We start from the raw sequence: 72,089 nt of genomic DNA, 5'->3' as shown, positions 1-72,089 counted from the left end.
ATACTCTGCACTAATTTAGCCTCGTCTGCCAGCCACCTCTGGGCTATCTCCTTTTCTTTCTCTTTGATCCTTTTGCAATGGTGCACTATTATGCTTTGGATTTCGGCCACCCCTTGGCTTCTATCCCAGCCATTTTATCGAGAGCTTTCTGTACTTCCTTTGGGAGTCCTCTTTTTATGATAAAATAAAACAGGGAAGTTGATTGGTCCCAGGCCGCGCCCATTTCCGCCCTCCACATGTCCTGCACCCGGAGGATGAAGGGCATTGCATCTTCCTCATCTCCCATGGTGCATTGCATCACAGATTGTAAGTCTGGTGTATCTGGGATTGTTTCTCTAAGGGCATCCCACACCTTTGCTCGCACTATGTTGAATGATGCCCATCGTGCCGATCACAATCTAATGTTTTCCTGGGGAAACCTGCCCTTGCCAAAACCCTGTTTGCCTGGTCCCCAACTGCAGACACTAACAAGCTTTTAATCTCGCCCACCACCAAGGGCACCCCAGATGTGTGCTTTTTGAATGCATATATCCATTTACTAGCCCCTCCGAACAGTGGTGGTAGTTGTTTCAGCAAGTTAGCTTTGTCCATCTGAGCCCAAGGTATGTAATTTGGCCTTCCTGCCCCCTGTGAATTAAGGGTAGCTGTAGTTTGTTTTCCCCCGTCCTGTACTTAATTTTCTTCCTTTTTTCCCTACCGTTGCCATGTGCCCTGTTCTTTTCTTAGCCTCCCTCTCCATTCTTCTATGGGGGATAGTTCTTCCCCTACTGATGCCCCACTAGTTGCAGATCCCAGCCTTCGCTCTTCCTCTTCCTGTTCCTCTATGTCACACCAATACTCCTCCTCCCTATCCAACACCAACCCCCCTTCTTCTCCTCCTCGCTCACTACCAGCTGTGCTTATTTCTTTTTTTCTTGGTATATAATTTAATTGGAACAGTATTTCTCCCTTTTTCCACCCTTCCTCAGGTGCCCCTTCTCTCGGTTGAGGCATTGCACCTTGTTCTATTCGGGGGGTGGGTGACCTTCCCTTGCTCACATATGTTTCTTAGTCGAGATAATTCTGTTCGGGCCATTGCTAATCGTGAGTCTAACTCTTGTGTGAATTTCTCAATGTCTATTGTGGGGGTCCTGCCATTCCCTGGCTTTCATATGGGGGTGGTGTCTACTTCAGTAACAGGTAGAACATTACTCTTGTTAGTGTGTGGGAGGAGGAGTTGCGATGCCCCCCATCCATTCCGAGTCATAAACACTTCCTGGTCGTATTTTTGGCACGGCTTTTTTGGGCACAGTGCCCCGGCTACAGAGCACCAGTGTAGGAATGCCACCAGTGAACTATGGCTCTTGAAACAAGTCCAGACTATGGTCTATCAAGACTCCATCTTGTGTGCCCACCAAATCCATTTTGTTTTCGTACAATGGCAGGCCCAGTCATGAAGTCAGAAGGCAGGCCTGCAGCTCTCCCCCTTGAGCCGTGCACAATGATCAAGCTGCTCTCTTCACCTCCTCCCTTCTTTTATCTCTACAGCCATCCGGTTCTCATGGGAGAATGGCCGTGCAAATGAAACAAACTTTACACTGTATCTTCTGCATTCCGTCTTACCTCATTTGACCCAGCCATGGCACATCTCAAGGCCTGGCCGCAGAAAACCATTTGTCTTTATAAACCTGCCCTCAACATGCAGACCCAGGCCATAAAGAACACTACCCCCATATCCTTTGAACACACCGGGACAACTGATAGCGACCCTTGAGTATATAGTGTTTTTCTTTCATTTCAATATGTCATGGTAAATCTCTTTCTAGCAACACATTCAAGAATGGTTTGTTTATAAACTACTTCTCCGCGTTTGGACATTAAAGGGATTATAAATGAATTACAGTGCGCAGCCATTTCTCTGAAATATGTATAAATGACAATAAAGTCTGATCGAGTTTGTTGCATAAAATGAAGCACAATAGATTATATTATGGTACACATTATGTGCATGATAGAATTAGAATAAGCTAATGAGCAATGTAAAGTTGCACGTGTGCACACATGCTACCTCCTTGAGTTTGATATAGATACATGTATTGAATCGTGTGATAATGATTAGGTATCCACGTGCTATGAATATTATAATTGTATCATGATGAGTGTGTGCCAAAACCTGCCTGTAAAGAATCTATTTTAAAACTCCTTGTTTCCTCGTGCAATACAAGGCTGCACCATGAACGAGCTCCACACGCTCCCCTTTATCCACCATGCAAGGGTTGACCAAGAGACATTATCTAACGATGTTTAGATGAACTAACCTCTGCCCTGCAGTAAAAGCTACTCCCAATATGATATACATCGCTTTTGACAATGGCCTTTATCTGTGAGATACACCCCAATCCTGTGCCCTCATTTTTATGTACCAGATGAGCATTCCAGGGCAAACATCTATCTATTAACCTGTGACCCCTCGAACAATGTGTCTTAAACCGCAATAACATGTAGTTAACCTGTCCATCAATAGATCTAACACTGGACCGCCGAAACACCTCCAACCTCTAACCTGAGATAAATAACCTGAAGTTATGCATCGTTCTCCCTCTTGATGTTGGATTAATGTTTTTTTGGATTACAGGACATAATCATTTGTATGCATTAGATGAATGGGTATGTGTGGCCACAAGGGAAAATGTTAGCAAAATACTAGATAACTCGACATGTATCACTCTGAGAGCCGTCTGGTACAGCATGCCAACCCGATGAGCCCAGCTGACCGATTGACCTGAGAAGCGTCATCACAGCATGACAAGAACCTCTGCAAATCACCAAGCATCGACTATATGGAACCTATATGTGCCAACCCTTAGTAGCCAATCCTAACTTTTCCTATGCCCCCTAGGCCTCCCCCTCTACCAGTGACGTAAAAATGTATTAATACTGAACTGTAAGATGTTTTCGGTATAGCACTCTCAGAGTTTGCAAAGTAGATTTTGCTTAGCCTATTTTAGATAAAGTTTTTTATATCACCAGCACTTGGTCCGGGTCTCATTCCCTTCTGGGGATGCGTCCTATTTGACTCTTATTGGGAGTGGTTAAGTGCATTTTAGGGGACTTCTCACTTTAATTGGTGACCTCGACGCGATAGCGTTCTTTTTGTTCCTTTTGGCATGAGACGTCTCCCGTCATGACACGGAGGGCGCTCCCTCAAGAGCTACCCACCAACGGCAACCAGTACGCCTAGACGTGTGCATGCAGTAGGGTGAGAGGGTACGGGAGCCCCCTTTACAAAATCCAAAGTACCACTCGCCGGAGCCGGGCACGGTCTTTGAGTGTGGGGCGGCGCCCTGACCGATCGGGTCTGGAGGGTCTCGGAACAAGGCGGACACGTATCAGGTGAAGGTGATGTTAAAAGCGTGAACGAGGGAAGTAGGCCCAGGAGTCAGATTAAGGGAAGGGGAGACAATAAATCTAGAGGGGATATATATAAACCGGGTCATAAGCCACGAGAGGGAGTCTCTGTGTCTGTTCTGTATTCTATTCTTTTTTCTATCACATATGGCCATTAGGACAGTGACCGAAGTAAAAGGTGAAAAGAGGATAAGGATCTCCATTGGGAGGCAGAAGGTGGCACCGCATAGTACAATCTCGACTAGTACAGGATATATATATGGAGATATAAGTTGAAAATGTAGGGGTCTCAGAGGACTCAGAGGAGTATTTAGAAATGCTTATTTCCTACTTTTTCTTTTTCTTCTCTCCAGTATAGCACTTATCTGGGTGACAGAAAAGTACAGGTAGAAAAATATTTTAGAGGCACTGGGAAGGTGAGAAAGGAGGTAACCAAGTAATAGGGGTATCAAGTAGTGTAGGGAAGGGAGAAACCGAGTAGGGAAGTTCATGTTGTATGTGTTATTTGTTGCATGTGCTGCGTTTCTGTGATCCAAAGTGTTTTGTTGCATGAAATGCGTAATGGCTATTTGTTAAGTGTTTGCTGAATCGTCATGTGAAAAATGCAAAAATCATTGATTTGCATACTGATGTGATTTACAGTTTTTCGTTTTCGCAAAAGAATTGTATATGAATATTCTATTAGTTAAGATATTGTAGAGAATACGACAAGGTGTGAACTTAAGAGAAGGGTTGTTAATTTTTGGGAAACTTAATTGATCAATAAAATGGGTGCAGAGACACCCTTAGTTTGTATCTGTAAGACACTGCCACAGTATGCAGACAAGATTGTTAAGTACCACGAACAATGGGTGACCGAGTTGAAAGGGGAGGGCCTACCCAAGGTACGGCCCCAAGAAGGGTTGTTTGATAAAGCTGTGCTAGACATGGTTGCCACATGTCTGTTTAGTAAATACAAAGGAAAACAATTGCAGAACAGGAGAGAAATACTCAACCTGTGGAGGCTGTTTGAAGAAGTACCGCCAGGTAAAAGTAGAGAGTATATTGCATCTCCCCTGACAACAACTGGCAATGAAGGGCCCGTGGAGGAAAAAGAGAAAAGGTCAGAGGCTACACGTATATACCCCCTACTAACCAAGCCAGTGCCTGCAGAGGAATATAGTGACCCAGTGTACGTAGCGCACCCCACACCACCCGCCACACTTAAGCCCACTGCAGGGGCTGTTTGTGGTATTTGGTCTGCTTTCCCAATTGCCTGTGATGTATATGTTGATGATGATGTCATGAGTGAGTTTGATGTCAGAGTTGAACATTCTTTCAACCAGGATTCTAGGAATGTTAGCTGGGACTGGCCTTCATTTGTGGTGAGAGCCAGTGGGTCCATCTATGTAACTAAAGGTAAGCAAATATGTAACAGGCACTGAATAACACATTAACTTACCTCAAGACTTACCTGATGGCTACCCGAGTCATCTTTTAATGAATGTGCTGCTAAGTGGTTGCATTTTCACATTTTCAAATTCCTGAATGTCATGAGCGGGTATGTGTCTTTGTATATAATACGTTGTTCATTTTGAGTGTCACTCTTTTTTCTCCTCAACTAGTGTGTGTGTGTGGCTGTTGTGGAGGAAGAAAGATGTGTGGTGTCTGGTCTCCTTTCTCCCTTATCTTTACTATGTATGGGTTGGTGATGATGTCATAGGTGAATGCGATGTCACAGTATAATGTTATTTTAACAGGGATTCTGGGAGTGTCAGTTGCGACTGACCTGCCTGGATGGTTGGAGCCAGTGGGTCCATCTACTAAGCTACATGAAATTAAATATATACCTAGTACTGAATAAAGAAGTAACTTACAGGAAAACGTATCTGACTGCTACATGAGTCATCCTTGAGTGGACATTATTTCACTGTTGCATATCTTTATGATGTTGTTCATTACACAATTTATGTTAAATTTGCCGTAAAACTTCATCTTTACACATCTTAACTGTCATGTGGCTGATAAGCAGTCATATTGATCTTGAGACACAGAGTGAGAAATTAACCCATAAGATTTTAGTGTAATATGTCATTGAGTACTTGCGTAGATCCCCAAGGAAGTTTGAGAGCAATACCCTTCCCCGCTGTAACATTTCCACTCAGCCAGTCATATCATGGGCACTTATAATTTTGTATAGGTTCAGTTCTCGCAGCCAATTTGTTCGTTTACTATACTGAGGAAGGCAGTATGGCGCGAGAGTGGAGCAGGAGTGGACTGCCGTGGTCCGCGGAACCAGAGTGTTTTTTCCAGTTTGTTTAGAGGAGGTGGAGCTTACTGGAAACCAGCATCAGCACCCGCACATAAAGCCACCACACGCATGACGCATGGCGCAAGAGTGGGGCTGGAGTGGTGCGCCGTCGTCCGCGGTAGACCGAGGTGGCGAGAGGCTCCTGACTCCCCAAAATGATTGTTTACAGCTCTGGTGGTAACAGCTCACACTAAGATGTGCCTGCCCCTTTGTTTATGGCCTGTCACTGCGCTCAGATCAGGGAGTAGGCGGGATAAGGCCCTCTGAGTGGCCTGACAATGAGGGAAGGACTCAGGCCTCGCTCAGAGGTGGATGAGGGACGTGGGACCTATATTCTAAACCCTCTCTACAAACTCAGATACAAAGTCTGAGACATATACAAACCCTGGTTAACAAATGTGTCACATAACTGCCCAAAGCACCCACACAACCACTACGCTGCAAATTGATGCCATTTTCTGCTCAGACACTGTCACTACTCCTGCACTATATATCTGAATATGTATCTGATACCTGATTGTACATTGGACAATAGTGAGTTGCAGTGCACAGCTTAGCTGTGAACAGGTATAACTTGGGCTGATCTGACCACCCATGAGGCAGCCGAAGAATTATTAATCCTCACCTCCTCCAGCTACTAACTCTTAAGCCAGTTGGGCGTGCCCTGGGTGCCGCTTCTTAGGACATACAGGCCCTTCTGCAAATCCATTGTCTGACATGACCACACACCATTAGCTGTGCAATCAAAAAGGCGCAACATCGAGTATTGTGACCAGCTGATTACCACCACCAATACAACCACTAATGACACTGGAACACCCCACACTGCATTGTTCCTACTTTTTTTAATTAGAGGGATTTTTTATTAAATCAAATGGAACATTTACTACGTTTTATTTAGCAAGTAACATTTCATGTACTTAAGAATATTTTTTATGAACTCTTATGCACTGTTGGCTAATACTTGGTATGAACATCCAAGGAGTGACAATTTATGTGATCTAAGTATCTTTTTTTATGAACTCTTATGCACTTCTTGGCTAATATTTGGTATGAATTTTTAAGTAGTGAAATTTTCTTTGTTTTCATGTATTTATATGTATTCTTTTGGCCATTATTTGGTGCAACCTCGGATTAGTATTACGGCACAAGCACCAAGAGTACATACATTAATTCTGCAGCTGGTAGTGAGGTAGGGAGGTTTAGGCCACCACATACTATTTCAGGGAGGCTTGCCTAATCAGCACACTCGAGTATATACTACCCATACATTGGAGTTCTACCAGGAAATAGATTCATCTACACATCGGCTAAGGAAGTGGAATATTATTGCATATTTTGCACCTTTGCATGTTTGCACATCTTGCACACCCTGCACTTTTCTACACTCTTTGCACATTTGCACAACTTGCACATTTAGAGCCTTATTATGACCAAACGTAAGGCCTGAGATCTTCCCCCTGCTGTGAATAAAACTAAAAAGAGCAAACAAAGCCAAAATGGCCCTTAGATGCAGGCGACCCAAATCTCCCGCTAACCTACCCTGAATGAATACCTAAAACAAATGGCAGGTAAAATTGAGGAGCGTATTCTGAATATCCGAAGGGCTATTTGCATGGCATCCATCCACACAAGTAACCTCAAGGGTATACTAACACTACCATCCTGTACTAACACCAGCCCCCTCAGTGGATCCCGCTCTGTTAATGTAAGTGAAACACTTGGGGCGGGAGTATCACATTTGCCAACCATGCCTGTGTTGGGCCCTGTCTCTGTCAGACAAAGCATAATAGAAGTGGGCAGAGAGAGTAGAGAAGTATCACACTCATTGCTTATACAGGGTGATAAATCCGTGGACTCAGTATCCATGGAGTCAGGTTTTTAAAATCCTGGAAGAAGTGTTAGACAGGAAACTGGCTCCCTTCTTAACTGGCAGTGCTTCACTTAAAAGCTCTCTTAATATCTCCCTGAATATTTTGGATGATTTAATTAGGGGGATGAAGAAAGATGTCACAACAACATTGCAGCCAAACAAAGTAGTAATGGATAGTGAGGACACTATTGGACCAAATATGTAAAGCTCTAAATTATGAAAATGGTGTAAATTGGTAGGAAAGCCGCAGCATGATGAAATCAACTTGTGGAAATCTATTTTTAAATACCTTAGAGTTTAATGAAGTCGAATCTGGAAATGGAACATGTAAATAATTGTTTAATATCAAGACAGATAATTGATTAATCTATTGTTGTTTGAATTTCTTTGTAGAAAATAATGATTGCACGCCCCGGTTGAAGAAAGATTCTGAAAACGCTTTGGGCCATATGAAAAATAAATTCTGTTTGAATTACTGACTGAATGGTGATCTATAAAATATCCTGAAATACTACTGATGGAACTCATTTATTGATAAGAGTGTAATCCATAATATCTCTAAATGTTACAAGTCACTACTAATAGGCAATTTGTGTCCTGAGAAGGGACCACTTTGTTTCCTTAAAGCGTTTGGGTTACTTCATGGACCTGAGCACAGTTTTCGACAGAGTGGACAGGGCTTTGTTATGGTTGGTCCTCGGGTCCATGGGCTGGCCACTTGAGCTGGTAAAAGTACTGCAAATTATCCCTGAGGACACTAGAGCGTGTGTTCGATTTGGGGAGCAGGGGCAATGCACAGACTACTTTGAGGTAGCCTTGGGAGTGCGCCAATGATGTGTTGTAGCCCCACTACTGTTTGCATTGTACATTAATGGTCTGCACAGGGCTCTGGTGTAGTTGAAGGCAGACTATTCTAGGGTTGGTGCTTAAGTGCTCCCTGTGTTGGCATACGCCAATAATACAGTTTTAATTGCCTGCACACAGAAAGCCCTCAAGCAGTTAATAGATGTTTTCACTAACTTTATGTCTGATTTGAAATTAACAGTTAACACCAAAAAGTCAGCAGTGATTGCATGCACCCGAGGGAGGGCTTGAGAAGATTAAAATATGCAACATGTTAAGCAATGGTGCCATTATCCCACGGGTGTCAACGTTTGACTGCTTGGGGATCTGTTTTACTGCAAACTGGTGGGAGCTGCCCCACATACAGAAACAGAGCATGAAAATGAAACAGACTTTAGGGGCATTTCACATTTCAGGAATATGTACCAGGACCAGCCAATTAACCTTATTAAAGTATTTAGAGTACAAGCTACAGCTGTGACCAACTATGGGGTGGCACTTTGGGGTAATGAAAAAATAACATGCATTGAGGTAACTGAGAACAACTTTCTGAAAAAAACTATTGGGCCTCCTGTGTTCGGCCCCAAATAACACTGTACACATAGAATTGGGCATCTCACATGCATGGTATGACTAGTGGCACCACTTTTGCACTGGTTAACACTATGGCCAAATTCAAGAGCTAGTCTCTCCCACAGTATTATTAAAGTTTTATTGTTAGGTTCTTCGTGGGGAAAAATATCTTGGCTGAATTGTATTTCAAATTGTTTACTTCAGCTGAACGCCCCAAGTCTGCAATGCCCTGACATACTACTATCATTAGTTGAGTGCAACCACTATGAGCGGGCGTTCTGCACCATCATTTTGACAAATTGGGAATCATCTGGGATCACAATTGAATCAAAATTAAAACACCTGCTACTCACTCAATTAGATGTACCTAATCCAGCCCTATTTGCTGCATAGCAACACAACTATAGATCACTGGGCATTCGCTTTGGGGGTAATTCATGGATTATTTGCGCCGAAAAAACCAGGATTTGTGTGCCATTGTGCCCGCAAATCCACATTTGTTAAACAGGGATTTGCGGGCAGAATGGCGCACAAATCCCGTTTTTTTTCGGCGCAAATAATCCATGAATTACCCCCATAATCTTTTATGGCTCAGAGACAATACGAAGAACGGGTCGGGCTATGAGCAGTCAGTTGCCTGTCCTGGCTGCAGCGCCGAAAAAGATTTAGTGCATTTTGTTTTATTCTGCCCCCTTTATGAAGACATTAGAAAGTATACCATTACCCCATTGCTGAGACAAGCAGATTTTAACCAATGTCGACCTGAATTGATTTTATTTGCTACGTGACGAACAAATTGCAGTGGCATGGGGGTGCTTGGAGTTGTTATGACATATTTGGTGGATGGACAATTTTAATCTGTTATGTTTATATTGTTGTCGATATCATGAAATATTTTTATTGTGAGCTGTTATTTTTTTTTTAGGCATTATGTACTGTTGCATTGCTTCTCATGGTTCATGGATTTTATCCGAAAAAACGTACTTTTGATTGAGTATGGTTATCAAAATTCTTGGTGGCTCACGACTAGGACAGATATCAGACAGGAACTACCACTGTGTTTTGCTTAAATAATGTTTCACAATAATCAGAAGGGACTTTGCCGTTTTTACCTAGAGGTCACAGCATGTATTAAGCAGATTTTCAGTATGTGGCGAATGCAGTATTCAGATAAGGCTGTGTCCATTTGTTGATAAATGCAGTTGTTTCCTTTTAGCTTAGAGTGAAATGTGAGACGATTTTGTAATCCATGGCTATCATTCATTCAATGTTTTACAATTGTTGAAGAAATGTCACCACAATGTGGAAGACATATGCAATGTAAGGAACATTGATTTGCTGCGACTCATACAGCAAAATGGATATTTGACCCACTGCCATCCACACGAAAGCCCAGCTGGAGGTGTCACGTCTACACAAGCACTCCTTTGTCTCCTCAATCTCCTCCTCCCAAATGGCATATACCCTTTGGCCGCTGCATCGAATCCATGCATTCACAAAGTTGCCTGGTGTCATACTGGATGCACTTGCTGCCTTTTCATATTACTTCAGGATTGGAACCTTTCTACGCTGGTACAAGAAGGGACAGCAAAAACCTGTTTGTCACAGCCATATAGTAAATGCTCTCTTCAGTGTTCCACATGTCCATGGTGAAGTAGAGTGTCTGGCCCCTGGACTTATTTAGTATGTGCCCAACTTCCAAAGCATACTTCATCATACATTTAGGTACAGCCAAAAGTGAAAACTAACACTGACTGGAAATGTCCCTCGAGCTATCAACTTTTCTCATGAATAGATGAAAACCAGAACATTCAGCAAAAAAATCAGAGAGTTTCAAAGACAGCTTTTCCAGCAGGGTAGGGTTAAGCGTGCACCTGCTGTCATGTGATATGTGATTTTCTTCTTCATTCTCAACATGTCCAACACAATGACCTGGTACAAACACTGCTTTGCTACCAATGTTTGGGCTGACCAAGCTTGTTTCTGTGCTTGAATGATTGGAGCACCATGAATGCAAGGAGTCTTTGGTCCCTAATCTCATGGAAGTCTCGCCCCAGGAGCCCTTGGGGCGAAGTAGGATGTAGTAAATGGTGCCACAGTTGTGGACTGTTTAGGTTGTATTTGTGGCATAGGTCATTGCTTACCCTTTTGGGGTTTCTGGTCCTGTACATGTTCCTACCTTGTTATACTGGCAATGCTGCAGAGCAGCTCCTTTGTAATTGTTTATACATTTTTGGATTTAGGGGCTGGATGTGATGGTTTCAAATAGAATATTTGCAATGTTCCCTGGTTTACCATCTCCTGTGAGACCAGATACATCTTTAGAACTCTACGGAGGATATCCTTTGTGATCATGAATTCACCTGCTTGTCTGCAGTAATATTATTTAATTCTTTTGTGTTATTTCATCAACTGACTGACATAGTGACTGAACAATCACTGGCATAGTAGGGGACACAGGCTAAGGCAGCCACTGATCCTGTCAGATGTTGTTGCCTGCTTTGGCTTCGTCCTGGATCTTTACTTATGGGAACATGTAAAGTTGTTGGGGGTACTTCTCTGCCCCCTAGCCATAAAATGTCCTCTGTGTCCTTTGTCCATATTTCAGAAGCAACTCCCTTTCCCTCCCTGCTATAACTATCTGCTTCTCTAACTCCAACTCTCTGCTTGTCAAACACTTCTCTAATAAGAGAGTGGAGGGCATATCTCTATGTTTTGCTGGTGTCTCTCTCTGGAACAGCCTCCCTGCATCTCTCAGACATGAGCCGGATCTCTTTCAGTTCCAAAAACTAACCCTGCTTTTCGCTACCTCTTTCTCTCTTCCTCTTCTCTGCTAATCACCCCACTCCGGCGGAGACTGGCAGCCTGGACCTTCGTGAACCTCACAGCTTCCAGGCCTTCTACCCAGTCAACACCAGCAGCCTCCACCCCCTCAGCACTGGCCCTGTAGGCCCCCTGCCTGGTGGTTGTGCATCCTGCCTGGGATTTCTCTGCCCTAGCACTTAGCCAGTGGTATCCGCCATGGCTCCGCTTGCACTTCCCTCCCAAAATACCACCACAATTATCCACACCTTGCCCCCTTCCCTAAATCCAGCACTTCTCTTCACTAAGAAAATACTTGTACTTTTCCTGTGGAGCCAATATAGACCCTCAGTCAAAAAATGCATGGCTCAATTTCACTTTTCAGCTGAATACATCACATAAAACTGCAAGGGGTAGCAGGCATGTGTCTGTTATTTCAATCGGTCAAATCAAGCTCAAACCTATATGTTTTTTGACATACTTAAATAACCTCCTGAAGTGAAAAAGTTGGTATCAATCTTAACTGCTGTTCCACAACTACTAAACCAATAAACAGAATCTGCTCTTACTCTTATGAATACATCAATACTTTGGTTAAACCTCACATTTGCATGCACCTTTTTTTCCTCCGATATATTAGGATGGACAGAAGAATAAATAGCATGTGTGGTAACTGACCTGAAAAGGATTCAAGGGCATTGTAGCATTCTATAATTTGTACATTATTGTTTTACCCATATTTTGAAGGTCATCTATCAATATTGATGAGGTATTACTCCGTACCTTTAATCTTTCTTTTATCCATGTAGTACCATTGTTAATGTCCCAGTGTCCAGAATGTTTGGAGTATACTAGCGAACAGATGAGTTGGGGTAGAGTAAACTGTGGGTGAAAACAAAAGCAAGTGATGAAGTGCATATCATACATTAATTTGAAGCACTTTGGACATAAATGATTAACTTCAGATAGCACTAAATGAACAACTGATTGATTGTCCCTGTAAGGAATTGAACACAGCTATAACTACATTTTCTGTGAGCTTACTTTCTAAGGATGCTTCCCTGTAGAAAAAGCTTTTAGTATCTGCACTGGGGTTCACTAAGGCAATGTCTTGTTGTTTGGGAAAGGGAATGACTCAAACGATTAATGCTATATGAGTAAATCCTGTCATCAAATCCCATCAGGTAGGAAGAACCTTTTAGGTACTCCAGGTAAGATCTGTGATTTGAGGGATGGTAACAACTAGTTCTCCTGTTTATCTTGGACTGTATCCGGTCTTAATGAATGCTTGTCTGACGGTAATTGTTGTTACTAGATAATGATTTCTGATATTGTTGACCTAGAGGAGACATGGGCTTTAGATTCCCCTGTGCTTGATACTTATATGGCCTTCTATAAACTTGCAGCCAATCATGCCAGAGGTCATCCTTGTGCGGGATTAGGCACTTTGTTTCAATCGAATTGCCGTTTGGGAACCAGTAGTCACAATTGTATGCAAGAATTAGAGACAACCTTAGATTTTCTCTGTGCATTAGCACAGTGGGAAAGTACAACACAACAAAGTAAAGTTGCAGATGTGAATTGTGATGAAATTGTTAGTAGATTTAATGTATAGCAAAAATATGTATATTATAAAATTAAAGATTTTTTTTTTACATGGTTTACTGCATGACAAGCATGAATGTTCTTGTTTGCAATGCACACCTGCATTGTTGTATGTTAGTGGACAAGAAGGAACAGGTAATCTTTTTTTTAATTCATGCAATAAGATCTATGATCCGAAATGCAATGGATTCCTCTTTGTCACGTACTGTATTTGCTTCAACAGGTTTAGCCACATTTAATGTAGTAGGAAAAGTTCTTAGAACCTTAAATACTTTGATTGTTGATGACGTAAAAATGGTGTCTAACTTAATGCTAGCTTTCATTCATGCTAGAGGTTTTGAGGACTGACCACAACATTTTGTTTGGCAGTAAACATGTACTTGTTTTTGGATACTAATTAAATTTAACTCCTGTGAAAGTTCAACCTGTTTTCAAAATGCTAAAATCTAAGCATACTCCAAAAATTATAGGAACAATAGGTCATTTTTTCCTATGTATTGTTTTAAATTCCAGAAACGTATCCTTAATATGAGACAATCTGCAGACTTGGAGAATGCAGAATGCTTAATACAATTCTTATAGGTGTTCATGAGGAAAATGGGAAAGCAGTCTTAAAAGGAAGATTGATTTATAATATGCTTCATGCAGATAGTGGCCCTCATTACGACCCTGGCGGAAATCGAAAAACGATGGCGGAAATGCAATACCGCCATCGAATAGCGCTCGGTGCGACTATGACCCGTCACCGTAAAGTACGATGCCATTAGCGACACCGTAGTGAACGCCAACGCTAACTGCACCAAGTACGCGCACGCGCGCCATGCCAAACCGTAATTACCACCATGGCGCAACGGTACGCGAATTCTGACCCTAGCGGACATGTACCTAACGCCATCAAGCATGGCGGAAAGTACCATTCCGCCATGGTGAGAAGTACGGCATCGCGAATCAACCGTAAACGGCCCTACTGAGTGCCTGTACACCACTCCCTGGCCACATTGCACAACTCCCCGTAGGTGCAATGAAGACACACAATGCAACCAGTGAAATGTACTAGTCACCCATGCATGCCAACGAACAAATGAATCCAGGGGCTCCAAGTGCCATGTGAGTGGGCATCCATATCTGCCATGGCACCATTGCCGCACTGATGCAGCACAGGCATGTGAAGGTCCAAGTACAGCAACATGAGCAGAAAAATGAGACAAAAACAAAAACAGGCCCCCCCCATCGACTGACACCAGTGTAAGGCAACATCCAAAGCAGTATCCTGAGTAAGACTGCACCAGCCCTGTACTCCTGCCAGTAAACAAACCAACCATCAGCATAAGCATGTACCACACAAGTTGGCAGAGTGACAGAGCAGCCAGGCTCATCTCAAGAGGGGCCAATGGGAGCTGCAGGGCACAGATGGCACGAATACAGAAGCTATTCCAATGGACATGACCTCAGTCTCCCTCCAAGAAACGCACGCAAACACAGGCACCTGTGACCAGCCATAGTCTGATAATCACATCATTCCACCAATCCACCTGGCTGACCGGCATCTGTTACACAAAAGCTAATCCCCCGCCCCTGAGCATGACATCATTAAAACAGTCATAATGGCAGCCCCTATCCCTGACCTCACTGGGCTTCGTAGGCAAACGCGGCCAGTACAGTACCACGCAACTATACTCAGAAGCCGGAACCCAATGCAGATCTCCTCACAATACAACCCTCCACCAATAGGAATATGCTACATTACTTGCAAAAAATAACGCCACACGGTGAATATCAGAATAGAAATTTAATGCACCACAAAATCACCAAGCCCATACAGCCATTAGGTCATGAACTCCAAAATACATTCCAGTATTGTGGGCTGCATCCGCAATAAATGACCAGCTCCTGCTTGTGTGACGCCCTGTTCCATCATGGTACACAGGAGCTACATTCACGTTCAAAAAGGCAACATGGAAGCGCCTAGAACTGCAGGGCCGTCCCATTAGGTAGGCACTAGTCCAGCTGAAAGGACGATATGTTGCTCCTAGCCACTAGTACTGCGTAAGGGCATGTGGCCCATTGGCGATCGTCCCATAAGATCGTAATGGTGCTCCACTGATTAACACGAAGCAGCAGGTGTCGGGAGTAAAAGCCATCTGCAGGAGTGGCATACAGATGGCAGCGGCAAAAGGGGAGGAGATACCTGTCACCCAAATGAAATGAAAAAGAACAGTATGGCCATCAGAACTTCATTTGTATTACTCACTTCAATGATCACACTAAATCTACAGCCATATGCATGCTAGCCCACTCAAAAGGATTATTCCCACCCAATAATCACTTGCGAATCACAACTATAAAAATCGAGGCGAAAACACCATTACAAACGAGTGTTTGTGTGCATGCGTCTGTTAAGACAGAATCCATAAGATGGGATTAGTAACGTGCATAGACACAAGTGTCTGAAGGCGCGTCGAGACAGGGAGGGTTCTACAAGGGCAGAAAGACGATGCTCCCACTATGGCAGCCCTGCATCACATAGCGCAGGGGAAGGGGATAGATTCCAAAAAGCCCTGTACATGGCAAACTCTCCATCAAATCATCTGTCCATGCATCCATACATCATTCCCTCATCCCGGAATGAAAACGCCTGATTATATACTCACATAACATGTGAAATTTCCATTGAGTCTGTGCGTAATGCAGTCTACAAAATCCACTGTGCTCCAGGCCGGAATTCTAGTGTTGTGAAGTAACATGTATTTGGGAACATCCTGCCTTATCGTCCACTACGCTATTGCGCATCCCATACTATTCATATCAATCATTGCATTCTCGCCTTGGCTCCTGTCCCAAGGACATTAAACAATAGAACTTTACATCTGCAGTCAGACCTGTGGGCGTCTCCTCGCCGCTAGTTGAAAACCAAAAGCGCTGTCCTTCGAATTCCTCATTTGCAACATCACGTCGAAAAGGCATCTGTGACCGCTTGAATTCACAAACACATCTATGTAGTGCGGCAATGTGTGAATATGCAAACTGGCTTCACTCACAAATGGGACGCCCCGCCCGTCGGTGAACCCCGGTACAGTGCTGCATGAGGGTCCACCGTTAATCGAGTACTACATTCCACTGACCCTTCACAAGTTTGTTCGCGACTGCAAAGATGGTATGTGAAGCAATGGGACCATAGCAGAATGAACATATGAACCAATACCTCACTGCCATCGGGATGAAATACATGATTGTAATGGCAAGATGCCATGCGTCGAATTGCAGCGTTGTGTGCGGGACGTGCTCGCCCAAAGGGGATTGCAGCTTGCACAGGTGGAATGAATCACCACAGGTGGAGGCAATACAGCTTGAAAACACATAAATTGCACACCCAACCCCCTCCCACAACTACACCCACTCCAAAATGCTACCGGCAGGACTAGCGATGTTGGCCCTGGGGGACCTGATAGCACTGCAAGTACTACAACTTCAAGAAGAAGACGAACGCCAACTACTACAACAACCGGCCGCACAGAGGAGACGCAGGAGGAGGAGGAGGGCAAGGCAGGGCCAGCAAGGGCCGCCAGCACAGCCACTACCACCACGCAGGCAGCCCGCTATCCCACGCCTTCGAGCACATCCGTTCAACCTCACGGATGAGCAGATCCACACCCTCTACCGTTTGGACCGGGACACCATAACCGCCATTGTGGACATGACACAGGCTGACCTTGTCAGCATGATAGATAGCCCAACCGCCATCCCACCCCTACTGAAGGTGGTGTCTGTACTCCACTTCCTGGCCACAGGCACCTACCAGCACACAGTCGGACAGTTGCATGGCATTTCACAGCCACTGTTCTCACGGACACTATTGCAAGTGCTCGATGCCCTCCTGAAGCACGCAGACGACTACATCTCTCTACCACGCTCGGAGCAGGAAATTACGAACACAAAATGGGATTCCATGCACTTGGCGGCATACCGGGTTGCATTGGTGCCATCGACTGCACCCATGTTGAACTGGTCGTCCCACATGCCATGGAGGCCCAGTACCGCAACCGAAAACAATTTCATTCCCTTAATGTACAAATGGTGTGTGACTCCAACAGGATCTTTACACATTGTTGTGCCCGATTTCCTGGATCAACCCATGATTCTATGGTCTTGAGGAACTCTACTATACCACGCTACATGGAGCGACACGCAGGGAACAGATCCTGGCTACTCGGTGAGTCTCATTTCATGCATGATAATGTGGGGTATGTGATGCGGCAATGACCTGGCAGGAAGGGGGGGGTGCGTACGTAGCAATGTCATTCCACAAACATCCTTGATTGTCCACATACAGGTGATGCCGGGTATCCACTGAAGAGATGGCTCCTTACACCACTCCAGAACCCACAGAACCAGCATGAGGAGGACTACAACCATGTCCACTCACGTACCCGTGTAGTCATAGAACAGGCATTCGGCCTACTGAAGACTCGTTTCCGCTGCCTCAGCAGGTCTGGCGGGGCACTCCTGTACCGCCATGAGAAGGTTGCAAAGATGGTCATGGCATGTGTCATGCTACACAACATGTGCGTACGTAGAAATGTGCCCATGCCCCCTGACGCAGAACTGCAAGCACCTGAAGATGGTCATGATGAGGGTGGGGATGTGGCAGCACCTCAAGGAGTCTGCGAGGCACAGGGGGGCCGTGACATTCGTCAGATTCTCATTGATTCATGCTTCTAGCACTCACGCCTGGTGGCTGATACATGGACCCGGGACTTGTGGCACTGTGTGTGTCAGGAACATGCACAACATGGACTGTACGCCTATAAAGGCCTCGTACACAAAGATCAATGTCCACACATCTCATTGGATGATCGTGCATTGTTTATAGCATATGTGAAATTATGTTACACACCCCATCGACCCGCCACCCAAGTGAGCCCAACACACCCCCTCCACCCTCCTACCTCCCCCCCGAACACCAGTGTCCGAAGATGCTCATTGTCAGTGGGCAGACGCTATTGCAAGCCCCCTCTCCGGGTATCAGGGGCACCCCTGCCTGTGGAGCGCAGGTTCCTCCCAGATCTACGTTGGGGGCTGCCCTGGACGGAACTTGCAACGGATGATGTCTCTGCCTGCTCACGTCCATGCATGTCCCTAAGGGTTTGTGAGAGCTCAGTGAGCACACGGCGCACAGCGGCAAGTTCAGCACATACGTCTTTGGACGTCGCATGCAGTTCCCCCCTCAGGCTCTCGGTGCTTCTCTCCATTTGTACTCTCAGGCTCTCGGTGCTTCTCTCCATTTCTGCCCTAAGTGTCTCAGTTGATGTTTCTATGGCTGCCTTGGTACCCCCACATTCATCAGCATGGTCCTTGAGGAGCGTGGCCAGTTGCTGCTGTTGCACGATCACCTGGTCGAGGGACTGTTGCCTCTGCTGTGCCATGGCCATTTGCGGTGGTGTCACAGAGGGGCTGGTCACCTCATGTTGCCTTGCCACAGGGCTTGTGGGGGATGGCCAGTCGTCGTCTAGTGGGTGCCCCTGCGTGGTATCCTCATGGTGTACGGGATGAAACAAACAGGGGGATTGAGACAGGTCATGGATGGATCTTACATCGACATCCCCGTCTTCTGTGTCGGAGCATGCTGCCATTAATGGAGTGTCACCTATGGTGCTGCTGCCACCAGAGGCAGTGCCTTCTGTGGCATCCATTGGGGGGACCTGTGGTGGTGCTGTTGTGGGCATGCTGGCTGCTGGGGTGCCTGTTGATGTTCCCTCCTGTGTGCTGCCACTTGATTTGTGCTGCTGCCGTGTCTTGATGCGTGCAGCTGAGGTGGAGGGTCTTTGGCCGTTGGTCTTGGCCCTCTTTGCAGGTGTGCTGGTAGGGGTGTCCTGGAGCTCGTCGTTTGAGTCGGACCCTGTGGTGGAGTAAAGGAGGGCGAGCGTTATTAATGGGTCTGTTGAAATTGGAATGGCAATGTATCACATGCATTGGGGTGGTACCTGAGGGTGATTTGGGTCGGGGCCTTGGTGGTGGTTTCATTTTTTTGTGGAATGAGGATGCAGTTGTTTTGCAGCCTGCAGTTAGGGTGTGCCTGCTGCACGTGTAGAGGGTGTTTTTAGGATTTTTAATTATTTATGTATTTAATGTGAGTTTTAAAGTGCGCTATCAGGCCAATTTATGTGGACGTTCTCCTGGACATGTGTTACTGTTGCACTATGTGGACACATGATACTTCACATGATTGGACATTGTGGATTTGGCATTGTTTTAGTTGGCCCACCTACCGGATTCTTTGGATGTCTGCACTCCTTTCTCCATCCCTCCGACTCCCTCTATGCTCTCCATTCCAATGGTGGAGGCACAGATTTCTTCCCAGGGGGTCAACTTGATGGGTGATTCCGATCCTCCCCCGGTAGCTGTGGCAATGTTGCGGTTGGCGGATAGTATGCTCCGTACGCGTATCCGCAGGTCGTCCCATCGCTTTCTGCATTGCTGTGGGTTGCGGGGTGCGGTCCCCACCGCACTTACCCGCTGTGCCACCAGGGCCCATATGGCCTTCTTGTTCGCAAGTGCCGTCCTGGTCATTTGCGTGGAGAAGATGACGGCAGCATTCTCCTGGAGGGTCTCTGTAAGCACGGTGAGTTCCTCACGGGAGAAGTGGACCTGCCGCTTGCGGTCGCACGCTTTTTTCGCTACTTTTCCCATTTCTATTGCTTTCACTGGGGTGGATGACGGGTTGGGATGTGTCTCAGGGTAGTATTTTTAATGGTTGTGTGGGAATTCTGAGTTTATAGGTGTACGGCGTGCTGTTTCCCGTTCCGGGCCCATGTTGTTACTTCCGTTTCCGTATATTTACGGTCACCGTACTTTCCGGTTGCCGCTCATTACGGTGACCGCTAAGATGGGTGGCGGAATTGCACCTAGGGCGCCGTACGACGGCGGTGAGGGGCGTTTTGGGGTCATTTCCGCCGTCGCGGACTTTGCACTTCCGCCATGGCGTAGTGCTCGTGCCCGATGGGTCGGAATTAGCCGCACTTTGCTCCGTCGTGCAATGGCGGAAACGCTATTTACGCTATGGCGGTCAGGTCAGTCACTTTCCGCCAGGGTCGTAATGAGGGCCAGTCTATCTAATGTCATGTTGACACTCAAGGAAATAAACATTTCTTGTGTTGCTTTGATGTGCACACTTGCAGAGTGTAACAAGTTTAACTCTACAATGCTACTGTCAGAGAAGCAAAATACTTTGGAGATAAAACCATGTGATGTTTTAGGTGGTCATGTTATGCCTTTAGAGTTGGATGAGAGAGCAACAGCTTGATTAGGTCAACTAGAGAATTCCATTTCTAAAACAGCAGGTATGGAAGGAGTTTTAAAACAGTGCATCAATGCACGAGTAATGTTAAAGAGGAACTTGAATGTAAGAGTTGGTCTAGTTAATGGAGCGATGGGAAGAGTGATTGTGTTTCATACTTTTCCTCACTGTACAAATGTTGAACATGTTGAAGTTAAGTTTGATTGTCTAGAAAGAACTCATTTGATTTCTAGGATTTCATGCTTTTTAAGGATACCTTTGCGAAAAGATCACAGTTTTCATTGTGCTGTGCTTATGCAATAGGTATTCATAAATCCCAAGGGTTGACTTTAGAAACAGCACTTTTTGACATTGATCATACAGTGTTTAAAGCAGGAATGTCATATGTAGCTTTGTCATGTGTGAAAAATATAGAAGGTTTATTTTTAATAAACATTAATGAAAGAAAAGTGACAGCTGGCATTACTTGCATTGAAGAATATAATAGATTGTGTGTACTGTATGCATGTACCTTATACATGTACCTGAGAAGCAGTTGTCCAGGATACATAAGGAGTCAGTGAAAGCTCATTCAAATGAAATTAGTCCTTGTAAGATTAAAAAAAACAATAGAATTCAACAAAGTTGTAGAGTAACATATTGCCAGCGCAATTTAGTCATGAAATTGAAATAGAACGCTATTGTAATGCAGTTTTTTGTATGTTGTGTCAAATGACTCCATTAAGGCAAGAAATAGCTTCCACAGCAGATAAGCAGCTTTGTGTGGAAACTTCATTTCTTAAAATATCTGTAGATGAAAAATCACACTGTTTACATTCAACAATGTCAATCAGAAACAATGTTCTCAAAATACACAGGAAGATAGTTAAGCATATTTGAAGGAAACTGTTAGTGCAGATAGGTATATAGAAATTAGTTACGAGTGGTATCATTTGTGTCAACAATGTAAGAAACATTATTCTATTCAGATCTATGTGAAAGATTTGTGTATGTGTCTATCCCTGATCAGAAAAGTGCACATTTTTCTGATCTTGTAACTAAAGCATTCCATGACATGCAAGCCAGTAACTGTGGTTGTAATTTGCCATCTACACTGCAAAATCTAGTTTTTAATTATATATAGTATAGAATATGTTTCAAAAATACAGTGTAGATGTGGGGAAATAAACACGTCAATAATTAATTTTACATTTGTTCAAGTTTCTGTTAGTAAGAAAATGTTTAAAATGTGTGCCATTATTTTGCATGAAGGGGCATCCATTGAATTTGGACATTTCATGACATGAGTGCATACAGAAGTAGATTGGCTTGTTTGTAATGACTCTATAGTCACCCACCAAGCTAGATTGCTAAAGGATTTAAGAAGTGCTTACTTAATGTTATTAGAACCAAAATTTTAAAATACATGTGTAATATTTTTTTGTGAATATAAAGTTTAAAATAGAAGAACCGGATAATAAGTGTTTTATATAAAGTAGGAAATGGATTGTTACTAGGATGTACTATAAAAACAGTATGAAATAAATGTAGAGGTAATATTCTGAAGATTATATACATTAGAAGAGAAAACAGCACTCTGCAATTGTCTACTTCTGTTGTATTGTGTAAAACACTGTTTTTTTTAAAATATGTAAAAGTATTCCCTATAAGTGCTAGGTTACATAAATGGTCCCATGTACATTATTTTAAGTGTGAGGGAGTGAAGAAAGGAATGAATGTTTACATATGAAACAAGTTGTAGATTCAAAAAACATATATAGTACAATGTTTGAAAAATAAATAAAATGTAACTACTAATAAGAATTTTAGGGAACCATTTAGATATACTTTGTCTATTTATGTGATGGGTTTCGCACTCTGACCCCTTCTTCCTTCCCAATTTCCACACTCTCCTCACATGAGCTACTAGAGTAGTTTGTGTCTTGCAGGTGCCGCCGGGTCAGGTAGTCTCTTTCTTTTTTAAGGTGAACATGCTTGTCACGGAGAGAAGCCACAGAGACCACTGATAGATCACCATCCCGGGACTCCCCTTCCGGGAGCAAGCCGGAAGAAGGGAAAAACCCAAACAGGGGAAAAAAATGCTTCGTAGCGTGTAGCCTCCAAAATAGTCTGGTAATCCAGGTGTGAGGGTTGGCTGGAGGGTCGTGCCGTAGAATTCGAACACTCCAATTCTTGTAGAACCTTCAGATTTTTATGATCAATTCTGATCAGAAATTGGTGTTTGGCAACCATGAGTAGGTGACGCCATTCTTCACAGGCAAGTTTCATGGCAAGTAACTCCTTTTCAAGTACTGAATAATTCAGTTGACTGGGAGAGAGTGTCTTTGACAAGTAGGCCAAAGGATGTTCTACTCCCTGGATCTCTTGGAGTAGCACAGCTCCAATGTGATGGCAGACGCGTCCGTCTCCATGATGAATGGTTGCGTCTGGTCTGGGTGTTGAAGAATAGGAGCGGAGCAGAAGAGGCTTTTGAGATGACAGAAACTCTTCTCAGCCTCTGCCGACCATCGAAACGGGGAAGCCTCTTTCTTGAGCAGTCGAGTAATGGGAAAAACCACCTCTGAGAAATTAGAAATGAACCTCCGATAGTAGTTGGAAAGCCCCAGGAATCTCTGGACTTCCCAGACTGAAGTTGGAGCGGGCCAGTTGAGAATGGCTGAACCTTGTCTTTATCCATGGCAATCCCTTTTTCCGATAGTACATATCTGAGGTATTGCACAGAAGGAACTGTGAATTTGCACTTCTCGGCCTTGACCAATAGTTGGTTTTCTTGGAGGCGGGTTAAAACCTGTGTGACTTGTACCACATGTTCTTTCATGTTCGAGGAGAAGACCAAAATATTGTCAAGATAGATTATGACTGAAACTGACAGCATGTTGGAGAACTTCCTGTCCATAAATCTCTGGAACGCTGCTGGCGCGTTCAACAGTCCGAAAGGCATCACTTTGTACTCATATAATCCGAATGGGGTGCGAAAGGTGGTTTTCCACTCATCCCCCTTGGCTATCCGGAGCAAATGGTATGCGTTCCAGAGATCTAGCTTGGTAAACACTCGGACTCCTTGCACAGCCTCAATGATATCGGTGATAAGTGGCATTGCATGTCGGTCCCGCACTGTAACCTTATTCAGACACCTGTAGTCTATACAGGGCCTGAGGTCGGTGGTGCCTCTCTTCTTAATGAAGAATAGGGGAGCTCTGGCGGGAGACTTCGAGGGCTGGATAAGCCCTTTCTCAAGATTAGTGTCCAAATAGCTCCGTCTGCGTGAGGGAGAACATTTTCCCAAAAGGAACCAGAGCATTGGGTTCTAGATCGATCGTACAGTCTTCTGGCCGACGAGGTGGTAGTCTGGCGTGAAGGCTCTCTTGGAAAACTTCAGAAAACTCAGAACAATAATTGGTAGTGCGTGGACTCCCACGTGATCATTCAAGATACACCTAACAGACTGGAAATCTTCCCTACCCTCCAACGGAAGGCAGTTGGCTGTACAATACGGAGAACAAAAGCTCAGCTAGTTTTTGGTCCAATTTATTCGAGGATTGCGCCTGCGAAGACAGGTGATGCCTAAGATAATAGGAAAATGTACGGCCTGAATGATGTCGAATTTTAGGACCTCCGTATGTTGGTTGATTGTCAGGGAGAGCTGCTCAGTGGTATGTGTAATGGGTCCAGAAGACAAAGGTGACCCGTCTACTCCTTCCACTTTCTGACCCTCCTTCCGGGCGATACGGGTTAGTCCCACCTTATCTGCCCACAGAGTATCCACGAAGTTTCCCGCTGCTCCACAACCCAGCAGGGCTAGCGTCTTAACTTGTTTGCCCTTCAGGTCAAGTATCACTGAGATCACCATAAGTCTGGAATATTCCTTGGAGTCAGAAGCAGATACAGAAAGAGAAACATAGGGACAATGAGAAAGGTCTGAAATCCCCCGGACACTTGTCCCTATTGGCGCTGAGGGTGTTTGTTTCCCGATCTCTTGTCTAGTAGTTTGGTGTAGTCTTTGAGAAGGTGTTGATCAGAGCCGCAATATGCGCACAGTCCCTTCTCTCTTCTTTGTCGTCTTTCTGCGGAAGACAGAGGTGCTCTTGTGGTGCCGATTTGCATCGGTTCGTCGGGAGAGTTGGCGGAGGAGCGACCAGGGGAAGAGTGTGAAAAAGGGTCCAACGGAATTCCCAAACCTTTTTGTTTGCGACGTTCTGTCCTTCTTTCTTGGAAACGATACTCTATGTGAAGCGCAGCGGCGAGCAAATCCAAAAAAGTGGGGAAACGGTGAGATCTGGCCAGCTCATCCTTGATCTCCTCCCTCAAACCCCTTCTGAAGACAGCATATTATGCCTGTTCAGGCCAACCTGCTCCGGCTGCCAGCATCTTGAAAGAGGAGATATAAGACAGTACGTCCAGAGAGCCTTGTCTGGCATCCAGTAAATCCACACAGGTCGTAAAGGACAGCTCTGGTCGTTCAAAGGTCTGTTTTAATAGATTCTGGAACCCAGCAAAGTCCTATAGAAATGCGTTGCCGCTTGTCACCAATGAGTAGCCCAGGTCAACGCGTTTCCAGTCATATTGGAGATTAGGAACCCCACTCTGGCCTGATCCTTCGAGAAGGTATGAGGCCTGAAAGTAAAAGAGACCGTACATGCCTCCAAAAACTCCTTCACTCTCTTGGGAGAACCATCAAACTTTCCAGAGGAAAGAGCCATGGGTGGTAGTTCTGGAGAGGAGGGGTCTCTGGCGGATACCATTTGCTTGAGGAGGGCATTCTCTGTCTTCACTCCCTGCAATTCCAGGGACATCGCTTGAAAGGCCTTCCATATTTCTTGGACTTGTTCTTCAGCAGACATCTTGAAACCTGTTAGTGTTGCAATCTGTGATGGGTTTCGCAGTCTGACCCCTTCTTCCTTCCCAATTTCCACACTCTCCTCACCTGAGCTACTGGAGTAGTCTGTGTCTTGCAGGTTCCGCCGGGTCAGGTAGTCTCTTTCTTTTTTAAGGTGAACGTGCTTGTCCCGGAGAGAAGCCACAGTGATCTTTGATAGATAGCCGTCCCGAGACTCCCCTTCCGGGAGCAAGTCGGAAGAAGGGAAAAACCCAAACAGGGAGAAAAAACCCTTCGTAGTGTGTAGCCTCCAAAATAGTCCGGTAATCCAGGTGTGGGGATTGGCTGGAGGGTCGTGCCATAGATGGATCAAAAGAATCCTTGCAGGCAGGGAAAATCCAGTGATGTCAAAATACGAAGAAACAGCTGACCACCAGGAAGCAGGGAGCCTGGCCAGCTGAGGAGTGGCCACACACGTAACCCCGCAGGGAACAGGGGAGCACGGCCAAGAGAGGAAATGCTGCAAGGTAAGGGAAACGAAGAGGGAGAAGAGAAAGAGAAAGAGTCCGAGCCGTGTACAGACGGGACGCGACCGAGGGAGAACAAGATGAAAGGCACAGGCCGTCAAAGCGGCAGCAGAAGAAAAGGTTGTAAAGAAAACTGGTTCGCGAGGAGCGCGAAACCAGACATGCACAAAAACCAGGCCACTGAATCCGAAAGGCAGAGCGGAGGTTCAGCAGTCTACAAAGAACGGAGCGAGGGAACCCGGAAAAACAAGGAAGCATCCAAGTGGGTTGCAACGCAGTGACTGCCGGGGGGAGGAGGAATATAACTCCCGACAGTCCTGCGCCTGGCCAGTGAGCCACCACCAGACACAAAGAAGGGACTAAAAACCCCTACCTCTGCGTGGTAAATTCCAATGCGGAAGAATCCGCCAATCACGGCGGCGGTGGTGAATGACAATTTATTAGAGGTGGTAAAAATAATTATGCATAGAACGTTTAAAACAAGTATTCTAATTAAAATTTTAAATATCATAGTGAATGGGTTAGTTTGTTAAATGTATAAATATCTTCCGTATGCAGTGTGAAGTTTGCAGAAAAGTTGTCCAATCTATTCAGTCGTTAAATTGCACATGTTTTTTCCATTTCGTATGGTAGGTATATGACAACTTCTTAGGTGTGTAGGGCTCCAGAAAAAGGATGCACACCAAATTGTGAGAGAAGTTATCAAATGGCAATGGAGATTAAAAAAAAACAATTAGAATGTATATTTATATGGTAAAAAATTATTGCACAATGCGTACAACTATCTGTACCAATAGAAGGTTAAAAAGCAATTCTTAGATAACATTTTTTAAATATGACGTGTATATTGTAAAATGTCATTAAACACTTATGTGTCTAGGTGGCCAAACAAAGAACATACACAGATTTTATAAGAAGGATGGAAATTACATGTATTATGTTATTAGTGTCGTGTTTGCCAAGTGTTAATACATTTGCACACAAATGCTCATATTGTCTATCTATTATTTGAAACATAGGTATGACTATACTTTAAAAAGATTAATATTCAAAATAATGTTACACTTGGCATGTCTTTATTTATTTGTGAAACTGAAGACATAGTTAGATTATATGTATTGGTTTCCTGGTATTTTCACATATTTTCATTGTAGTGAAAAGTCTTTATTGTTGTAGGAACTGTTGATGCTGTGAGCACATATTTTTAGAATTTGCTGATGCAAAACAAAGTTTGTACTCACCTAAATTGTTAGCATGGTTGAAGTGATAATACTGCATTTTTGTGCCTATACTGCAACATTTTTAAAAGTGTTATTTTGTGAAGGGTGTTTTTTTATGAAATGTCTATTTTTATAAATTTGTTTACATTTTAATTTTACATGTTATATAAATGTACGTGTAGAAAGTGAGATGATGTATAATTTGTATATGTACATATAATTATTAAAATAGCTGAATAGAGTGTTTTTTCTCACAAACAAGACATTTTCCTCTGTAGTATGATTAATGAATCAAACCTGTTAATGGATGTGTACTAAAAGCACAATCAGTATTCTCTTAGTACCATTATGATTAAAAATACATAAATATTGTTTTTATTTTGTTATGAACTACATTTTTTTTTTGCGTTTATAATATGGAAGAAAAAAGAGAACATGTATCAAGGTATTTGGTAAATCATTTGATTAATATGATATGTGTACAGCATACATGGACAGATACAGAGTTGCATATTTTTTAAATATTTTTATTTGTAGCAGTGGCTATGGCATCAGCCAAAGAATTGCAGGATTTTGCTTGCGTGGCTAAGGCGAGCAAAGACCGGGCAGCTGTTAATCGTGGCTAAACTATTTTCCCTGTCAGTAATATAACCACGGCTATAAATAAAGAGTTGGGGGAATTTTAATTCCTGAAACTGCATAAAATAAATTATTTTTGCAGTATGTCTTCAATTTTATCTATATTTATAACTTAAAGGGTGACACTTAAAAGGGTGGTTTTGGGGAGGGAAAGAGGGGACTTAAATAGGGGAGGAAACACTTAAGGATGAAACATATAACAAAGGGAATTCAAATAAAAAGCACCATTTTTTTTGTATTTTGTTTTATTAAAATAATTGAAAAAAGTGTAGAAAAAGAATTCCCACAAAAAAAATGAGCATGACAGGGAATATGATGTTCCACAATTTTCTTCTCCCATTGCTATATTGTGGCATCTCCCGTGACTACCCATTTTAGGCATTTTCCTACACATGAGGTGCATCAAAAAAGAGTCTGTGCAGTTGACACCGCTGTTGAAGTTGAGCCTTAATTTTCCGTTGGTGATGTTGTTGCACTGGTGGATGAAGATGCTGCAGGTGGTAATGATGTTCATCGACGTAAAGAATGGGACCCATGCATTTTTCTTTCATGATGTTCGTGTGCTTTTCGATAGTCATCATCGACATCATCCCAGTGGACTTGCACTAGATGGTTTATTATAATAGATTTTCCCAGGCTTTGAGAAGGAACATTGGAAGGCCCACGACGTAGAGGTTTGACTTTTGTTGCAGATTGTGCAGTAGCAGCCCTGTAGTTATGGTTATGTGGCTCAACCCATAGGAAGAACACTTTTTGGATGGCTGATAACTTTGCACCCCCATGGACGAATTCACACAAAATATGGCCCAGTCAGTTTGATTCTCTGAAGTTTGGTGAGATTTCGTGCAGGGGGTGCAAAGTTATAGGGGGTCCCAAAATGTGTTTTTTTCCCACAGAAGCAATGGAAAATAAATGTTGCTCACGTCTAGAGGCCAAACCGCTGGATGGATTTTTTCAAAATTTGCAGCAGTAGTGGCATGCTTTTGTAAATTTGGTGTAAATCCATCCATCTTAAAACGACCAAAAAGTAGGGGAATACATTTGTGATATCTGGGACCGGACCACAGATGCACTTCGCTGTACTGTCTGCGGACAGGCCTCCGATTGGCCTAGAGAGGGTGTGATGTCATCAGACACAGGATGCTCCCGCTGATTGGATGGTGAAGAGCGTGAGGTTTTTCAGATTTTTGGGAAATGCCCACCATGTTGCATCCACGGACAGCGCTTTGGGGAAAAGTCTGGCAAACACATTATGGGTTATTTGGTGGTGGAAAGAGGGTTGTGGGAGTGGAAAAAAGATGATATGGAGCTGTTTCTGTAGGTTGAAAAAGGTCAGGCATGTGCCGTAGTTGTCCTCGTATACCGCAGTAGTTTGTGGGCGGCGCAGTGAACAAACAGTTTGGGAAAGACAGTTGTGGTTATTTGAGGTTTGGAAGAGGGTGTTGAAATAGTAAGGAAGTGGTATGAAGGCAATGTAGAGCTGTTTTTATAGGTGAAAAAAGGGTTTGGAAATGTTGCAAGGCCCACGGTCAATTTCACTGCTATGCAGCGTCCTATTGTTTGGCCAATTTGTTTAACCTCTGCTAGTTTGTCAAAGTGGATATTGACAAAATGTTGTCTTGCGGATATGTCTGCAAGCCGACAACCTAAACAAATTAGGACCCAACTATAATGTATTCAGTGTTGACGGGAACAACATCCCAGTAGCCAAAGCAGTAAAAACGCTTGGATTCTATCTAGACGCCACCTCCAACCTTAGCAAACAAGTAAATGTGACTGCCTCAGCCAGTGCCTACACAGGCAAACTGATAAGAGCTTGCAAACCTATGCTATCTGCCGAAAGTTGTCTTATCCTAGCTAAAACCCTTGTAGGTTCCAAATTGGACGATTGCAACAGGCTATATTTATGTGCCAATAAATCAGTAATTAATAAACTACAGACCTTGCAGAACAATGCTCTCAGAGCTGCCCTAAATATAGCCCGTAACAAACATATATCAGCAACTGGGATACAACACAAATGGGTCTCCATAAATGAAAAAAAAAACTTAAATCCCTATGCCTCACCTTCAAAGCACTGCACCATACAGCCCCCCCTTATCTCACTGAAAAATGTACCTGGAGATCGTCCACACTTATCACAAGATCCACAGATACATCCTGCCTAACAGTTCCCAGATTTAACCTTAAAAAATCTGGTGGTTCCAGCTTCTTGGTCCTAGCCGCCCATTATGGAACTCCCTACCTGCCAACACCAGGGCCATTCAAAGATTTAACAACTTCAAAAGAAGCATCATATCTTGGATTCTTAGAGAGAACTAAATCACTACTACGATTGATGTATGTATTTACCCTCTGCTAACTTGTTTTCCCTTTGCCTATGTTCTCTCCCCCATGGATGACAATCCATCCTCGGTATCTAACAACTATTAGTGTATTCATGTATTGACTCACTTCCTGCCAATGTGCCTTTCCCTCTTGTATGTATGTATCCCACCCTTGACAAAGTGAGTGCTATACTTATGTAATCATACTTCAAAGCACCCAGATAGCCCTGGGTCAGGCGCACTTTATAAATAAAATAAACAAACAAACAAACTGTAACAATTGCTCCATTGACTAAGCCTTGCTCTAAATCAAGGTTATGTTTTAGAATTACTCTGCAGTTTAGACACACACCTAAAATATTTGCCAATTCAGAGATACATTTTTCCAAGCTATTTACTGCCTGATTCATGGAATTATATGCGTGAAAAACACAGATTTGCACGCCTTTCTGCCCGAAAATCCCTGTTTGAAGTATGGGGATTTTCGGGTAGAAAGGTGCGCAAATCTACATTTTTCATCAAATAATTCCAGGAATCAGGCTGTTAGTCGTGCTGTTTCTTGTTGACACATAGGAAGTGTCATGCTGTGTACTACTAATTTGTCTTTGTCTTTTTTCAACATATTTTAGTTGAATTGACTACAGCTTGCAAGCGTTGACATTAAGGACATACATTTTAAATTTTGTTGTGTTAATTGTTGCATGACATCAGGCGCAGATGTGTTTTGACCATACAGCTGATGTATTAGTCTACTTTTTAAGATGGATTTTGCATCTTCAATAAGCTGCCTAGTTTTAATGCATTTTAAAATGTTAGCATATGTGAGGTGTGCAGACTGGTGCATGTTTTGAGTTAGTTATTTGTAATTGGTTGCCCTTTCACTGGCATCAACTATACGAGGACTCCGAAAAAAGAATACCATGTTTTCCCCCAAACAGATCCTCGTAGTTGTTTTTCAGGACTACTTGCATTCTGAGATGAATTAAGGCCAACATGAGGTGCTTACTTCATCTATCAAGAGCACTTTTATTTGTTTTAGAATTCTGTATACCCCTGTTGCAGCCTCTGCTGACCATTTGTGGTATTCTAATTCGTTTTGGTGTTCTATGGGGAGGAGTAGTACTCAGTGTAAAGCGACACCACTTATGTTGTTAGCATTTAAACCAGTGGGGGCTTTTAATAGAGACAAAAGGTTGTTGTTTGTTACGTTTTATAGAAATGTGCTGATTATTTTAATTAGGAATGTTTTGCCAGAACCAGTTTCACCACTTACATACAGGAACAGAGGTCTATCATTTTTACAGGTACAGGTTTTACTTTCATAATTAAAACCATGTTCAATTTCTTGAGTGACTTCCAGATAAATGTCCAGATAAATGGTGAGTTGTTCATCATTTAGCTGAGATTGTAGAACTGACAAGTTTATATTGATACAATGTATTTTCTGCCTCAGCCATAGCTATTTCAGCTTCATTTAGAATGAGCGGCTTTCCAAGTGGGTCTTATCTTCCTGTAAGGGAAGGTTGACTGCCCTCAGGTGCGTGTTTGTGTAGATGAGCTTCAATTTCTTCCTCTTGTTGAGGTTCATTGCCCAACATTTCTTTGTATTGTTTCAAATTGTCATTTGTTATGCTGCTTTCATTTGCTTTAAATGCAGCTTCAAATTAGTCTTTGTCTTTTTCTTTTCTCCAAAGTTTAAAAAGTTGGAGTAGGGCCATTTAATACAGTTCTCTATGTTGTGGAGTTTTAAATGATAACTAAAAATGATTAATTATACTGGATTTAGTTATCTTCACTAGGCTTCCTTCAAAGTTGAAACAGAACATTTGCCAGTTGTCTCATTTGGTGTGACATTGATTTTGTAGGTGTAGTTTTGGGCAATCTCGTAGAGACCCATGTTTTCCAAAGTAGTCATTCTGTTTGGGTAGGATATGTCAAGTATTTTTTTTTTAATGCCCTGGCTGTTGAGATCATTTGTGGCTGTGTTTATATCTCTTGGTTGGATTTTAGTACTCTTTTTTTGGGATGAGGCTGGTCCAAGCTTTAGCCAGACAATGTGCTCTGATTTGCCATATAAGGCTTTCCCAGTTAAACGGTCTGCAGCTTCGTAGGACCCACATGCTCTATGGGAGAGCATTATTATATCAGAGGTCCTTTAGCTTTGTTTTCTCAGCTTTGGTGAGATAGGCTGTTACAAATCTTGCAACTGCAGTGGAATTGTCTGTAATGTATTGTATGTCTATGTTTGCATTCTACAACAGGGCAATAGCGGTACCGTTATTTGCTCCTTCCCCATTCCCATTGAGCCCTATGGGGGTTCAAATGGGAATGGGGAAGGGCCTTGGTGAATGGGGAATTACCGCCCCGCCAACCTTGGAATGGGGTGGTAATTCCCCCATTCACCAAGGCAGAATCGGTAAATTACTGGCAGCAACCATGGCGCAAATAGAACCATGGTTTCCGCCATCCGTGTAATGAGGCCCAATGTGTGCCAGCAGTGCCTCAATATTCAAATGTGCTATTTCCACTTCAATGGTATTCTGTCACTGTTTTCTGAAAAGGTATACAGTGCCTCAACAATATGATCAGTGAGTATACGTTTATTGGTGTCATGCTTCTTTGTAATGGGTAAATTGCATTTCTATACACATGTTTGTGCAATGCTTACTTCAGTGTGAACATTCTCCAGTGCATGGCCATATATGCCAGCCCGAGACTCTTGGATACATGTCCTACAGCCTCTAGCCCATGCACCGAAGAGTCTAGGGCCTGGCCACAACCACTGCAGCATAATAGAGCCATGCACACAAGAATTTGGCTAGAGGCCACAACCCACACACATAATCCAGACACCTAAGTCCCTATCCACTTCTGTACACATACAATTACAGTGCTTGCACCCAATGAGCGGACTCTAATGCACCCAACAGTCTAGGTGCAGCCCACAACCACAACAGCATAATACAGCCATAAACCCAAGAATATGGCCAGTGGCCACAACTCACACACATAAGGCAGGCACCAAAGGGCATGTCCATTTTTGTACATATATGATTACAATTCTTGTTCCCAGTGGGCAGACTCTCATACACCCAAGAATCTCGGGCCAGTCCAATAAGGCAGCAGCCACATGCCCTGTCCACTTCTGTACACATACTATTGCAGTACTTGCACGCAAGAGTCTAGTAGCTGGCCACAACCGCCACAGCATAATACAGCCATGCACCCAAGATTGTGTCCAGTGGCCACAACCCGCACATATAAGCCAGCGGCCTAAGGCCCTGTCCACTTCTGTACACATACTATTACAGTAATTCCAACAAGTGGACAAACTCTTGGGTGCATGACCTCTGGTCATGCACGCAAGAGTCTAGGGGCTTTCCACAATGACCACAGCATAATACAGCCTATACAAACATCCTCATATCATCTACATGCCATCCCCCTACCCTAATGAAGCCCGCCTGCAGTCACCAGATAAGCTGCTCACACGAGGACCTATCTGTGAACTGCTCCGGTCTCCGCAAACTGCTATGGACACAACATAGTCTTCTTCCGCCTAGGAAAATACATCATATGAATCATCTTTCACTCTCCCACCCTTTCCATCCTCTCTTCCCAATACCAAATAACCCAAAACATGTTTCCCAGCCCTGTTCACCACTGGCTATCCGCGGATATCCGCGGATACAAAATGGCAGGTGTTTTGGAAAAATGTGACGGACATTACGCTTCCGTCCAGCCAATCAGCAGGCGTGTTAGGTGTCTGCAGATATCACACAGCCCTCTGGCCCAATCAGAGTCCTGTTCGCAGAGCAGACATGGAAATGGGTCCGCAAAGCGGACCCAGATACCCCAAATTTTTCGGCACCTACATTTTGCCTGTTTTACAAAAAAACTACTGGAAGGATTTACAACAAATTTACAAAAGCACGCTTTCGGGACCTATTGGTGAAAATCCATCCAGTGGTTTGGGTTGTAGGCATGAGCAAAATTCTTTTCCATTGTGTCGATGGAAAAAAAATGTGGAACCCCCCCCCCCATAACTTTGCCCCCCTTGATGAAACCTCACCCAATTTACCCAACAAATTCAGAGCGGGCCATATACTTTTTTTGCACACTATGTTTGGTAAGGATACGTCCAGAGGTAGCGAAGTTATAAGCCACGTATATATATATATATATATATATATATATATATATATATATATATATATATATATATATATATATATATATATATATATATATATATATATCCAGTGAAAAAACTTTGTTAAAGGGACGTTATGGTTAAGTTGCGCTGATAAAAACCTATGAAATTCAGTGAAAAATCTTTGTCAAAGGGACGTTATGGTTCCAAGTAAAACCTAAAAACCCTTGAAATTCTCCAGTTATGGTAAGCTAAGCAACCATAACTCGCGCCACCACCGTGCACTGCTAAGACTAACACCCAGGACATCAAAGATGGCATCACAAATGTCATTGAATTTGAAAGGTTTTTAGCAGCGCAACTTAACCATAACGTCCCTTTAACAAAGTTTTTTCACTGAATTTCATAGATTTTTAACAGCGCAACTTAACCATAACGTCCCTTTAACAAAGTTTTTTCACTGAATTTCTTAGGTTTTTAGTAGTGCAACTTAACCATAACGTCCATTTAACAAAGTTTTTTCACTGAATTTCATAGGTTTTTAGTAGTGCAACTTAACAATAATGACTTTGACTTTATATACATGTCATATGGAACTGACTGAATCTCTTCTACTGTACTTGATGTCCGCAAACTCATTTAATGTTCGCGGACATGTTCGAAGAACAGTACCATTACCTAAAAACTCTGGGGGGGGCATGTTTGATTGTTATATCATAACATAGGAACATTTAACAAATTCAAAAAAAGCACACAAACACAATATATATACTAATACAAAAGAAATGTAAGCCATATATACAACACACTAACCATTCATTTAAATGCACTATGTTCTAAAATGGAATATACCACAAGAAGATAAATTGGCTTCCAACATAATTACCTCACAAACACGACAGAACTGAGAACAAGAGCAGACCCACTGAGTACATAGGACATATCTTACCTGAAATAGTAAGTGTACTTAATTTTATTCATATATTCATAAACTTTCTGTATTAGATAAAAAAAAATATTATCTTTTTTTTTCTCTCACAGAAATGTCTAGTACTCTGGAATGGCTAGAGGAGCATTTTCCACATGAAGAAATGTCACAAGATAGTGAAACTAATGGTAAACACTTTATAATATAAACCATGTAATTATTATTATTTTGTATACATTTAACATATATATATTTTTTTTTGTACATAGCTTAGCAAAATAGAAAAACCTGTTATGGATAACACTTTTCACAGTATAATGGATTTATTGTTGACTAATTTTAATAATTTGAAAACTTTTGTGGAAGATCATTTTAAACTAAAAACCTCGTACCATTGCCCCACATGTACTTGTCCCTCCTCACCATATCCCAGTCAATTATCCCCAAACCCTCTCCATAACCCAAAACGTTTTGATGAGACTTCCATCCCTTCTTCACCTAATAACAATCATGTCGAAACCCCCAATTTTCCTGTTTTTGTTTCTGTTTCTGCCTCACCTTCTCTGTCATAAATCATTAATATATGTTAAATAAAGTTAAATTTTTATATTGTGTTGTAAATAGTTTCGTTTTTTTTTTTTTTAAAACAATGTGTCCGCGGACAGTGCAGGTGTTCTGAAATGTTTTTAAATAAATGAAAATGGAGGTGTCCTGAAGAATACTATACCTGTTCATACTGTTCGCTAGCAAGATGAAACTATTCTAAGAACACACGTGGTGTCCTGAAATGTTTGTAAAAAAAATAATTAAAGTGTCCTAAAGAACACACTATCTGTCCGTAGTGTTCGCTATCAAGTTTAAACTGTTCTAAGAACACAATTGGTGTCCTGAAATGTTCGTACATAAACGAAAATGAGGTGTCCTGAAGAACACTATACCTGTTCGTAGTGTTCGCTAGCAAGTTCAAACTGTTCTAAGAACACACGTGGTGTCCTGAATTGTTTGTAATTAAACGAAAATGGAGGTGTCTTAAAGAACACTATACCTGTCTGTACTGTTCGCTAGCAAGTTGAAAATGTTCTAAGAACACAATTGGTGTCCTGAAATGTTCGTACATAAGCGAAATTGGACGTGTCCTGAAGAACACTATATCTGTCCTTACTGTTCGCTAGCAAGTTTAAACTGTTCTAAGAACACACACAATGTCCTGAAATGTTCGTTTCACGTGTGACGCAATTTTAATTAGTTCAGGACCCGAACAGTGTCCGTAGAACATCAACGCGCATGCGTTAGCCAATCTCCGTGCATTTGGTGTCCTGCGGACATGCACTTCCTTCACGGATTTGTTCGCGAATGGATCATATGACCGTGCCCACGCTGATCGGGTGTTCTGAATGCGGACACTGTCGTGTCCCCGAACAAATTAAAAGTACATTTTCAATTAATCGATAATATTTTTCAATAAAATCTCACCATGACACAAGTCCCACATAGTAATCCTGAGTTTCTACATACCTTTTGAAACTTTTTGAACTTTTTTTTGTGATCGATCTGTCTGCGGACGGCGCGCATGTCTGCGGACCGCACACAAGCAGCCCTATAAAAGACCACGCCCTAGAGCTTATTCTCATTGTGTTTCTGGCTATTCTCCAGAACACAGCGATTTTTGCTGCCACCTGCAGATTACACCATCATCGAGATGGCCTCCCTGGCTGCTAAACTGCCACCTGGTGCTGCACCTGCTTCTGCAGCACCCCCAACCCCTCCACCACCACCACCTCCCCAAGGGCCTGAAGAGGGGAACAGGAGTGAGGATGTAAGGATGCATAGGAGGAAGAAGAGGATGATGAGAATGATGTAGAGGAAATCCCTTCTACCCGCACTAGGCGTGAGTCTTGAGTGTGGTGGTTATTTACCATTCATGGGAATGTTCCTAAGGCTCGTGCTAACCGTGTTACCTGCAATGAGTGCAAAATTATACTCAGTCGCGGGAAGCACGGTAAGTACAGCTTTGGGACCACTACTATGAAGCGACACCTGAGGTCATTTCACTCTGGGGCTATTCGCAGGGTTGTACCTTGCGAAGAACGTAGCTGGTTGATTTCCTCTACTTCATCCTCTGTTTCTGATCCTGTCACCAGAAGGACCACCTCTGTGGGACAGCGTCTTCCTCAAGCTGCCTCACAGGCCATACAGAATGCTGATGACCCTTACCTTTTGAGGGTCATAGTTGTATGTATGTACTGTGACACAGTACTCTACAGGGGAGAGCGACTTCGTAGTGCTTTTGAGACTATCGTCTCAGAGCACGAGAAGATCTGCTCACTACCCAAATAAAACCCACTCTACATCTTCCTCTCTTAGCTCGCCCTTTCTTATCCCTGTGGTTGGTGTCCCCCCCCTTTACCTTCCTTTTCCCTCCTCTCCTAGTGTGTCGTGTATAAAAAACCAAAAACAATACAAAATATCAAAAATCAAAACTAAAATAAGGCTCTTTTCAGAGCCGCCTTTCACAGTTAAAAAATAGAAGTGAAAATAAATGAAGCAGGGCCCTTTGTATTTTGTAGAAGTCCGCGGACAGTTCGTGAACATTTAAAAAATCGGGTTGCTACCCTATCACAAACATTGCAATTTTCTCTGGGAGGAAGTGGTGGCTCTGAAAAGAGCCTTTGGGAGGTGTTTGTAAGTCAAAAATTATAAATTCTTAACACCTACTTCAAAATGGATGTTGTAATTCCAAAAAAGGTCACAATGCATTTTGTACATTTCTCAGAAAAATCTGATTGCCACCATAAGTAAGATGGACTCCATCTTTGCAAAAAAATGTTTGTACTATGAAACAGAATATTTTCATTGTGAAAAGAAGACATGCCAAAATATTTTAGAAAGGCACAAACAGCTTTATTAATATTGTTCCTTGCTATTTCCATTTGTGGACCAAATGAAGAAGAACGAAGCCACATTTGTCTCTGCGCAAACCGTGAAAATATCACTTGAGAATTAGGAAACATGTCCATAACCTTCCCAAGTCCTTCTTTCATAGCAAATTGCAAAACAATTCCAGTCACATGTCCTAAACTGTTCCCTCCACAATGAATTACAATTATGTCTGGATGTTGCTCTGTCTCCAAAGTAGCACAGAGAGGTAGCAAGTCCAACCACTTCATTCCACGTACTCCATGCCAGTGTACTTCCACATGTGGGAATCCAAGATCTACAGCTACTCCACAGCTTTCTGCATGCACCTTCAACCAATATATCCATGAATCTCCCAAAATCCATACTGTTACACCTTTGCACCGATGGTCGCTCTGGCGACAGCATCGTGTGTACAACACAATGCATTCTTACTCACCCAAGATGGCGGACGCCTCTGAATCTGTTTGTGAAGCTCACGCTGCAGAGGTTGCACGTTGTTTACCTTCACGCCGCGACGATCATGTGACTCCATATAATCCGACCAGGAAGTTCAGCAAATGCGTCGCTACTCTCCAGATCGGCGCTTCGCCATTTTCCGTCATCCGTCCGCTCACCACCTCTCCTATAAGGTCCGATTCCAGCCTAAAGAGACTCACCCCCTTCTTGAAGACTTTACACAGACTTCTCAAATCTCTCAACCCCATACCCGGAGTAAGTTAATCATAGCTTTTCGAATCAACAGCAGACTATCGAAAGTGGAGAAAACTCACCTCTCCTTTCTTTCGTCCAGGACCAGCTTCGTCCGCACCGGATCTTTTGAAGGAAAGCTGGCTGATTCATCCCGAAGGTCTACAGTATCCCGTCACAACAACACAGGGTTTTTCTTCCCCGGAGGGTTTTCCCTGGGGACTGTGGTTCCTCCGCAGCTGAAACTAACGGCTGGGAGGGAGCAGGGTTTCCCGGGAAGCCTTCACTATCTGCCTTGTTGCTGATACGGAGTCCGCCCGCTGCCCAGGTTAGTGAACTGCATAATTGTTCTGTCTCATATTGGACGCAATGTAATAGTTAGCGACGCCCCAAAAAGGATATATTCTATTATAGGCTCTTGTGCAGACGGTGGACTCCGATGGAGCAACAAATGCAACAATTAATGGCTGCCATGCAGTCTATGTCTCTGGAGATGCAATCTCTGAAACAAGACAATGCTCAGTTAAGACAACAGGTCGCTCGAGCGTTTTCAGAAACTCCTCCTTATGCCTTACATACTGATAAGTATGACGGAGACCCGCACAAACTCAAGGAGTTCCTGGACAGTTGCCTGGTTCAGTTTACCTTTAAAGCACGTTTTTTCCCATCTGATAAGGACAAAGTAGGTTATCTGATATCCCATTTGACAGGCCCTGCATTGGCCTGGGCGACTCCCCTAGTCACCTCAGGAAATGCCATTCTAGACTCATACACAGCCTTTACTAACAGTTTGCGGTCTATGTTTAGTAGGCAGGAAATTTCAGTCTCTACTCAGGAGAAACTACTAGATTTAAAGCAGGGAAATAAGGATCTTATGAGTTACGTGACTCAATTTAAACAGCTATCAGCTAAAACAGGGTGGCCGGATGACGGTCTCCTCACGCTATTTCGCAGAGGTCTTTCCGAGGAACTGAAAGATGAGGTCTCAAAGGTTCCTCGACCCGCCAATTTAGCCGAGATGATTGCGCTCACGATGCAGATTGATTACCGTCTCCATGAACGTTTCCATGAGAAGAAAAGAGGGAAACCCACTAAACTCTTCTCCAGTTCTCCTTCCCCGGTTTCTCGATCTCAGAATCCCGACGAACCCATGCAAATAGGAGTGGCCAGAGGCCCTTTGTCAGAGGGCGAAAGAGAAAGACGGATGAGTCAGGGCCTATGTATGTACTGTGGGGCTTCATCTCACATGCTGAGGGATTGTCCCGTCGTTCCTCCTCGTCGGATAAGGAATCCGTTGCGGGGAAACGCCAAGACCCTGTCGTAAGGGGAACCACGGCAGGAGGTCCTGAAAGGAGTTCCCCAAAGAGACTTGGTACTTCTCTTAAAGAGGAGATTACGGAACACACTATGTTAGTACTTCCCCTGATCTTGAAATTACCAGACTTAGAGCTCCGTGGGGTTCCGGCATTGATCGATTGTGGAGCAGCTGGCAACTTTATAGATGACCAATGGGCTGCGAAGCATGGAATCATTAGATCCGCCAAGACGTGTATAACTCCCATTCAGGGGGTGGATGGTTGTCCCCTTAGTTCTGGACCTATTCGAGAACAGACTACTCCTCTTACATGCCTGATTTCAGCCCACAAGGAGACGTTAGTTTTTGACCTGATAAAAACTGCTCATTTTCCCATTATTTTGGGCTTACCGTGGCTGCGAACCCATAATCCTTTTATAAACTGGAAGGCAGGAACTTTGTTCTTAGGTTCCGAATATTGTGTTTCCCATTGTCTTGCTCAATCATCTGTTGGCATTCAAGCACCTTCCATGATGGTAGTACCAACCGAAGGCTCCTCGATTGGGATGGTCAGTCAGATCCCGAGGTGTCATCAACAATTCCAGTCCATATTTTCTCAGCCAGAGTTCCCTACATTACCTCCTCACCGTCGGGATGACTGTCATTTAGATTTGTTCCCTGATCGACCGATACCTTTCGGCCGAATGTACATCTTATCCCAGCCGGAAAAAAAGGCTCTCAAAGACTACCTTCAGACTAATCTTCAAAACGGTCTTATAACTGAGTCCAAATCGCCAGCCGGTGCTTCTTTATTCTTTATTCCCAAGAGAGATACAGAGGAACTACGGCCATGCATAGACTATCGAGGGCTCAATAAGGTTACCATCCCGGATAAGTATCCAATGCCGCTTATCCCAGACATTCTGGAAGCCGTTCAAGGGGCTTCTCTCTATACCAAGTTGGATTTACGAGGGGCATATCACTTGATTCGCATCGCCCCTGGCGACGAGTGGAAGACTGCCTTTCGGACCCCATTCGGTCACTACGAATATAGGGTGATGCCGTTTGGGTTGGCTAATGCTCCCGCTGTTTTTCAGCGCTTTATGGACCATCTATTCGCCGATGTACTCCTTCACTATGTAATCGTCTATTTGGATGATATTCTAGTCTTTTCACAGAATATAGAGGAACACATCGGACATGTCAATTTGGTATTAGACCGACTTAAGGCCAACCAGCTGTATTGCAAACTGGCAAAATGTGAGTTCCACAGGAACCAGGTGACGTATCTTGGGTTCGTGCTGTCTGCCCAGGGGATTTCGATGGACCCTCGGAAGATCTCGGCTATTTTAGATTGGCCTTCCCCTTCAAACGTCAAAGAGATCCAACGATTTTTGGGATTCGCTAATTTTTATAGAAAATTCATCCCAGGATTCTCCAAGACCGTGCTTCCCATTACCAGTCTTCTGAAGAAGGGGAAGACTTTCGTTTGGGATGACCCTGCGCAGAAAGCTTTTTCTGAACTGAAGAATCTTTTCACGTCTGCTTCCATTTTGCTCACCCCAGACCAGTCTCGACCATTCATTGTCGAGACTGATGCGTCTTACCATGCTCTAGGGGCAATTCTTTTGCAAAAGGACGAGTCAGGAGAAGAAGGACCAGTTGCTTATCTCTCCAAAACCTTCTCCTCCTCGGAAATAAATTATTCAGTCCTCGAGAAAGAATTGCTGGCAATCAAGCGAGCCTTTGAGGAGTGGAGACATCTGTTGCTGGGCTCGGCCTACCCGGTCGAGGTTCGAACCGACCATCACAACCTCAAAGTATTACAACAAGCCCATACCACAAACAGTCGACAAGCTCGCTGGGCTCATTTTTTTCTACCGTTTCGGATAGAATTTACTTTCCTTCCAGGAGATCAAAATCTCCGAGCAGATGCGCTTTCAAGAAAGGATCCTCCAATCAAAAAGTTCCATTCAGAGCCTTTCTTTCCTAAGGCTAAATTTCTGGCAACAGTGACTGATTTTCTACATATTGTCAGACAGGAAACGGCACGTCTAGATCCGATCTGCAGGAACTTACAAGAGACTCATTCGCTGACTCAGGAGAAAGGATACTACTTTTTTAATGATCAAGTATTCATTCCGACCCCAACACTTCAGAAAGAAGTCCTGTTCATGTGTCATGACTCCAAGGCAGCCGGGCATCGAGGATATCAAAACACCCTTGAGCTGATTACTCGTCATTTTTGGTGGCCAGGGATAACCAAGGATATCCAAGATTATGTATCAGCATGCACGGTTTGTCTACAGTCTAAGACTCCCAGGTATCCACCTTTTGGTTTACTCACCTGTATGCCGATTCCGGACAAGCCCTGGCAAGTCATTTCCACTGACTTTATTGTCGATCTTCCGTTGTCCTCTGGTTACACCACCATTATGGTGACTATTGACTATTTCACGAAGATGGCCCATTTCATTCCTCTGCAAAAACTCCCCGGGGCTGCTCTGATGTCAAAGATCTTTATATCAGAAATTTTCTCTAGACACGGTCTTCCTGACACTATTGTGTCTGATCGGGGTCCCCAATATATCTCGCAATTTTGGAAGGGTATCTGTCAAACATTGGGAATCAATAGAGCCCTTAGCTCAGGATATCATCCACAAACAAACGGGCAGACTGAGCGCCTAAATCAAACATTAGAAACATATTTGCGTTGTTTTGTTTCTGCGGCACAAGATGATTGGGGAGATCTCCTACCCTTGGCTGAATATGCTTACAATAATGCCAGTCATTCGGCACTAAAGACCAGTCCTTTTTACTGTTCTTATGGTTATCATCCATCCTTTGAACCGTCCATCTCAAAGTCCTCCTCCAGATGTCCTGGAATAGACGGTCTGGTCGATGGTATTCAGAAGGGTCAACAGCTCGCTCGAATAGCTCTGCTAGCTGCCCAAGATCGAGCCAAGAGGGCAGCTAATCGCCGTCGACAAGATCTGCCATCCCTTCGAGTCGGGGATGCGGTCTGGTTATCAGCCCGGTTCCTCCCGAGACATTTGGTGCCGTCCAAGCTGTCGCCCAAATATTTTGGACCATTTAAAATAAAAGCATTTGTCGGTCCGGTGGCAGTCCGACTGGCGTTGCCTCCTTCTTGGGCCCGTCTTCATCCGGTCTTTCACGTCTCCCAGATTAAATTATCCGTGAAGGATAGATTTCAACGCACCCCTGCAGTTCGTCCTCCTCCGATGATGACAGATACGGGACCGGAGTATGAAGTGGCAGAGATTTGCGATTCCAGATATCACAGAGGCCGGTTGCAATTTCTCGTGGACTGGAAGGGCTATTCTCCTGCCGAACGGACTTGGGAATTGGCATCGGGGGTTCATGCTCCCTCGTTGGTTCGACGGTTTTTCAGGCGGCACCCTGGGAAGCCGGGTTATGCGCCTCGTAGGAGGGGGCATACTGTTACACCTTTGCACCGATGGTCGCTCTGGCGACAGCATCGTGTGTACAACACAATGCATTCTTACTCACCCAAGATGGCGGACGCCTCTGAATCTGTTTGTGAAGCTCACGCTGCAGAGGTTGCACGTTGTTTACCTTCACGCCGCGACGATCATGTGACTCCATATAATCCGACCAGGAAGTTCAGCAAATGCGTCGCTACTCTCCAGATCGGCGCTTCGCCATTTTCCGTCATCCGTCCGCTCACCACCTCTCCTATAAGGTCCGATTCCAGCCTAAAGAGACTCACCCCCTTCTTGAAGACTTTACACAGACTTCTCAAATCTCTCAACCCCATACCCGGAGTAAGTTAATCATAGCTTTTCGAATCAACAGCAGACTATCGAAAGTGGAGAAAACTCACCTCTCCTTTCTTTCGTCCAGGACCAGCTTCGTCCGCACCGGATCTTTTGAAGGAAAGCTGGCTGATTCATCCCGAAGGTCTACAGTATCCCGTCACAACAACACAGGGTTTTTCTTCCCCGGAGGGTTTTCCCTGGGGACTGTGGTTCCTCCGCAGCTGAAACTAACGGCTGGGAGGGAGCAGGGTTTCCCGGGAAGCCTTCACTATCTGCCTTGTTGCTGATACGGAGTCCGCCCGCTGCCCAGGTTAGTGAACTGCATAATTGTTCTGTCTCATATTGGACGCAATGTAATACATACAATCTTTTTCCTAAAATACACAGACATAGCCATCTGTTGTTCTCTCAGCAAAAACAATATATGAGAAACTCTCTTCTGGCACAACACACCCACTAAACTTTCCTGACCAATCCCTTTTAGTACTCATTCTCATTTGCATGACTTCTGAACCCAAAAATCCCAGGATGTAACTGCCGATGTCCGCGAACTACCGCCATGTCACATGACCATGCACCAATCACATTCAAGACCTCTACATCTAACTGCATCATCATAGATCAGCACTGCAAATGTACTGTGAATCTCTCTGAGTACAAGTGTCATATCATTGGCAAGCACCATCTACCAGAAATACTGTACAAGTCTCCAAGATTTCTACTTGCAGCTCCATGCATAAACATATGCATGAACACAAACTTCAGGTATGCATCTTTTCTGTACAGTAGATGAACACATTTTCAAACAGACGTTTAACTTGTGTAATCTGTAAAATGAATGTACTGTATTTTTTTCAATTTGCTAAAATCAACTATCACTTATAAACCTTTATACTATTTACTTTCTTTATACACACACACTCAAATCATGTTAAACTAACATTTTTTAAATGAAATATATAGACTACATATATTCAAACAAAATTGCATGCAAGCACAATCTATGTTTATATCTTTCAAAAAATACTTATACAATTTCATATTTTTTTGTTTTTATTTATTTAATTACTTAATTACTTTAATTTAGACATGACATTGAGGCGCTATTACCTAGAACAGCTTAGTTACAGAAATAGTGGTATTCACTGGTATATTATAAATTTCACAAGACATAGCAAAGATATTTTTTTTGCTACAGTTAGTCATTCAATACAATTTGTTCATTAAGAACATATCATATGTACTGAACTGATGCAATGTATCTTATGTAAATACATTAGTTTAATGGTTTTAAAGAAGGCACTGAGGATTTCAATTAAAAAAATCAATATCTAAATTAAAAACAGCGCTATATACAAACAAAGTTACTAATTTGAAGCTTTTACAATTGCAGTGAAGACCAGTCTCCTGAAAAGAAGCAGCCGAATTCGAAGTACAAGGAAGAACTAAGAAGTTACCTGTTAATTTAAGAAAAAAAGTTAAGTAGAATATCACCATCATATTTGTATTATTACTCAAACATACTATAAAGTTAATACAAGCTATTTCTGTGCCTAAAATAGAGATTGTGTACCATTTTGTCCAAAAATCTCCATGTCTTAAACAGCGATTTACAGCCAGAATGGCCCACAATTTCCTATTTCTGTACACACAAATTACCCAACTGAACCGCTACAATTTTCATATTATAGAACAAACAACTGTTTTAATTGTATACATTAGATTTACTATTTGTACTTTTCCACACCACTAGCTTAATTTTTTTTTATCATCTGAACCCCAGTTTAGTAACACATACATTCAAGAATACCTATCCCTACTAGTTGTAGTTCCCAATGCACAATCACACACCATTACATACATCTTTATCATCTTACTCAAACACTCATGCACACATACATTGCAGAACACCTCAACCCATACCTCCTTTATTTTTTTCAACAGACCCTAAAGAATGCCTACCAAAAGTCAAGTCCATATAAAGCAACGCAAAAGTAGAGCAAATGAAAATAAAAGTGTCCAACATAAGCATCCATCTCTAGCAGAATTTGTAAAAAAAAGTTGAAACAAAACAGCTAATAGAGTCATTTAGTGAAACACAAGAAGTTTCAAGTACAAAAACTTTGGCTCCTCTATCAAAATGTAAAACAAACCAAAAAACAATTAACAGAAAATCAGCTATCAGTACAGATAAAACTACTTCTTTAAATTTTAATATAGTGCAAAGTAAGCATACCAAGAAAAGTATTTTAGCCAAAATGTACCATCACAAAGTCCTTCAAAATCTTATAAAAACAGGAGAGAAATCAGGTTCAATGCTTAAAACCTATCGTAGGAAATTAATCTTAGAAGCGTTGATGGACAGTGCAATTCTTCTCAAAAGAAAGTTATTTATTTTACTGTTAAACAAAACAAAACCACTAACAAATCTAATAACTAAATTATAAAAAAGACTTCTCAATAAGCGAAATGTCAACAAAAAGAACTTCTTAAGTATCTGCGGAGGTGAATGGAATCACACTATGAGTACAGAACCATATTTTAATGAAGAAGCATACAAACAAAAGCAAACAAATACAATTGCCATACATAGCAGTAGTCGAGGTTATGAAAAAGTGAATAATACCATAATGGAACAAGAAGTACTCCTTACAAAAATATGCCCTGAAATCTTAGAAATACCCCCTCAACTGAATCAGAACGTCTAGTGTACAAATGGCCATGCACATTCCCAAACAATGTTTCAAATCTTTACGCCAATTCCTCAATAAATATGTAAAAAGCAAAGACAAAATCAAAATTAAATTACTGCAAAATATGGATACCTGTCCAGTGCGCAAGTACAGAGGACTACAAGGACATTCATTGGCCTGCATTACAGGACCTACTTGTAAAACCACTTTCCATGATATCAAAATAGCAACACATCATTCAACTATAAGAAATCTAGTCTATAAACTGTACTATGCTAAAAGTCCTGCTTTAGCACTAGCAAAGTTAAATAACATCCTTCTACATGGTACAGCAAAAGACCTACTTGAAGAAATTCACTATATCCAGAAAAAATATTTTGGAAGTGAAAGCCATTTACAGAATGAAATAGCTTTAAACCAATTAAGCAACAATTCTACACATGGCAACCTTTTACTAAACACATACAAAAAAGAAATACTAAAATTTAAAAGTACATCAGCTGAAGTACCAAACCATGTATGTGTATGTTGCCGTAGAACATTTTATAAAAGTAACACAAAAACTGTAGACCTATCATACAAAATAGAAGACAATGAAGATTCTAAATGATTTGAATTAGCTCTCTACCTTGTAGCAGAAAACAAATATGAAATAACTGAGCCCTTAATTCTTTGCAGTTACTACACTACAAAACTTGACACAACCAAACTCATTCACATGCTATCACAAATAATTTGGAATTATACCCAGTACCAAAACCCCTACAACAACTTAATTTATATGAGAGCATCATAATTCAAACAGTACACCCATTTCAAGCAATAATACGCCTTCAACCAAAAACAGCAAAATTACCTTCCTCTGAATTGGTAAAAGGCATGCGTGGAAAAGTAGTTTATTTACCATTCGATCTAAAAGAAAATGTGCATACTCTAGGAGTACAACGTCCAATGCAGCAATCTTTAATTATCTCAGTAAATGGAGTACCTACAAAAGACAAAAAAATATGGCAACAGCTGGTAGATTTATATAAAGTTATACAAGCTTTCCAATATCTTAAGGAGAATAATGAATATTACAAAGAAATTAATATTGGAGAAAACTTGAAAGATACAACTGAAATAGTTCAAGAAACACAAGAAGCTGGTCAATTTGAGCTACTAGATCCTACTACAATATCAAATACTTTAGACCATTATACAATTCATCCTTTGCACTCCAATGACACCGTAGAAGATGTACTGGAAACGTACCAAATGCGTCAAACAAAAGGATTGCCAATCAGCATATGTGAAAAAAGTATAGAAGCACGTGCTTTTCCTCTACTCTTTCCTACTGGCAAAGGATGAAGGTATGATGATAGACCTATTCAAATATCAGCTTCAGAATACCGCTCATTACGGATGTATTCTGAAGATCCCAGATTTAGACAAAATGTGGAATACATATTCCACCTATTCTTTGAAAGTGAACTAGCAACTTTATGTTTTACGGAGCTGCACACATATTAAAATCAAGATCACACTTTCAAAATATGACAGCTACGCAATTATTAGAAAAAGGTCAACAAAAGGATGAGGTTTTACAATCAAATATTACAAATCTATTAGCAAATATGCGTGGTACTACAGAGTACTGGTTTCGACGTCATGGAGATGTATGTTGTAGGATCAGAAACCTTGGCCCACCCACTTGGTTTGTTACATTAAGTTGTGCAGAATATGCATGGGAAGATTTACATGATTTCCTACGCTTATCAAATAAAAACAAACAAACATAGATATACTAACACCTGGAGAACTTCGTTCTTTGGATCCTGTTAATGTTTCAAGATATTTTCACCATCGCTTCATTGCTATGCTACATTTTATTTGTAATAAAACTGTTTCTCCCCTTGGAGAAGTGCAACACTTCTTTTGGAGAAAAGAATACCAAGCCAGAGGAGCACCAGATATCCAAATGCTTTTATGGATTAAAGATGCTCCTAAATTTGGTCAAGACAGTGATGCCACTGTTTTACAGTTTATTGAAAAATATGTCACTTGTGAAATTCCATCAGAAGCCACAAATAGTGATCTTCATGCACAAATTTTACAATTTCAAAGACACAAATGTGAAGAATATTCTCGTCGCAAATACAAAAACAAAGGGAAATACTACACCAAATGCCGATTTGGTTTCCCTAGACCACTTACAAATACAAGGCAAGTGAACAACCTCATGTCTTCAGTTCGACATAGTGTTAAAGGTAAGTCACCTAAAAATACATATTACATAAAAAGAAAAGAAGAAGAAAAATATATCAATGATTATAATGCAATCATTGCCCACTTATGGAATGCAAACATAGATGTGCAGTACATTGCAGACAATTCTACTGCAGTTGCACGATATGTCACAGCATACTTAACTAAAGCAGAAAAGACAGAGCTCCAAGACCTCTGGAATGACCTGTCATCAGATAAAACAGTGTCTCAGAAATTATACAGCTTGGGCATAAAAATGCTCACCCATAGAGAATGTGGATCATATGAAGCAGCTGATTGTTGAACTGGTACTGCATTGTATGGTAAATCTGAAAATATAGTATGGCTATGTCTTAGTCAAGCTAAATCTAGAAAAAGAGTTCTAAAATCATATGAAGATATAGAAACAATAGCCAAACATGATCCCAACAGCCAAAACATTTTAAAAAACAATTTATTGGACACATACTACCCAAACAGAAGTAATACTTTGAAGAACATGTGTCTATACCACATAGCCCAAAACTACACATACAAAAATAATATGAAACCTAATGAGAAAAAAGGAAAATATAGAGTGACAAACTGTGAAGGCAGCTTAGTTAAACTCACTAAGCCAAATTTAATTAATCATATCAAATTGTCATTAAAGACTCCTCAACATACAGAAGTATATTACATGTCCCTGCTACAACTCTTCAAACCATGGAGAAAAGAAGAACAAATACTAGATAACTATGACTCATATGAGGATGCTTTCAAAGCAAATGAAAGCACTATAACTGATGTAAACTTTACACAGCACAAAATAATGTTGCACAATGAACAGCAACACGAAGAAGAACTTCAAGCCCATCTAGATAAGGAAACTCCTGACAGTAGTCAACCTTCTGTAACAGGAAGCCAAGAACCACTGGGAGAACCACTAATAATAAATGAGGCAGAATTATCTATGATAGAAGTAGAAAAAACCATGTGTCAGTTTGAAGATAAAGAAGACTTAACTATACTACAATCAAAACTAAACAATGAGCAAAGTTGCATTTTTCAAGAAGTAAAAAAACAAATTGCACATGGTGTAAAACATGAAAATAAAGAATGTTCCTGCCATAATTATAAACCTATACTACTGTACGTCAGTGGTGAAGCTGGTTCTGGCAAAACATTCCTAATCAAAATCATTAGTAAGTTCCTTCAACAATTGACAACCAACAAACTGTCAGCTGTTGTCACTGCCCCCACAGGTTTAGCTGCCTACAACATAGGTGGTGTTACATTACACCGATTACTACTATTACCAGTAGAACACCAGAACAAATTAGACTATTAGAAACTTTCTGCAGATGCTGCAATGGAATTAAGCAGAGTATTGAAACAAATGAAAATGCTACTAATAGATGAAGTGAGCATGGTCTCCAACCTGATGTTAGCTTTGATTCACCTCAGATTACAAGAAGTACTCAAAACAGACTATGAAGAGCTCTTTGCAGGAAAACACATTATTGTTTTTGGAGATCTGCTTCAATTAACACCAGTAAAAGGCGAGCCTATTTTTAAAACATTAGGACACAAACTCTGCCGTAATACTGTTGGCAGCATTGGAAATGTCAACATTTGGCAACATTTCCAATACAGAGAATTAACAGAAAACATGCGGCAATCTGCAGATCTCACTTATGCCAACATTTTAAAAAGTATCAGAGTTGGTATACTTTCTAAAGAAGCAGAAGCAATATTGAAAACCCGGCACATTAATGCACTTTATGGCGATAATGCATGTGCTACAGATGTTATGGAACAATTAGCCCACAAAAATGTCAATTGTATGGCCTTAATGCCAACTCTTGCAAGCTGTTTCAAATTCAATGAAATCATGCTAGGTAAAGAAATGCAACCAATCATGGAAATTAGCGCCACAGACAAACTAGATGTACATGGTATGACACTACCCATGTGTGACCAAGCCACAACAAGACTAAATAGTTTAGAAAAATCAATCTCAAACACAGCAGGCTTAGAAAAGATATAAAAATTATCCTTAAATTGCAGAGTAATGCTTAAACGTAACCTTGACGTGGACCAAGGACTAGTTAATGGAGCACTGGGTACAGTTGTTGGCTTTCAAACATACCCACGCGACACCAAATTCAGTTTATCAATATACTCTTTGACAAACTTTCAGAAGTAAAAAGGATAGGACGCTCAACAGCTAGATTCCTTCTCTTCAAAGATATGTATGTACGCAGAGAACAATTTTCGCTAACTCTTGCATACGCAGTCACGATTCATAAATCACAAGGTCTTACCCTAGACAAAGTAATGATAGATATTGGTAACACAGTCTTTAAAGAAGGCATGAGCTACGTAGCACTATCACGCTTATGTACACTTGACGGTCTATTTCTAATCAACTTTGATGCAAGTAAAATAAATGCTGATATTCCTTGCATTTTAGAATCCAATAGACTTCGCTCACTATACACCCCCACCTAAACACATATTCTGTTCCACAAAAAGTAAAACGTTATAAAAGAAAAATAAATCAAACAGAAATGCAACAGGATGTCACTGCAAATCCTCCAAAGAGAGTAAAAGAAACTAATACTTCATCAAGTACCACAAGCAAAAAAGAATCAATTAGGGAAAGTAAACCAGGTACTTCTTTAAAGAAGGAAGACAAACTCCAAAAAAAGCAGTTAGATACAGAACTACCTGGACCATTTAAATTCTCAAAGATAGTTGGTGTAAGTTGCTACGCAAATGTAGCAATGAATATTCTATTTCAATTACCACCAATTGTTGACAACATTTACTTACACAGTACAGACCCATTGTGTTTGCAAATGTTAGTACTTCACAGAAATGCAGCAAACAATCCTGACAACACGTATAGTGTTTATGGAATAAGACAACAATTGAACTTCTGTGCTGGAATGGTGAAATTCACTATAAACTCACAGGAAGATCCACAAGAATGTCTAATGTACTTACTACAAGTACTGGAAAACAAAAACATACCTATAAATGAGATCTTCCAGATTTCATACATGTGGAAACATACATGCACTCTCTGCAACAATGTGACACAAGAAGAAATCCCCAATGAACGCTTCATATATCAATACCAAATTGTGAATCCATTCCATTTCAGCGACTTGTACAAAATGCAAACCATGCTAGATTATGCTCTACCTGCAATTCAGATAATCGCTCCACGTTAGTAATACAAACACATAGTAAATACATAATACTAATGCTTCTACAGTACAATGCAGATGGTACCAAAAACAGATGCAAGCTGACTGGATTCACACATGGTCAAATATCACTTGGTAAGAAAACCTTCACAACAATAGGTATAATCTACCACGCAGGAGCCACAACCAATTCAGGGCACTACACTGCATATATAAAAAAGAAATGTGGATGGTTTGAATGTAATGATAGTACCATTACTCTAAAGCAGGGATTACCAGCAAATCTTACAAACGCTTATTCGATGTTCTTAAAACCAAAATTTGATAACTAAACTGTATTTAAACCCTAAGTAAACTTATGTTAAAAAAATATAAACTGTTAGAATACTCCAAAAGCTATCTAACTGCTCAAAGATTCTACAACAACTAATCAGATAAATGAATACCACTAAATAAGACCAAAAAACACACAGGGCCTCATTACGACCCAGGCGGTAAGGGGTTTACGGCGGCGTAAACAGCGCCGACCCTTACCGCCTGATTCCGAGGTCCCTTAGCGCCATGGAGGATTTAACACCTGCTTTTAGCAGGTGTTAAAATCCATGGCGCTAAGGGACCTTGTTGTTAATTACGCCACCGTAATTTACGGTGGCGTAATTAACGCCTTCCCCACTCCCATTATGCCCTATGGGGCAAAAATGGGAATGGGGAAGGGTAAATGGGTTAATGGGGACTTACCGCCCCGCCAACGTCGGAATGGGGCAGTAAGTCCGCCAACCAACATGGCGTAAACGTAGTTTACGCCATGGTGGTAAAGGTACGACCCAGGCGGTAACTTACCGCCTGGGTCGTAATGAGGCCCACAGTTAGAATACGCCAATTGGTATCTAACTGTCCCACAATTTAACAATATCCAAATAGATAAATCAATACCACTAAAATATATCAAAAAATAGACAGTTAGAATACGCCAATTGGTATCTAACTGCTCCAAAATGTTATAATATCCAAACAAATAAATAATATGTTACTGCTGCAAAAAAATGCAACAAGCCAAAGTATAAAGCAGTAGCCAGAAACAACAAGTGAACACTGAAAAGAAACAAACAAATAAACTGTAGCATAACAGAAAAAGTTTTTTTTTTAATCCAACATGGATTTTTTTTTCTCCCACAGACCCAATGATTTTAGCAACAAATACAGAAACTGAGCAAATTGCACAGTACTCGGATTTGTAATCTACTAAATATGAGGGTCCAAAAATTACAATGTAATAAGTCATTACAAAATACTAATACTAACATGCTATTTTCTTTTATCACAGAAATTAACAAGAAATACATGTACTCCGATTACTAGACCAAACAGTAAGTATACAATAATAAGGAGAACCATAGCAGCATATCGCATCCATAGTATCTAATACCTTTGTTCCTTATACATTTGTTTTTCACCCAAAGTTATAAGCAAATATGAATGTGATATGCTGCGGTGGTTGTTGCCATGGCATAGATGGCCATGCACCCAAGACTCTATGCCCTGGCAACAACCAGCGCAGCATAACACATCCATAGAGTCAAACATTTCAACTATGGTCTATGGAAACTTTTAATGTCCGCGGACATTATGAGTGTTCTTAGAACACTTTCAACTTGCCAGCGAACAATACGGACAGCGTTTTCAGGACACCCCCTACGAACATTTCAGAACAACGCGATAGTTCTTAGAACACTTTCAACTTGACAACGAACAATACGGACAGTGTCCTCAGAACACCCCCATTTTGTTTATTTGCGAACATTTCAGGACACCATGAGTGTTCTAAGAACACATTCAACTTGTCATCGAACAATACGAACAGCATCTTCAGGACACCCCCTACGAACATTTCAGAACAAAGCAAGAGTTCTTAGAACACATTCAACTTGACAAAGAGCAATACGGACAGCGTCCTCAGGACACGCCCATCTTGTTTATTTGCGAACATTTCAGGACACCGCAAGTGTTCTTAGAACACATTCAACTTGCAGCGATCAATACCGTCTATGCTTTCAGGACACCCCCTACGAACATTCCAGGACACTGCGAGTGTTCTTAGAAACGCCTTCAAACACCCCCATTTTGTATATTTGCGAACATTTCAGGACACTGCGAGTGTTCTTAGAACACATTCAACTTGACAGAGAACAATACGGACAGCGTCCTCAGGACACCCCCATTGTGTTTATTTGCGAACATTTCAGGACACTGCGAGTGTTCTTAGAACAGTTTCAGCTTGCTTGCGAACAAAACTGACACATATTGTGTCCTCAGAACACCCCCCATTCAGTTTATTTAGAACATTTAAGAACACCTGTGATGTCCGCAGACAAATCAAACACAAAAAGAACGTCTAACACATAAAAAAACACAACTTTCATCCTATCTCATACACTCCCACCCTCCCCAAAACACTCCTACACACCAACACACTCTACTAAATACAAATTTTGTACAAAGTTTCACCGCGCTGTCCGCGGACATCCGCGAATCCAAGATGGCGGGCGCTACCGAAAATCTGACGCACTTCACGCTCCATGCCGTCCAATCAGCGAACACGTTGCATGTCCGCGGACATCACGCAAGCCGATTGGCCAATCAGGACACTGTCCGCGAAGCGAACAGGGAAGTGTGTCCGCGGACCGAACACAGATATCACTATTTTTTTTTACCTACTTTTTGGTCATTTTAAAAAAACTACTAGACGGATTTTCACCAAATTTGCAAAAGCACGCTTTCGGGACCAAGTCGCTGCGCCTGGTCCAAATTTGGTGAAAATCCGTCTAGCGGTTTGGGCTGTAGATGCGAGCAAAACATTTTTCCCATTCAGTCTATAGGGAAAAAAAAGTTTTGGGACCCCCCCTATAACTTTGCCCCCCCTGGACGAATCCTCACCAACCTTTGCAAAAAAAATTCAGAGTGACCCAAATACTTTTTTTTGCTGGTGATGATTCGTTTAGGGAGAGCGAAGTTATAAGCCGCCCAAAAAGTGCTCTTCCTATGGAAACACCAACTTAACCAACTTAACCATAACTACATGGCCACTACCGTGGCCATGTAATATATATATGCAGAGTTCCTGCTACAGAGCCTGTAGCCTGTAATAAGTTTTGCAATAAGCATATTGTATTTTTTAACTACTCAAACAAATGTCACCTGTTCACATGAAGCAGCACCCGATTAAAATGCTCTGCATTTCAAAATCTTTCTTTTTACAAGTATTTTCATCAAAGTTACGCATACATATGTGCATGCACAGCAGCATTGTATCACTGTTCCATAAGGGTATACCAAATAAAATACACCTGTACACCATTTTCAAATGCCACTGGTGTCTCAGAGTTTAATATCTTGCCAGCACATGCATACATCCCAACGGCACCCATTTCAATTTACAGGTGCTTCTTAAGTCCATTGCATTCTGCCAATTCCACAATACCAAACTGTGACATGTAGTCCAAATAAACATTTTTAATGCTGTGCTTTTCAAAATATTTCTTGAGAAGCCTTTTTAACAAAATTTTAAAAATGCATATCTCTGTTTCCAGCAGAAGTGTGTCACATTTGCATAAAACAAATCAAAAGCAGGAAAAATATATTTGTACACCATTTCCAAATTGGCACTCAGGGTGTGCCAGTTTAATATATTAACAGTACATGTATACTTCCTAACAGAACCCATTCCAATCTTCAGCTGCTTATGCATTCCTATGTTTTTCACTACATTCTCCAACGTTTACAATGCTAAAAGTGTAACTACAAGTCCATACTGAAAACAAAAAATCTATGACTACATGAGCACCGAAAGATTTTAATGCATCATGTTGGCAAGTATTCATATACTCCTAACACATTACACTTTTACACACAAACTGCCATTTAAACTACTACAAATATTTTCCATCAACTTTTCTTCGCTTCGACAAATTGTTACAGAGCTTCTGCAAATGCACACACACATTTCTTAAATTTAAAGAAAATGCTCCTAAAAGCAACAATGTTTAACTGTCCACTAATATTATTAACTCCCCCCTCCTCCAATTACAAATATAAACCTTCCTTCCTAACAGTACTTCACCATTACCAAATATGCCCACTATTACAATTACAGGAAAGAAACACATCACTACAATCATCCGAAAAATGAATACCCTTAGCACCCGAAAAAATTAAATTGACCAGTTATGTTTATGTTATTATAACAACACAGTGCCACTATATATATTATTCCAGGCTACGTTTCTCAAACCAACATTTCTTTTACTTTAGCCCATTATATTTCACAATACACATTCCTGCTATTCCCATCTACACACCACCATTGCAACACCCACTTTGTTCCTCAAAACTGCACAATCACCATACCGATTCCAAGACACTACCACTACTTTCCTCACTAACTCAACACCAACACACCATCACATCACAACAGTACTCGATTCATCTCTACACTCACACCCACACACCAATGCACCATAAATGCATACACATTGCAAAACTTCCCAATACAACCTTTCTCCTTTCCCAACAGACATAACAAAATGCCTACCAAACAGCAACTCCATAGAAAAGAAAGAAAAACTAGAGCAGATAAGACTAAAAGTACAACACATAGTCATTCACCTCTAAAACTTTTGATAGAAAACCTTAAAACAAAAGAGCTAGTAGCCTTACTGAACAAAACTAAACCAACCAAGACTAAAAAAGTCAAAGCCCCTCTTCCAAAAACAAAAACTAAAATATGATGTACAAAGAAAAGCACACCTACTAACACACCCAATCCTCTAACTACCAGTGTTAACATAGTCACGGTAAAGCAATCCAAAAATAATATGTTAGAAAAAATATTCCAACATAGAGTTTTTAACAATCTTATAAAAACATCTGAAAAGTGACAATCTTCCCTTAAAAACTACTGCAGGAGACTAATACTGCAAGCTTTAATCGACAGCACTTTTCTACTGAAGAGAACATTGTTTATATTTATTTTAAACAGAATTAAACGAAACTAAATTAATCAATAAATTACAACAACTACTTCTAACATGCGCAGTGTCAATTTACAGACCTTCTCAAACCTCTGTGATGGTGAATGGATGCACACAAGCAGCACAGAACCATACTACAATGAAGAAGCTTATAAAAAAACCAAGAAAAAACAATTGGCTTAGACAATAGTGGTCGAGGGCATGAAATGGTGGATGAAACGATTATGACAAAAGAAACCCTTATAGAAAAAAATCCCCAACAAACGTTGAACCAAATGCTCCTTTAACTCAAACAAACCAACCAGAGTACAAATGAAGATACAGCTCAACGTATAATGTACGCCAACAATCCAGTAAATCTTTCTGACAATTTCTCAATCACTATCTGAAACTAAAAGACAAAAGTAAAATGAAAACTTTACAAACCATAGACTCCTGTCCAGTGCACAGCCACACTGGTCTGCAAAGACATGAATTAGCATGCATTTCAGGAACTGCTTGCAAAAGCATTTTCCACCACATCAAAAATGTTAGCGACACACCATTATCCTATTCAGAATCTTGTTCATTGACTATACTATGCAAAATTTCCTGCTCTAGGACTGCAAAATTTAAATAACATTCTCCTACATTGAACAGCCAAAGAAATCTTTGAAGAAATAGAGCACATCCAACATAAATACTTTGGAACTGGGGTGACTTAGAAAATTCTGTACCTTCGGAAAACATTACTGAAAACCTCATAAACACCAACCTCCTAATAAAGACATACAAAAAGAAATAGCTACGTTTCAAAATACATCTGCTGAAATACCAGACCAAGTATGTGTCTGTTGCCGCAGAACCTTTTATAAAAAGAGCATACCAACAGTAGATGTGATCTGCAAAATAGAAGACAATGAACAATTCCAATGGTTCCAACTTGCTTTATTTCTAAAAGCTGAAGCTAAATACAAAATAACTAACTCCTCAAGAGTTTGCACATATGTAACACAAAGCTTGACAATAACCAAATGCCACCACATGCTATCAATAATAACTTAGACATTACCATTTCAAAAATCTCTCCAACAGCTCAACCTGTACAAGAGCATTATATCCCTTTCAGGCTATAATACACCTTCAACCAAAATCAGCCAAATGACCTCCATCCGAGCTACTAAATGGCGTGCGTGGCAAAGTAGTATATTCACCGGCCAATTGATCAATCTTTAATTGCACTAGTTTATGGCGTGCCAACAAAAGACAAAAAAATTTGGCAACACCAAATTGACTTAAACAAAGTTAGACAAGTCCTGCAATATCTAAAAGAAAACAATGAGTACTACAAAGATATAAATATAGAGGATAACTTAAGAGAAACCACCCACATTATTCAAGAGTCACCAGAAAGTGGCCAATTTCAATGTGTAGATCCTGTTACAGCAGACAACATTTTAGACCAGTACACCATTCACCCACTGCACTCCAAAGACACAATTTATGATGTATTAAAAAGATATCAAATACCTCAAGCCAAATGATCCCTAAATAGCATATGGGAAAAAAGTGTCGAAGGGCGTTGTATTCCTCTACTTTTTCATACAGAAAAAGGAGGATGATATGATGAAAGGTCCACACAAATTAGTGCAACAGAATATTACTCTTCCCAAATGTATTCTGAGGACTCCAGATTCAGTCCTCTTCGAAAGTGACCTAGCAACTCTATGTTATGGAGTTGCACACACATTAAAAACAGGCTCTCGATCTTTTTAAACATATCCGTTACTCAACTACTTAAAAAAAAGATGAAGTTCTGCAGTCAAGTATCACAAATCTCTTGGCAAAAATGTGTGGTACAAAGGAATACTGGTCCTGACTTCACGCTGATGTATGTTGTATGCTAAGGAACCTAGGGCCACCCATATGGTTTGTTAATTTAAGTTGTGCAGAGTATACATGGGATGACTTGCACGACTTCTTATGCACTGCAAACGCAAAAATAATACAGAATAGACATAAAATCCCCAGGAGAACTCTGCTCTCTTGACCCTGTAAATATATCAAGGTACTTTCACCATCGCTTCATAGCCGTGCTGCATTTTATCTGCATTAAAATAGCCCCTCTGCTCGGAGAAGTGCAACACGTCTTTTGGAGAAAGGAATATCAATCCAGAGGAGCACCACACATCCACATGCTTTTGTGGATAAAACATGCTCCCAAATTTGGCCATGATTCTGACACCACTGTTTTATAATTTAATGAAAAATACATCACCTGCGACATCCCTTCAGAAGCCACACAAAGTAACCTACATAAACAAGTGTTGCACTTCTAAAAACATAAATGTGACAAATACTGCAGACGTAGACGTAGATATAAAAACAAAGAGAAATAATAATAATAATACTAATACTAATAATAATAATAATAATAATAATTAATAATAATAATAATACTAATAATAATAAAGCTATACCAAACGTCACTTTGGCTTCCCTAAACCAGTGTCTAAAAAGGACAAGTTAATAGCTCAATGTCTTCTGTTAAACACAGCAAAAAAGGCAAATCCCCTAAAAATACCTACAAAATTAAAAGGGACGAAGCATCCAAGTACATCAATGATTACAATGCAATTAGCGGTACCGTTATTTGCCCTGAAGACCCTCACCGGGTTCCTTCCTTAACGTGTGATCTGGCCACACGTTAAGGACGGGACCCGCTGAGGGACCTCGTAGTATGGCGCTAAAGGATTACTGGCACCGGTGCCCTTACCGGTGTTGGTAATTCCTTAGCGCCATCCATTTAATGAGGCCCATTTTCTTTGTTGCATGTGTAAATGCAGGAGAAATTTGTGTTTCATTGTCTGTGATAAAAAAAAAGCATAGCATGTTAGGGAAAGTACTTCATAATGTTGTATTGTAAACAATTTAAGACATTCATGTACTTTCTGGACCCTCATAATTAATACATTACAAGTACTGTGCTTCAAACACTCAGGCATCCTGTTTGATCTAGGATACTCTAATCAAACTATTGCTACTCTGCCTTATATTCACCCAACCTCTTCGAAACCTCATAGTTGTCAAGATGTGCGTCCCTGGGACGTGGCGTACCTGATCTTCCAGAGGATGCGTGTTGTGGAGATGCCAGGCTGTCTATTGGCGTTGGTCCAAAGAATGGTAACGCCAGAAGCCAGCTCCGCTCCTGCCCTACGAGCACAGGGTTGAAGGGGAACTAACTCCTGACGCCACAGTCTAGGCACTTCCCCGGGGATTAATGTGGCGCCAGAACAGTGCAAGCACTGATAGGGAAGGCCGTCCAGATGTCCACTTGAGCAGGTAGAAATTGGTCCAGCTTCTGATGCAGTAGTTGGAGGAAAACTGATGCTGGCAACAGGAAGGACGAATGATCCAACCAGAGAAGGTACTGGCCAGGAGGAAGCAGACGGGATCAGGCAGTGAAAAACGGAGAGCCCATTTGGTTGGTCAACAGAGGAGGGGACAGGACCCAGGCAGGGAACCAAAGGGGAGAACTGGCAAAAGGAACAGGGCAGAAAGGAGGCAGGGACAGGAGGAACAAGGCAGATCAAGGCAGGGAGGAACAGAGTCAGAACAGGCCCTTCCCAGAGGCTACGGTGAAGGACACGAACAGGTAGGCAGGTAAGGACAAGGTTCTGACAGGCAGAAACTTCAGGAGCGAAGCGGTGGGTCGGGAACCAAGCCGCGTTGAGACGCGACTGACTCCCGACCCGACCGCTAATGAGGAAGTCCTCGCGAAAGCGAGGCCAGACAGGCAACGCCTCCTGGAACGTGCCCCTGTCGTCTGTCTGCCTGATCCCTCATGCGCTCATGAGCCTCGGCAAGAACCCTAGTAGCCTGGGCATGTGTTTTCTGGATCCTGGATACAAGTTCATCAGTGGAAGGCATGGTACTGGACTGGACTGGTCCAAACGGGAAAAGTTTGGGATGAAATCCATATGAACATTGGTAAGGACTCATTCCGGTAGCCGAATGTACAGCGTTGTTGTATGCCACCTCGGCTTGGTCCAGATGGGCAGACCAATTGGTTTGAGTGGCATTAGCATAGCAGCGTAAGTATTGTTCTAGCGTTTGGTTGGTACGCTCTGTCTGGCCATTGGTCTGTGGATGGTAGCCAGAACTAAGAGCTCGTTGGACGTCGAGATGGTGGCATAGTTGACTCCAAAAGGATGATATATACTGTGATCCATGGTCGGAGATGATCTTTTCAGGAAGTCCATGCAAACGATAGATATTGTGAAGGAAAGCCTGGCCCATTTGGACCGCAGTAGGGATTCCTGAAAACGGAATGAAATGTGCCATTTTGGTAAAACAGTCTATGACGACCATGATGCAAGTATTGCCTTCAGACGGAGGAAGATCGACGATGAAGTCTGTGGCGATGGTATGCCAAGGATAGGGTGGGGTTTCAAGGGGTTTCAATAGTCCCAGGGGTTTTCTTCGTGGTATTTTAGTCTGGGCACAGATTGGGCAGCTTTCCACATACTGTCTGATCTGGTTGGCCCACCCTGGCCACCAGAATTGCCTTGCTATCAGTTCCTGGGTGGCCCGTATTCCCTGATGTCCTCCGAGCTTGGAATCATGGAATCCTTGTAGGATAGCAGTCCGTAATGAAGCGGTGGGAATGAACAACCGGTTTTCATAGTACAGCATACCATCCTTTTCCTTAATTTGTGGTTGTTTTAGCAGGGTTCTCCGTTCAGGGCTAGCCAAGGTCCCTTGAGCTATGGAATCCAGGAAAGGTGAGATGTAAGACAAGAAATGCTTTGAGGCAATTAAAGATTGATCCGAATAGTCATGTTCGACGTTATCCTCAAGCGAGCGGAAAGTGCGTCCGCTTTCTGATTCTGGGAACTGGGTATATAAGTAATGGTGAAATCGTAGTGTGAGAAAAAGAAGGCACACCTAGCCTGGCGAGAAGTCCGACACTGTAAGGAACGGAGATATTGCAAGTTGCAGTGATCAGTGCGGACCTCTACTGGATACCTTCCACCCAATAAATGATGTCGCCATTCCTCGAATGCCGCCTTAATAGCCAGGAGCTCCTTCTCGACAACTGCATAGTTGCGTTCGCTGGCACTTAACTTGCGGGAGTAGTACGCAACTGGGAATTCTGTTCCCGATCCTTGATCCTTTTGTAGTAGAACGGACCCTATGGCGAAATTGGATGCATCAGCCTCAACAATGAATGGTTTTAGTTCATCTGGATGGTGTAGGATAGGAGAAGTGCTAAAAGCTTCCTTAAGGCATCTGAATGCGGTCGTGGCCTCGGTTTTCCAAACAAATGGCACCTTGCTGCTTGTTAAATGTGTTAGAGGAACCGACAACTGGGAAAAATGAAGGATGAACCGTCGATAAAAGTTGACAAACCCAAGAAACGTTGTAAGGACTTCACGTCATGGGGTTGCCTCCATTCCAGTATAGCTCGTACCTTAGCAGGATCCATCTGAATTCCGGAGTCATTGATTACATAACCGAGGAATTTGATACTGTCTTGATGGAATAGGCATTCCTCTGCTTTGGCACAAAGATGGTTTAAGGACAGTCGACTGAGTACTTCCTTCACATGAGAGACGTGGTCCTCTTGGCACGAGGAGAAAATCAAGATGTCATCCAGGTAAACCCATACGGTGACTCCCATCAGGTCCGCAAAGATCTCATCCATGAATCGTTGGAAGACGACTGGAGCATTACACAGGCCTAACGGCATAACCCGGTATTCGTAAAGCCCTGAGGGTGTCTTAAAGGCCGTCTTCCATTCATCTTCGGGTTTTATTTGAACAAAATGGTACGCTCCTCGGAGATCCAGTTTGGAGAAGATACGAGCTGAGCGAAGGGATTCAATGATGTCTCGGATCAAAGGAAGGGGGTACCTGTCCTTCCGTGTGATGTCGTTCAGTTGTCTGTAATCCACACAGGGGCGTAGAGATCCTTCCTTCTTCTTAACGAAAAACAGCGGGAATCCAGCCGGGGACTTGGAGGGAGCAATATATCCCTTACGTAAACATTCTTCCAGATATTCCTGTAATGCTTCTCTCTCCTTAGGGGTTAAAGAATACACCTTCCCATGTGGGATGACTTAATCAGGTAAAAGTTCAATGGAACAGTCACAAGACCTATGGGGAGATAGTGGTATATCCCCAGGTTCCGAGAACACATCGCGGAATGCCACGTATTCAGATGGGACGGATTCCAATAAGCAAACCCTAGGTATTCCGTTACCTTCCATGTTTACAGTGGCTGTCAGGGATCTTGGGATGTTCCTTGTAGTAGCGCAATCTCTGGCACAGAGAGCGGAGTCAAACGTCAGAGTCCGTGTTCCCCAGTCAATTTTAGGATTATGCTGCAGCAACCAAGGTAATCCAAGAACAATGGGATATGTTGGGGACCGTATTACATCCAACGATATGAGTTCCTGGTGTCCGTTGATCCGGAGTTGTAGAGGACCTGAGTGTTGACGAATAGGTCCCGAAGCCAGTGGAGTTCCGTCTATTACTTCTACTAATGAGGCATGTTCTTTGGTGTGAAGGGGTATGCTGTTCCTCGTCGCAAAATCCCCATCCAGATAGTTTCCAGAGGCCCCACAATCCACGAGACCGAATGTGTCCACAGAGTTACTCTGCCAGGCCACCTTGAGATTTAATACCATCAAGACCGCGGGCTGCAAGGGTTGCAGGATGACCTCAGAGTCAGGAAGGACTGTTGCGGATGTAAGGCCCATCGTAACCTTCCCAATACACAACAGGCCCTTTAGTTTTCCGACTTTCTCAAGGGTCGCCGAGGACAGGTACCCAGGAAGTGTCCATCACACCCACAATACAAACACAGACGTTGATCTCTTCTGCGCTTCTTCTCAGCTTCAGTCAGTGGCCCTCTCATGGCACCCAGTTGCATCGGTTCCGGACCGGTCTCAGTGGTACCTGGTATCCCAATCGGTATTGACTGTGGTCTTGGGATTGTTTTTTCGTATCGCCGCCTCTCACTCTTGCGTTTCGTCAGTCGGTGATCAATCTGGAGGACTTGAACCAGAAGAGCTTGTAAGGTATCGGGTTACGGTATGTGCAGTAATTCATCCTTATACTCTTCTCTTAATCCTCGTCGGAATAATGTCTTCTGGGTTATTTCTGGCCATAGTGAATCAGCAGCAATCTGGCGAAAACGACTAATGTACGTAATAATGTCGCTTGATCCCTGTTTCAGATCCACCAATTGGTTCTGTGCTGTGGCCGCCAGATTAGGTGACTGAAAAACCTCCAAGAACGCCTTCTCGAAGGCACCGAAATCACTTAGGATAGGACTGTTAGCAGCGACCAAGGGTGTTACCCAGGCCAAGGCGTTCCCGGTCAGGTTTCCGAGGATGTAGCCGATCTTAGCCTTATCTTGGCTGAATTGGGAGGAACGAAACAGGAAATGTATCTTACAGTGATTACAGAATTCTGCCACATGCCTCGGATCGCCGTCAAACTTCTGTGGCGCTGTATGGGCCATGGCGGCCTCCGCTTGGGATGGACTGCCGGTTCCTTGAGCGACCATCTGTCGCAAAGCCACATTCTCTTGACGTAGTGCAGTCATCTCTAGTCTCAGGGTCCTCATTTCTTCTCGGAGTTCCTGGACGTCGTCCATCTCCAGTTCTGGGCTGGTAGTAAGGCGTCTCAATCTGTCAAGATGTGCGTCCCTGGGACGTGGCGTACCTGATCTTCCAGAGGATGCGCGTTGTGGAGATGCCAGGCTGTCAATTGACGTTGGTCCGAACAATGGTAACGCCAGAAGCCAGCTCCGCTCGCGCCCTACGAGCACAGGGTTGAAGGGGAACTAACTCCCGACGCCACAGTCTAGGCACTTCCCCGAGGATTAATGTGGCGCCAGAACAGTGCAAGCACTGATAGGGAAGGCCGTTCAGATGTCCACTTGAGCAGGTAGAAATTGGTCCAGCTTCTGATGCATTAGTTGGAGGAAAACTCATGCTGGCAACAGGAAGGATGAATGATCCAACCAGGAAAGGTATTGGCCAGGAGGAAGCAGATGGGATCAGGCAGTGAAAAACGGAGAGCCCCTTGGTTGGTCAACAGAGGAGGGGACAGGACCCAGGCAGGGAACTAAAGGGGAGAACTGGCGAAAGGAACAGGGCAGAAAGGAGGCAGGGACAGGAGGAACAAGGCAGATCAAGGCAGGGAGGAACAGAAGCAGAACAGGGCCTTCCCAGAGGCTACGGGGAAGGACACGAACAGGCAGTCAGGTAAGGACAAGGTTCTGACAGGCAGAAACTTCAGGAGCGAAGCGGTGGGTCGGGAACCAAGCCGCGTTGAGACGCGACTGGCTCCCGACCCGACCGCTAATGAGGAAGTCCTCGTGAAAGCGAGGCCAGACAGGCAACGCCTCCTGGAACGTGCCCCCGGTGCGAAAGCGAGGCTTGCAATGCAAACCTCGCGCCGTTGCTCGACCGTGCATGCGCGCCAGTCAGGGCCCGGCGAGAAGATGCCCCATATCCCTGCAGCCCCCACCAACAGTAGCGGGGATACAATCCCCAGTGGTGCCTGGCGCCAAGGCAGCCCCCCAAGGACCGCCCAACGGTAAGTGAAGGTGGTGTCCTAACAATAGTGAACCATATATCTACACCTTCCCTCTCTCAGTGGGAACCTAAAGCAGCCAATATGATGAACTTCACACCTTGCACGATTAAAAGAACACTTCCTCATTCTAACCAAATTTTTCAGACTTATTTCCTACTACCTCTCTACCCCATACAGGATATAACACCACTGCCTTTAGATACCACTAAAGCCTCTCCTGAACTCATGACACCAACACAATGGATACCAACCCTGCCCTATTAGCGTATCTAATTATAGATTGGGCTCTAGACTCACTACATTCTCATCTGTAGATAGCAATCCGACTCCTACCAAACTACAAATTAGTACCAACAAACTCAGACCCAATAAGGAACCTAGCAATCCATCTATCTACCTTGAAAGCCGAGACACGATTCTAGACAAAAAAACACACAAAATCAAAGGAGCTCTGATCAATGCTAGATCCCTTTTGGCCCATGCCACATACATTGCAGATATTGTCTCTAACAAACAGTTAGACTTCCTAGCCATCACAGAGACTTGGCTTCATCCTGCTTCTCACCCGCTCTATCATTGGCTGTTCCCGAGAACTACACTATCTTTAGGGCAGATAGAGAAACTTCTCGAGGTGGCGGTATCGCTTTCATCACCAAATCCAATTTGGGACTAAAAACCATACAACACTCACCTCTACTCTCGGCTGAACTGCTCTCTGTTAAATTACCTTTGTCAGCATCATGTACCATCACCATGCACCTAGTGTATAGACCTCCAGGGTCCATTGCGTCCTTCAAAGAAGACATAACAGTCTTACTCAATATTAACACTAAACCTGGATCACAAGTTATTATACTTGGAGACCTGAATTTTACTATTAAACGACCCTTACAACGCTAACACATCCACCATAGCCAACACTGTCACCAAATCTGGCCTTACTCTCAGATGTAATGCCTGCAATTAACCTTGCTCATGTACAGATCACCACCTCATCTCGTTCTCCATACAAGATAATCCATTAGTCAACTCAGCCAAAGCCATGGCCCCACCAGCCTTAAATAAACGAAACATAACAGTCAATAACATCTTGCCCCTCATCCAACCCATCACTAAAACTATCAATCTCACTTCAGACTCCACCTTTCTGGTTGACTTGTACAACTCCACTATCAATACAACAATCGACTCCATTGCACCACTTAATCTTAGCAAAGAGAAACCTCGTGCCCACCTGAACACCTGGTTTACACCCCGCTCGAAAACCCTACGCAGTGAAAAAAGACACGCAGAAGCTAAATGGCGGCATAACCCATCTGACTTGAACAAAAGCTAACTACTCTTGCAGATAGATATGAAAAGGAAATCATACAAACAAAAAAAGACACCTTTAACGAAAGAATTGAAAAAACAAACTCCAATACAATGGAACTATTTTCTATCCTAAGGGAACTAGAATCCCCTATTATCTCTACTGATACGTGCATCAAAAATCAAACCTGGTGCACAAACACACAAAACACCCTCTGCAATATAATCACTATGTTTCAAGAAAAAATCAGAAACAAAAAAATCTGATCCAAAATAATGTACTAGCGGCAAAAGAACTATACTTCAGGAAGCCGCCAACAAACAAAATAAACAAAAATAAAAAACAGTTTAAATTCTCTAGAGCAGAAACTGAAAAGATCATCACATCTCTCAAACCTTTCAGATGCTTAGGGGACTCATGTGCAGCACCTATAATTAAAGAAGTAGCTAGGGACCTAGCTCCTTTCATCAACAGTCTAATTAACTCATCATTCGAGTCTTGCTCAGTTCCAACTAATCTCAAAGACTCCTGGGTTCTACCTCTGCTAAAAAAGGCCAACCTAGACCCCAGTGTACCTACAAACTACAGTCCTATAACAACTGTACATACTAGACAATGCTGCCTATCCCCATATTAAATCATATCTCGAGGATAACAATTTACTAGGTATCCGTCAATCTGGCTTTAGACCAAGACATGGGACAGAGCCTGCTCTCAATGACCTAAAGAACCAAATGGACGAACTGAAGGACAAAGAAGAAGTCTCCAATCTCCTCCTTTTGGACTTATCGGCGGCATTTGACTTGGTTGACCATAAAGTCCTGTGCAACCACCTCAAAACTGCTGCCCACTTCTCGAAATAGGCTACTACATGGATCAAATCTTTCCTAGATAACCGTTTCATGAGAGTCTTCTCTCCAACTGCGGCAGCAGACCCAGTCCCCATTACCTGTGGTGTGCTGCAAGGATTTTGCGCCCCTCCAACTATGTACAAAATATTTACTAAGCCTTTAGTCAACATTCTTGACATGTTGAGTGTCTCATATACCAATTATGCTGACTACACCCAGATACTGATCCCTATCCAAGGAGATTACAACACAGACATAGGGCCTCATTACGGGTCGGGTGGTCCGGAATTAACAGTGGCGGTAAACCCACCGCCACTGTTAAGTCCGGACCGCCCGATCCCGAGTCCTGCAGGCGGGAGGTGATCTTCCCGCCAGGTCTGACCTGGCGGGTTGAACACCTCCCGCCTGCAGGTGGACGTGGAAACACCAGCACCATCACGAGATGGTGCCGGTGTTTCCACTTCCCCATTCCCATTGAGTCCTATTGGACTCAATGGGAATGGGGATTAACACCATTCCGCCTCCATGACTGCCGGGACACCGGGGCTGTAATACCCTGGTAATTCCGGGAGTCACGGAGGCGGAATGGTAATACGAGTCTGGCGGTAACCAGGCGGTTTTACCGCCACGGTTACCGCCGGACTCGTAATGAGGCCCATAGTCTTGATCAACAACATATATTTGATCATACAAACCTGGATGGCCACACACAGCCTCAATGATGATAAGACCGAGCTACTACTCATTGGGTCAACCAATAGACTGAACAAATTATCCCATCACTACAACTCTTTTATCATTGATGGACTAAACATTAAAGTCTCCAACAACATAAAAACCCTAGGTTTTTATCTGGATTCAACTTTAAACCTTAATAAGCAAGGCAGCGCCACAGATTCTGCCATCAGTTACACATGTAAACTGATCTACGCATGTAAACCATTCCTCTCAACCGAAAGCTGTATTACGATAGTCCATGCCTTAATCCTATCCAAGCTGGATTATTGTAATGCTTTCTATCTCAGTACCAGCAAGTACAACATTAACAAACTACAAATACTCCAGAATAATGCCTTGAGAACTGCCCTAGGTGTCGCTAAAAGTCACCAAATCTCTCACACTAGGCGTTCCACCAACTGGCTCTCTATAAAAGACAGAATAAAGTTAAAATCCTTAAACATCACAAATAAATGCCTTTCTAACATGGCTCCTCACTACCTAGTAGAGATATTTACTAGACATACCTCAGAACACCCCATCAGAATCATGCAAACCAACAGTATCAGAGTCCTTAAATTCAAGTTTAAAAAAGCAGGAGGAACTAGCTTCCCAGTCATGGCAGCTCAAGTATGGAACTCAGTGCCTGATTCCCTTAGAGCTACACCCTTCTTTACCACCTATGAGATGGATGCTAAAGCTTGGCTGCACTCACCCGACTACTAGGTACTACCGATCTCATGACAGTGAGGGATCCACTCTATGTATATATTTCCATCGATGTTAAGAATATGTAACTACTAAATAACGTAAATGTACATTTGCTTCATATGTTATGATTGTTTATATCTGAGAATTTAATGTAAATCTACTTGTTGCATCCACCTTTACATGTTGCAATGTTGATTCCTTTTATCTGTGTGTAACTGTTAATGTGTAATGCGCCCAGATACCTCAGGGTTGGGAGCGCCATATAAATGAATACACAATAAAATACAATACAAGTGTACTGTGCAATGTGCTCAGTTACTGTGTTTGGTTGCATAATCATTGGGTCTGTGAGGTGAAAGAAATCCATGCAGATTAAAAAAAAAAAAACTTGTACATGTATTTGATGTTACGTGGCACACTATGTTTTATTGAAGTCTGCAGTACTTACAGGAATGTTTAAGGTGCACATCTAGGTGGTCTTGTTGTTATAAGCGCTGTTGCAGTAGGAGGAATTGAAATGGTGTATGTGTCTTGCTTTTTGGAAGTGGTGGTACTATTGTTGCAGTTGGCTATTTTAACTGTTTATCTGTTTCCTCTTTTTAACAGTATCCTTTTATGTTGTTTGTTTGATTGTTGATGGTGTTTTCTAAGTACTGTACAATTGACAACTAATATTACATTATTGTGGCGCAGTTAGATACCTATTGGTGTATTATAACTGTTGGTAGTTTGACAGTTCTTGAGGGTATGTTTTCTAGCTGTTTGATTGTTGAAGGTCGCTTTCAGCAGTTTGACCGCTGGAAGTAACATTGTAGTAGTGTGGGTGTACTGAGATACCAATTGGCGTATTCTGGCTGTTGTTACTTAATAAGTCTTAAAGGGCTTTCTCAGTAGAACTTTCATTTTTGCTGGTGGATTTTAAATTGTGTAATAATGGGAAGTAATATTACCGTATTATGGTTGCAAATAGATATCAGTTGGCATATTCTAACTGTTTACAGTTTTGCCGGGTATGTTTTCAAGCACCTTCATTCTTGTTGGCAGATTTCCATTTTTCACTATTGCCAAGTGCCATTGCAGTATTATGGGTTCAGTTAGATGCAGTTGCTTATGTATTGCAGTGGCATGGGCATAGTTAGACAGCTGTTGGCTTATTTTAACCATTGGTAGTTTTTGCAGGTCTGTGAGGACAGTTTTGAGACCCTCAAATTCAGTACTTTTCTTTTTAAGTACTATGGGTGAAACAATGTTAGTGTGTGTTTTCCACAGTTGTTGTTTCTGTGTCTATAATCATTGGGTAATTGTGGAAAAAACTGTATAGCAGCGCAACTGATGTCCTCATGGGCCAGTTGGTGTATTCTAAGTTGTTACAGTTTCACAAGGTAGAAGGTTATTTTTCGTTTGCGGTTATATACCTGTTGGTGGCTATTGAGAGTAGGCTATGCTACTTTTGTAGGTTTGTGTATACATTTTGGTTGCAGGAATATTAAGTAGGCATTTGCAAGATTTGCTGGAAATCTGTGCTTCAGAGTAATTGAAGTATAATTGCATTCAAACCACCCACATCTCTTTTTAATGTATGGAGCATAGTAACCTGCACTGGTTGTGGCACCTGTGTGATAGATTATGCCTACTGTTGTGAAGATTTCCTTGCCAAGCTATACTTGCCTGTGTGTGAAGCTAGTAAGCTTGCAGTTGTTTTTGGTACCATCTGCATTGTATCTTAAAAGCATTACTATTATGTATTGGCTATGTGAGTTTATCTGTAAGGTGGAACGATTGTCTGAATTGCAAGTAGCACTTAATATGCCATGATTTGCATTCTGCATCAGCTGCTGAAATGGAATGGATTCACAGTTAGGTATAGATACATACACAAAGTGCTCATTAGGGACTTGTTCCTGTGCCACATGGCTGCAGAGAGTACATGTATGTTTCCACATGTATGAAATCTGGAAGAATTCTTTTATAGGTATGTTTTTGCTTTCCCGAACTTGCAGTAAGTACATTAGAAATTCTTGTGGATCTTCTTGTGTGTTTATTGTGAATCTCACCATTCCCGCAAAGTAGACCAATTCCTGCCTTATTCCCGAGACACTGTAAGTGTTGTCAGGATTGTTTGTTGCATTTCTATGAAGAAGTAGCATTTGCAAACACAACTGGTCTGCACCGTTCAAGTAAACGTTTTCAACAATTGGTGGCAATTGGAATAGAACATTGTTTGCTACATTTGCATAGCAATTTATACCAGTAGTTTTGGAAAATGAGAATGATCAGTTACGCTCACCTGGCTCCCACAGGGGCGTCGATCGGACCCGGACAGCTGCGGTCTCCACCCACATGATGCGTAGTACAGCGATGACTGACTGGATCTGCCCTTCTAATCTTGTCTGCTTAACCTGTAGAAATATTCTCCTGCAAGTGGAGAGATGGATTTAGCCACTTGTGGATTCAAGTGATGGCACCCCCACAGTCCTCCCCAACTAATGACCTCCGAAATGCCCTCACAGCAATCTCACCTTATATTCTTGAAAGATGAGCTCTCCATCCTGCGTGGATTTGCAGGGGTGCGTCGATTCCAGTTACTTCACTGGTTTGAACGCTCGGGAGAGTTCCGGAGAGTATTGACTCTGAGGTTCCTGGTGAGGACCAGTAAGTATTAAGTTCATAGATTTCAATATGTCCGATGTTCACTCTTGTTCCCCCCTTCCTTTCTTGTCTTGCAGCTGGCTCGGGAAAAGATGCTCTTGTGGCAGCTGGTGGCGA

The sequence above is a fragment of the Ambystoma mexicanum genome, chromosome 4p (assembly GCF_040938575.1).
Source record: "Ambystoma mexicanum isolate Mex_15411 chromosome 4p, UKY_AmexF1_1, whole genome shotgun sequence".
Lineage (NCBI taxonomy): Eukaryota > Metazoa > Chordata > Amphibia > Caudata > Ambystomatidae > Ambystoma > Ambystoma mexicanum.
This window is presented reverse-complemented; position numbering follows the sequence as displayed.